Source organism: Panthera tigris, chromosome A2 (assembly GCF_018350195.1).
Source record: "Panthera tigris isolate Pti1 chromosome A2, P.tigris_Pti1_mat1.1, whole genome shotgun sequence".
In the NCBI taxonomy this organism is placed as follows: Eukaryota; Metazoa; Chordata; class Mammalia; order Carnivora; family Felidae; genus Panthera; species Panthera tigris.
In genome coordinates this window covers 89,271,339-89,343,427 of record NC_056661.1, presented here as the reverse complement: position 1 = coordinate 89,343,427, position 72,089 = coordinate 89,271,339, and the positions used below count along the sequence as shown (strand labels likewise).

At 35.9% G+C, this 72,089-nt stretch overlaps 3 pseudogenes; 1 reads left to right on the top strand and 2 right to left on the bottom strand.

Moving 5' to 3' along the window:
• Positions 1-4,528: 4,528 nt before the first annotated feature.
• On the bottom strand, positions 4,529-5,866 carry LOC122236436 (annotated as a pseudogene).
• An 8,465-nt stretch (positions 5,867-14,331) lies between these two features.
• Positions 14,332-45,972, top strand: LOC122236339 (annotated as a pseudogene).
• Positions 45,973-59,870: 13,898 nt separating this feature from the next.
• LOC102957359 lies at positions 59,871-60,156 on the bottom strand (annotated as a pseudogene).
• Between the last annotated feature and the right edge of the window lie 11,933 nt (positions 60,157-72,089).

The window sequence follows — 72,089 nt, the reverse complement described above, 5'->3', positions numbered from 1 at the left end:
TAATGTACAGATGAAGATTTATACATGCATAAATGCAAATCATCAGACTAACCAGGTGGTCTTAGAGTGCATTCCACTTATAACTTCACTTGATACTGACACCACATTTAAACAACCTAGTTCCCTAAGTTTTAAGTGATTGACTGAAAGGTTTTGATAGACATTTGTTATAATTTTACCTACATCTTAAAAGCCTGAACACTATAGTAGTATGTTGCACATTTATGTCGACATACGATTTTCTATTTTCTTATCTGTGTATCACTCTCTATTTTAATATTCTGAAAGAATAGATAGTAGGCATTTGTAATAGGAAGGCATCAATTTAAGAGATGGCCTAGATTTCTTAAAATTACACTGGGGTTACATTTTCAGATTTTTATAGAAACCTAACTACAGTATTTCCTTTCCTCCTTCGTGTTTGAAGGGAGGCAGTATTAACTCCGTGCTGGCTTGGTGGGGCCAAGGAGGGGCGGGTTAGGCTCTTAATGGGGAGGCCAGGGAGCACCAATAAGGGAGTATAGTTGAGATAATAACGTGCAAAACCTGGGTATCTGATCATGCTTTTTAAAGTGCAGGCCCATATTCTTTGCCCCAGGGTTCATATGAATACCAAGGCAATCACAAAGTCTGAAATTAGCAAATGGGAGATGACATCATTATCTAATAACAAAGGGAAAATAGACTTAACAAGATTAGATGCCTGCACAATCTTTCTGGTAATCTGTAATGGGCTAATACTAAATACGTCACTTCAACAACTTGATTTTAAGATAAGTAATTCTGGGGTCCTAAGATGCCGTTACATGCCCTTAATACTATTACTCTTCTCAGAGCTATGATTACACTATTTATCTTTTTTTTTTGACTTTACAATAGAAGTTTTTTATTTTTTTTAATTTTTAATTTTAATTTTTATTTATTGTTTAAATATGAAATTTATTGTCAACTTGGTTCTTTTTCCTTTTTAATTTTTATTGCTAGTATTTGAAGTTCTTGAAGGGCAGTGACAAATCTGGCTTGCTGAGGAGTATTGGTCCATTGTCTAAAAAATTGTGGGCACTCAAGGAATGTTTGATGAGTGAAATTAGGAACCCAATGGTTTTGGTTCACTTCTGTTGACTCGAATGGTTATTTAATGAACACCTACTACAGGCTGAGATGACACAGATTAATAAAGCAGGGCACTGCTATAAAAAGCAGCCACACTGACAGTACATGATATTGTCTACCTAACAGCCGATTATGCTGGAAGTCTGTGTGAGATGCCACGGGAGCACAGAGATAGTCAGAACTCTGCCAGCAAGCCCCAACAAGACGTTTTGTCTAAACTGAATCCCGAAATTAAACTAAGCATTTGCCATTTAAATCGGGATGATAAAAGCATTTGGGGCCAGGGGAAGAGAATAAGAAATGTTAAAGCATGAGAAAACATGATGTATGGGGGGAAAAACTAAGTCATTGACTATATACACATATATACATATATACATATATATTTATCAAGCAATGTTGAAACTCACTTTTGTCAAATGTTTCTAATTAGAAGGGTTATAAAACCATATAATCCTATTTTACATGTAATTTAATTTTTACCAAGAAGAAGTATCATGACATGAAAAAAAAGTTGTACTGTTTGGAGACATTTGGGCTCAGACTAACACAGCAGAATGAAAACAATGGTTCTAAGCATAAAATAGGCAGCTCTAAGGATACCTGGGTGGCTCAGTTGGTTGAGCATCTGACTTTGGCTCAGGTCATGATCTCACGGCTCATGAGTTCGAGCCCCATGTCAGGCTCTGTGCTGACAGCTCAGAGCTTGGAGTCCGCTTTGGATTCTGTGTCTCCTTCTCTCTCTGCCCCTCCATCACTCAGGCTCTGTCTCTCTCTCTCTCTCTCTCTCTCTCTCTCTCAAGAATAAAGAAAACATTTAAAACATTTTTTAAAAAGTAGGCAGCTCTCAGCAGAGTTCTCCGGAAGAAAATATACATTATAGTTAATATATAAAGATATGTTTTTGTATTTTTTCTAACTATGGTCAGAGAGGTATAAGTTCTTTTCCTTCACAGCTCACCTATATCCTTTAAAAAAAAAATAATAGCTCTTGTATACATTCCTATTGTATGGACTTTTTCCCTAGTGGATTATGTATTACTGCCTACATATCATACTGGGCACCCAACAACTCATCATTACAGAAATTACTTAGAACATTACAATGATGCCAAGTTTTAGAGTTGCCTCAACCCTAGCCTATTTATAAAATTTAGAAATAAAGAAGGAGTAGTTGTTATTCTGAAATCTACTTAAAGCTTTGCTTTAGGCGTCTTGAAATTCTTCATTTTTAAACAAGGGCCCCGCATCTTCATTTTGCATTCCGTTAAATTATGACAAATTATGTAGCCAGTCTTGCTTCTTATTTCTCTTTTGCTTAATGCGGACAATTATTATATGTTGTTGTTTTTAGAAGGATTATATTGCTGTCACAAAGAAAGATCTCTCCCCACTCTCTCTCTCTCCCCAAAGGTATGTATGTATGTATGTATGTATGTATATATGTATCTCTCTCCAGATATAGATGCTTCCTTAAACCGGCATGGTACAACAAGAAAACAATCACCATAACAATTGGAAGTCATCAATACATTCTCTGTTATTAAAATTAAAAGCCTGACTCAAAAGAATGAAAGGTATTTGAGTTTAATATGTATTGGTCTAAAAATAAAAGCGCTTTTTTTCCTCTTTTCTGAGACCTCAATCAGCACAACATGCCGTCAACTGAAACAGTCGCAAATTTTAACCCCAAATCAATTTGTAAAGAGAGTTTCCACATTTAGCTAGAATGATATAGCTTGTATTAGACTAACTCTTCTTGCAGAAATGAAAACAAAGTTTTTTAAGGTGTTTAAATCTATCAGAAAAACACAAAGCGAGGATTTAAGAAGTATCACTATCTTGGAAATCAAATCAAATGAGCCCCAAAGTCCTCACATAATCTCATCTTAAAATCAACAATACATGCATTGGAGGAGATGCTGAGAATGTTAAAACTGACACCCAAGAGGTTATAACACTAATCAGAGTTTCCAGAATTAGTGCTGCAAGACAGAAATAGGTATCACAGCCGGACAAGAATGAGAGGCTACTGTTAAAATTCAGGCTTTTACGTGAGCTCCTGAAAGAGGTAAATTCTAGAAGGCAAAACAGAACAACAGACAGAAAGACAAACCTGAGCTGAAGAAAATTAAATGTAGTGGTGGGGAAACAAACAAAACGTCATCTAGGACCTTTGCTATTGTTCATGTATACTGCATTCAGTAAACATTATCCTGAGCAACAAGAAAGAAAACCAAGTGACAAAAATCAGGAAGAACATAAAGTAATAAATCTACAAGTAATCCAGCTACTGGAGTTTTCAAAAATGGACTCACACTAATAACTTTAATAAAATAGATTTACAAAGATGGATAATTTCACCAGGGAACTGGCATTTAATTTTTTAAAGGCAAATATTCCTAGATATTAAAAATATGCAAACCACAACCAGATGTTGCAGATAGGACAGAAAAGAGGACTAGCGACATCAAAGACTAATAATGAGAAAATATCCAGAAATAAATATGAAGAAAACAGATGGAAATTGTAGAAAAGTATGAAAGGAACACATAGATGTGATAGAAAGATGGAAAATTGTGTAACTGCAGTTCCAGAAGACAGAAGGTGAAAGAATGGATGTATTAAGAAATACAAGCAAAGGGGCGCCTGGGTGGCTTGGTCGGTTAAGCATCCGACTTCGGCTCAGCTCATGATCTCATGGTCCGTGAGTTTGAGCCCCGCGTCGGGCTCTGTGCTGACAGCTCAGAGCCTGGAGCCTGTTTCAGATTCTGTGTCTCCCTCCTCTCTGCCCCTTCCCTGTTCATGCTCTGTCTCTGTCTCAAAAATAAATAAACGTTAAAATTTTTTCTAAATAAAAAAAAATACAAGCAGAAAATTTTCCAAGATTTATGACACTTATCAAGCCACAGTTTCAAAAATGAGTATGAAGGCATAGTAGTATAAATACTAAGAAAAAGTACAAGCAGGCACATGCAATTAAACCTCTGAAAACCAAAAGGAAAGAAACATTTTAAGCAAATAGAGGAAATCACACCAATTTCCTTCAGACAGGTAACTATAAGCTTAAAAATGTGTTTTCAATATAAATTTCTGTTAATTTATTCATTGTTCTTTTCTTCCCCCCTCATTAAACTTTTGTTTTAATGGGTCTCAAAATTCCACCACAGATTTTTGGTCAAGTTGTTTCCTTTAAATAGTACAGATTCTACAAACTAGTAACTTAAAACTACCACACACACACACATGCATGCACGCACAAATGATGCACAAAACCTCCTTTCCTTTTCAAGGTTTACAATACATTGTTATCATTAACCAGTCTTCTATTTAAATTTAAAACGGCCAACTGACACTAACAGTTCTGTTCATCCACCAGTGATTAAGACCGGGTGGCAGGTATTGGAGATAATATTTATTTAGCCTTCTGAGCTTTCTGGGCAGATACGGTGACCTTGCCGGCCCCTGTGGACTTCTTGTTCACTGCTCTGATGACACCCACAGCAACTGTCTATCTCACGTGATGAACAGCACAGTGGCCCAGAAAAGGATAGTCAGAGAGGCGATCAAAACACATAGGCTTTCTACGAACCATATGAACGATGGCAGCATCACGAGATAGCAAGAACTTGGGCCATCTTCTAGCTTTTCTTCTAGAATGGTGATCAATCTTCTTCAGCTCAGCAAACTCACAAGAGATGTGAGCTGGGTGACAATCCAGCACAGGTGCGTATCCAGCACTGATTTGGCCTAGATGGGCCAGGATATTCCCTAAGCCATGAAGCCAGCTGCTTCTACTGGTGGGTCATTTTTGCTGTCACCAGTCACACTGACACGATGAACATCTTTGACACATGTTTTCCTGACACATATCGTCCCCAGCAAGAGCCTCACTCAAAGCTTCATGGTGTATTTCAATAGACTTTACTTGAGTTGTGACATTGGAGCAAAGGTGACCACTTTTGCCAGGTTTAAGAACACCAGCCTCGACCTGGCACACAGGGACAATACCAATACCAACCAACTCTGTAGACGTCCTGGGGGAGTAGACGCAAGGGCCTGTCAGTTGGACAAGTTGGTGGGAAAATGCAAACCAGAGCTTCAAGCAGCATGGTTCCTCTGGCATTGCCATCTTTACTGGTGACTTTCCATCCCTTGAACCAGAGCCTGTTAGTTAGCACTTAGCTCTAGGACTGTTACCATTCCAACCAGAAATCGGCCAATATGCTACTATGTTGGGGTTGTAGCCAATTTTCTTAATGTAAGTGCAGACTTCCTTAAAGATTTGCTCCTATATCTTGTGGCTCTAGGGGGTCTCAGTGAAATTCATTTTGTTAACAATTAGTTGTTTCACAGCCAGTATATAAGCAAAAAGGGCATGTTCCTAAGTCTTCCCATTCTTGGAGAGATCTGCTTCAAATTCTCCAACACCAGCACCAATAGTCAGGATAGTACAATCAGGGTTATAAAGCCTGTGTGTCCTGGGGCATCAGTGATGGTTATATCATACTTGTTGGTCTTGAATTTCTACAGGGAGGTATCGATGATACCACATTCACAGTCAGCTTCCAGTCTAGCCAAGACCCAGGCATACTTAAAGGAGTCCTTTCCCATCTCAGCAGCCTCCTCAAATTTTTCAGTAGATCTTTTGTCAGTCCACCACGTTTGTAAATCAGATGACTAGAAGTGGTAGACTGGCCTGACCTTTATGCCCAGTAATGATACTGTTGATAGGAGTCTTTTCCTTTGCCATTTTGATTCAGGTTTAGTGGTGATTTTCACACTTGTGTTCCGGTGGCGAACCCACTGAGAAAAAACGATTAATTTTTCAAGATTTTCTTATGTGATAGTCGTTTTAAGCTGTGGCTACACAATAGTGGATTAAAAAATTAACAAATTATTCATGTATCACACGAGCTTAAGATAAAAAAAACATATTTGAGATGGGCATAATTTAGAATAATGCAGGAAAAAGGCTAGGGTATGACAAGAAGGTTGCTATTTAAGCAATTTGAGAAAATATTTGACAAGGAAGCCATGTAGACATCTGGGGGGAGAGAATTTTCCAGGCCAAGGAACAGCCTATTCAAAGTACATGCGAGGGAATATGCTTGGTGTGTGATTAAGAGTAAATGGTCAGGGTCAAATAAGCAAGTAGAACAAAGCATAAGAGGGGATCAATTCACGAAGGTCCTACTACACTCTATGAAGAATTTGGCTTTGGGATGCCTGGGTGGCTCAGTATGTTGAACGTCTGACTCTTGATTTCAGCTCAGGTCATGATCTCACGGTTGGTGGGATTGAGCCCCACATCGGGCTCCACGCTGACAGTGTGAAGCCTGTTTGGAATTCTCTCTCTTTCTCCCTCTCTCTCTCTCTGCTCCTACCCCACTTGCACTTTCTGTCAAAATAAACTTTTTTTTTTAAAAGAATTTGGGGGCGCCTGAGTGGCTCAGTCGGTTAAGCGTCCGACTTCAGCTTAGGTCACGATCTTGCGGTCTGTGAGTTTGAGCCCCTGTCGGGCTCTGGGCTGATGGCTCAGAGCCTGGAGCCTGCTTCCAATTCTGTGTCTCCCTCTCTCTCTGCCCCTCCCACATTCATGCTCTGTCTCTCTCTGTCTCAAAAATAAATAAACTGAAAAAAAATTAAAAAGAATTTGGGCTATTCACTTAAAATGAGAGGCAAAACCAATGGATAATTTTGAGACGGAGTTACAGGATCTGACTTGATGTTTTGATAAAATGACTCAGGTTGTTGAGCTACCGATAGGCTACAGAAAGTCAAGGACAGAATCTGGGAGGCTTGTTTCACGATGTATTTTCTACTACCTTCTGACTTCCAGAGTAACTGCTATGAGGTCTCCTGTCATTTGACTATCACTTCTTTAAGATAATCTGTCTCTCTTTACTGACTTTTAAAAAAGTCAGAATGACCAACATAGAAAGGAAGAAGATTACAGAATTTGTAGAAAATATGGAGCAAATAGAACTCACACACTGCTGATGGGAAAGTAAACTGGGATGACTGTTTTAGAAAATTGTTTGGTGGTATCTATCAAAGCTGAACAGAATCATTCCCTGTAACCTAGCAGTCCTTCTCCTAAACATATACCCAAAATAGACATGTACACGTGCTGATTAACAGACATGCACAAAAATAATCATAGCAACATAGTCCTAAATAGATCTGGACTGGAAACTGCCAAGTACCCATCAACAACGCAATGCATACAAACATTTTGATATATCCATACAGTGGAAACAATGCAACAAGAAGAATGAAGTTTAACAGTAGGTACCAACTATGTATCTAATCAAAAAATGTTTTGTCTGATTGAAATGCCTCCTTTATACACTGAGCACCTCCTACTTTCTTTTTTATACCCTAAGATGTTCCAAACTCATCTTGCCCTCTCGCCATGCAATCAACCATTTATTTAAGGAGCCTTGGTTATTTTATTTGAGGATGGCTTTAAAAACCAACATCGAGAAGACTGGGGTGCTCATTTGTCCCATGATGTCATTGCTTCTAAGGTCTTTTAGAGAAGTTTCTTCTCTACCTTAATCATTGTGGTTTATCAACATCATCTTTTTCCAATGGGATTTAACCATTTAAAAATGTTCCTTTTCATTGTTAACACTTGTAGGCTTAAATAATACTTGGTCTGATAATATAACTGCTACCCCTACTTTCTTACTGTTTCTATTTGCCTAACATACATTTGACCATTCCTTAAAACTTTGCCTTTGTAAATCAATTTCAGCCTACTTCTTGAAAGTAACATAATCGGGCCTTGTTCTGTAAACAAATTGAGTATCTTTATTTTTTTTAGTAGGTAAGCTAAGCTCGTTCCCATTTATTGTTCCATTGGTATGTTTGGTTTTATTTCTGTAACAAGATTTTATAATTCAGGTTTGTGTTTTAATTTATACTTCTTTATATGATTAAATCTTAACTAAAAACTATATTTTGGAAGGTTTGTATCTTTGTTCTAATTACCTTTGTATTTATACCCTGTGAATGGCCTTTAAAAATTTTTTTAATGTTTACTTATTTTTGAGATAGAGAGAGACAAAGCACGAATGGGGGAGGGTCAGAGAGAGGGAGACACAGAATCCAAAACAGGGTCCAGGCTCTGAGCTGACGCGGGGCTCAAACTCATGAACCATGAGATCATGACCTGAGCCGAAGTAGGCCGCTTAACCAACTGAGCCAGCCTGGCTCCCCAATGCCCTTTAGCTCCCAGTTTTCATACTCCAACTTTTTTTTCTAATATATGAAATTTATTGTCAGATTGGTTTCCATACAACACCCAGTGCTCATCCCAACAGGTGCCCTCCTCAATGCCCATCACCCACTTTCCCCTCTGTCCCACCCCCCATCAACCCTCAGTTTGTTCTCAGTTTTTAAGAGTCTCTTATGCTTTGGCTCTCTCCCACTCTACCCTTTTTTTTTTTTCGTACTCCAACTTTTAATACCTGCTTTGCCCGATTTTAGTGGCATTTTTTATTTCCTATTTATTGCCTATACATGTGTCAAGGAGTATACTTTAATAGAATGTTATACATCAATTTAAAAAGAATTAATGCTCTCATTCGAATTCCTTCTTTGAATTTTTTCCTCCCGTTAAAAAAAAATGTACTATGCCACCCTACATAGAATTCGTACATTAGCAGTCCATCCCATCCCCACTTTTTAGCATTAAATTTAAATTGCATATATTAAACTTCTCGGTATCTGTCCTTTTGTTGAAATTTCCCCAGGCATCTCTTGTTTTAGTGGAGCTCATTCGAGTTTCCCTAAGAAGGTCTCATTAGTCAAGAATCCCCTAAATTCATAGATGTTTAAAACTTTTTCCATAACCTTCTTATTTAAGGAATGTTTAACTAGATATAAAATCCTTGGTTCACACTTTCTTTTAATGATCTTTTGCATATCCTGCTCCATTACGGTCTTGCTCTGAATGTTGCTTTTAAAAAAATTGAATATCACCTTCATCCTTTTGGCCTTGTAAGCTATTTGATCTTTTTTGGCTAAAGAACTCGAATATTTTTTTCATCTCTATCTTCAAAGTTTAATAGTTTCATGAGGATACTTCTAAGACCTAATCATTCTGAGATAATTTTCTATTTGCCCTTTAATTTGTAGATTCGGGTCTTCATTTATTTTTTTTTAAAGATACTCAAAATGGTATTTTAAAATCTTATATTATTTCTCCCCAAGGGATACTGTTCCTTTTTCTTTTCTTTTTCTCAAATGCTATGTGTTTCAAAGACAGCCAATTCACATTGCAAGAACTTAAGTTTCTTCTATGAAAATCATGCTGTGATCGTTCAGAACACTTTACTTTTAAAAAGTATTTTTACTATTACAGCTGTCAGACTCTTAAGGGCAATAGTTTTAGGTTAACTTTAGATCTATTGCCCACTCCCCTGTTCTCCCTTCTAGGGTTTCCTCCCCCACCCCTCCTCTCTCTCTCCCTCCATCCCTTTCTCTCCCCCTCTTTCTGTCTGCTCTCTTAAACACAAAGCTTTGCAGCAGGGCAGGATTAAGATATAGTGTCCACTGGGATCTAATAACATCTCTACTTATTCCCCCCCTTTTTTTTATTTTAAAGTTTGAGCATGCTCCATTTTCAACTTATGAAAGCAAAAAGCATGACTTTAGTACATTCTCTGTTCTTTTTCTTGTTCTTTTTAGTTTCAGGAAGAAATATTGGGAGATACACACCTAGGTAGTTACCCTTGTGTTATCTACCTGGAGATCTTTTAAATATATTCTGTGATACAAGAGTAAATCTATATACAGTTTCATTTTTTCTCTTTCATATCAAAATGGAATCACACTATGCATACTATTATGTATTTTTTTAAGAAAAACTCTACATTTATCTTGAAAATTTTCCCATAGCACAACTTATCATTTATCATGTATCTAATGGATATGTTGCTAAAAATTTCACATGTTGCTGAAACAAACACCTATGAGGAACAATAGGATTAGAACAGTGTCCTCAGTATCAATGGAACTTACAGCCAGAATCCTAACAATAATTACTAAGGAAAAATACTAGTACAGGTAAAGACATGGCAGATCATCGAATAAGGCAGCACTGTTACAAATACATGATCTTAAATTGTGAAGATAGCTCAACAGAGGGGGTGGGAAGAAGAGTTGACGCTATTGAACTGTGGGGAGACTAATGGTGACCACCTGCTAGCACTTCCAAGTCCAAGCTTGTGGCAAAAAAAGGAAGAACGTGGAGTGGATCTGCATCGTGTGCTTGTTGCCTTCAGCTGACACAGTTGCATTCAAATATTGGTGCTTGTGAGCACAAAATATTAAAATGCTGGGAAAATTCTCATATAAACCAACATGCAGTCCACCCGAAAGTGATCATCACTCCTCCAGTTTCTAATCATATAGGACCTTATTTGTATTTCATCAATAGGCTTTATTCAGTTGCATCGCACGCTCTCTCACACACAAACGAGATGCAATTTCAAGACTATCTTGGGGCGCCTGGGTGGCTCAGTCGGCTAAGCGTCCGACTTCAGCTCAGGTCATGATCTCACAGTTCGTGTGTTCGAGCCCCGCGTCGGGCTCTGTGCTGACAGCTCAGAGCCTGGAGCCTGTTTCAGATTCTGTGTCTCCCTCTCTCCCTGACCCTCCCCCGTTCATGCTCTATCTCTCTCTGTCTCAAAAATAAACAAACGTTAAAAAAAATTAAAAAAAAACAAAAACAAAAACAAAAGACTATCCTGCGTCAACTATTTTTAACCTAATTTATAGAGGTGTCTGAGATCATGTATTTTTTTTAATTTTTTGACATTAAATCATTTTTGAAAGAGAGAGAGAGAGAGAAACAGAGTGTAAGCAGGGAAGGGGCAGAGAGAGAGAGGGAGACACGGAATCCGAAGCAGGCTCCAGGCTCTGAGCTGTCAGCACAGAGCCTGACGCGATGCTTGAACTCATGGGCTGCGAGATCATGACCTGAGCTTAAGTCTGACACTTAACAGACTGAGGCATCCAGGTGCCCCAAGGTCTTATATTTCTAAGGCTCTTGTGTATACTCTATTCAAGTTTTTTTTTTTTTTTTTAATTTTTTTTTTTTTTTTAATTTCTGACCCTGGGTTCAGTTTTCTTATTCCATTTGTGATGCCTCCCATCTTCTTAGATTGAGTGGTTATCAAGTCCCCCATTTTGCTTTTTTTTTAAGATTTATAATTTTTGTTTGAAGCTTTCCAGTGGCATTTTTATTGCGATAAAGCCCCTGTTGATTATATAATCTCCTTAAGTATTCAATGTGCAATTATTTGTATAATCAATGTAACTATCAATAAAAACACTTTATATTCCTTTTAAGGCTACCAGTTTCCAGATTCTGCTAAAAACAAACACTAAGACAGACCTCACAATGTAACATTTTGGTTAGCAAATTTGGTTAGAGATTTTGAGTGAAACAACCAATATTTGAACTTTGGCTGTGGTGTTTACCAGCTAGGCAATTTTCAACAAATAGCTTCAGCTTTTTGATCTTCAGTTTTTACAACATGTATCGATTTTATGGGGTACATTAAGTGTGAGTAGAGATGTTGACAAGACTTCATAAATGCTGCATTTATAAATGCACTGCAGAGAAGGTATGTCCAATCACTTAGTTATCTTCCCCTTGTCAAAACTGTTAGAGGATGTGTATTAGCAGGACTCAAAAGTTAGCTAGAAAAGAACCCTAATGACATAAATGGGATGGGTCTGACCCTAGCATGGGTCATTGCTAGACAAAGTACTCATTTTTTAATTTTGGCTGGGTAGAGTTTGAGCCTTAGAGGAAAGGAGACCTGTGTTGAAACACACTTACCATCTTGCAGAGAGTCAATTATAGCTGTCTTGGATGGTGACGAATGCCTTCTATTACATAGTAAAACGCTGAGTGTGAGTAAAACTAATGCATATGACACCATACTGAATGGAGGAATGTTATAAACATTGCCTATGTGCTTCCGAATCTACTGTAGAACCCAGAATTCTTTTGTTAATGTTAGCCAACCACAAACCTAAAAACCTATTTAGGATACTGAAGACAAATCTGCAAGTCAAGGATGTCTTGAGTCAGCAACCCTCTGTCACCTCATTGGATTGTTTGTCTCCTGAGACTAATAGAGAGCTTAGCGATTTTGTTTAGTCAGCCTTGTGGTTCAAGCTTTCTTCTTTATCAGCACCCCTTCATATGATCCTTGAACACAGGCATAAGGATTACCAAGTACTACCTAATTTTCTTTTTAAAAAGATAGTTCAATATGAGGCTGACCTTAGTTTTGGGGATGAAGACTGAAATTTCCTACAACTTTATCATCAGCGGTAATTGCCAAATTTCAAAAACCTTAACCATAATGTCTTGACTTGCTTTCACATCATTATCCATGTGCCCAAAGGATCTTAATTTTTTTTTTAATTAAAAAAAATTTTTTTTAACGTTTATTTATTTTTGAGACAGAGAGAGACAGAGCATGAACAGGGGAGGGTCAGAGAGAGGGAGACACAGAATCTGAAACAGGCTCCAGGCTCTGAGCTGTCAGCACAGAGCCCAATGCGGAGCTCGAACTCAAGGATCATGAGATCATGACCTGAGCGGAAGTCAGACGCTTAACCGACCAAGCCACCCAGGCGCCCCAGGATCTTAATTTTTGAATATTGATTTGCAAGTCAACTATTTCTCTTCATGTTTTCCACAGGAAGTTTCTGTACACCATGAATCCTAAGACTCCTACGTCATCATTTAAAGTCTAAGCTTGCAAACCTGATTTTATTGATACTCATAAACTTTTCAGATGGCTGGATTACCTAGATGTGTCTGTGTCTCTTCACAAGATTTCAACACACCTATTCAATAATGTAACTGCTCTAATGTTAAGAAAAACTACTGAAATTATGGGGGTTTTATTAACACCTAGCATTTTAGATTGACTTAAAATATGTATATTTTAATATAGTTTACTCAAATTGTATCATTTTCCAGTATACACATATTACACGGGCTTTCCTGTAAATATAGGTCTTTAAGTAGACACATCTTGAATGCTATATTAAGCCATACATTTCTTATCTCGTAAGTAGGTCAGGATACACTTGAGACATGGATTGCTAATATAGATAAGCCATTTGTACTCATCTTTCATCCATTCAACATGTTTTCTAAGTGCTTCCCATATACAAGGCATGCTTTTTAGGCTCTGTGGATACAACACAAGAAAATAAGTGAAGAGGGGCGCCTGGGTGGCTCAGTCGGTTAAGCACTGGAGGGGAGTTAGAGCCCCATGGCCGGCTCCATGCTGACAGCTCAGAGCCTGGAGCCTGCTTGGCATTCTGGGTCTCCCTCTCTTTCTGCCCCTCCCCGACTCATGCTGTCTCTCTCGCTCAAAAATAAATAAAACCTTAAAAAATTTCTATAACAAAAAGGCAAGAAGTGAAGCAATTTCCAACAAACATGGAGCTTGCATTTTAGGAAAGATGGGAGAAAGTAAGTTAACACACATGCCCATACAAACACGACACAATCACACAGTCACACACCCCCGCACACAAACGCATGCTATAATTAAGAAAACTGGAATGGGTAAGAGAGGTGGACGACAGGTAACTAAAACAAAAATAGTCTTCAGTCCCGGGAAATGGAGTCCGGGGTTGCAGGGTGGTCCGCTCCTAGCATGCCAAGGTGCTCACCCCAAACCCAGTCCCTCTGCCGGCATATCTTCCCCCAAGGAGCGCGACCACAGCTATGCCCTCATCCCTCATCCCCCCATCTGGTGGCCACGGAAGTGTTTGGGCAGATGTGAAGGCTCTTGCCTGGGTCTGCCCCTCACCGAGGCCTTGGGCAACGGCTGCCTAGGAGGGTCAGGAGCTGGGCGCAAGGATCTGGGAGGGCAGGAGAGGAGTGGGCCCAGCAAAGCAGGGGCCCAAACACAGTGGCAGGACCGGCCACAGAGCCCTGAGCGGGAACCGAGGATCAGCGGGTTACCATTGCCCAGACAGGGCCCACGCCCACCGTCCACTTACGAATTTAAAACCAGTTTCCCCAAACCATCATGTGGTTTCCTGACCATCGACCCAGGCAGGGTCTTTGAAGCCTTTGTCTTAGAGCAAGGCAAACAAGCTCATTTTGACTAACGGGTGCTTCCTTCAGTACTGGGAAGAAAGCCAGGAGCTGTTTTCTGTGGAATGTCACCCAGGCATCCCAAGAGATCAGAGGAAAGCTGCTTATACAGCCTGGTGCTCTCCCTGCAGTTCCTGCTGCTATCATGTGACCTCTTTGTCAGTTCCTTCTCAGAGCCACCCTGACTGGCCCCTGTCATTTAGCTGGTGTTTTTTGTTTTTGTTTTTGTTTTTGTTTTATTATCCAGGTTATTGCAATCCTTTTCCTCATGTTCTTCCACACTTCATATTCCAGGCTGGCCTGGCCAACATTCTATGCCCTAACTTCATCCTCACAGCTCTGTTCTTTGCTCTCAGCATCTCCCTTCATGTCTGGGTCAGGAATTTACCCCGCAAAGACTCCAACCACTTGGTCTGGACAGAGGGACTTCAAACATTGTTTGTATTCCAGAGACTAGCAGTAGGGACTCTGGGTGATCCTCGCTTCTCCCAGTACTCTTCAGGGCTGCAGGAGGAGTTCACGCAAGTTCAAGGGTGGGAGGGAGGCTGGCTCATGCACAGAAAGCAGCTTAACTTTCCTAGGACAGGCTCAGGCCTCTTCTATTCAGCAGTCATGAAGGAAGCTCTTCCCTCTTGCAAATTAAAGTGCTTCCCAGTAGACTTCAGTGCATAACCCTCCCTGGCTTCCTCCCTCAGTTCTGCCCCTTTTCCTGCCTGCTGGTTACCCCTCTTCCTCACAGAAGGCTGTGGGATTTTATCCTTGGGAAGCTGTCACTTAGCCTAGTACAGGAGGAGCTCCTGGCACCTGCCTTCTTTGCACCAGACACTAATTAATGACTGAACGTTGCAGAGTGACATTTCTAAGCTCGTGACTGATCACACTATAGACATTTTGATTTTATACCCAAGGCACCTTTTTTTCCCTTTTTATAAGGGAAGAAACTGATTTCTTTTTCCATAGAAAAATAGTTGCTCAATTGAAAAATCAGTATTAGAACTCTTAAGTTAAAGTGTTGACGCATAAACTAACACTAATTTCTAAGTCTCGTCTTTTTAAAATGTATTTTTTTTGTTAATAATTTTACAATAACGTAAAGGTAACCGAGTTTGGAGGCTAAAAAATACTCTAGATGTCTTGAGTTTATATATATATATATAATATATATATTATATATAATATATATATTTTATTATAATATAATATAAATATAATATATATATTATATATATACACACATACACACACATATATATACACACACATGTATATAGGCATACACACACACACACACACACACACACACACACACAAAGTATTTTCCCTAATTTTACTCTCCTAAATTTTATACATTTACAGAAAATTTTTGATGGTTTTAATAAATATCAGTATATGTGCACACACACACACAAGCCTATGTATGAACATATGCTTGCCCATGTTTAGGTTATATGAAAAGAAGGAACATGTTACTATATTCATCTCGTTTCTCAAAACAAAGCTTGGGTATAAGTCGTAATTCCTGATGGACACCTACTTCTTTGCAATCCCTTTTTCTTATCAGTATATCATTCGTTTCATCACCATGACCTTAGCATATTTATCAGATCCTAGTATCTTTTACAAGTGTACCATTCACCCATCTATCAAGCACCTGCGAAACAAAACCAGAGTCAAAATAAATTAATCCGTGTTAATTTCTGTTATTTACTAATATGTTACTAGGTTGTAGTAAATTGGTTTTCTTTGGAGAATAGTTTTGGAAAATGAATTTTAACCCAAATGAAAATATTTTAATGCTGAAATTCCAAGTATGTGACATGTCAATCAACAAGCATTTTATCTCCTAGTAAAAATATTTATGTATCATGCTAAACAGCAGCTATTTTTGTATAAGTTTCAAGAATATAACTATCACACACACACACACACACACACACACACACACACACACGAAATAATGGCACTAAAAATGTAAGAAATAGCTTTCAAGTCTTCCTAACCTGAGATTCACCCCTTTGCCTTTTTAGAGATAAAAAGACTGCCTCAGAGAAGAGACTGGATTTAAAAGTCTGTTGACTTTTAATGCTGTTGAGCTCAACCAGATTTCTATTTAAAAGTACAAGTCTAAGTGCTGCTACAGGCAGATAATAGTCATTTCAAGTAAGCTTAACAATTGAGGTAATTTTCACAAATGTCACTATCATGGGGCCAAATAGACAAAAGTGTGGTTTTCTAGGACTATTTCCATCAAAAATGTAATTCTGTAACGATAGGTAGAAAAAATGTGATAGAATTGCTTTGGGTAATATTTTATGAGAAAAACAAAAGAAGGTCACTTCTCTGGTACCCACATTATTTCATTAACTTAGATAAAATTCTCTCTGCTCTGCTATACATTTTTTGAAGAAAATCTTGGATGGTACATATACTCAGAAAATGGCCCTAAAAGTCATTCTTTGCTGAGAAAGAAAAGTTGCATGTTACACTCTACTGTTAAGCTGGATTTAAATTTGAAAAACTAGTGCACTACCGCTGTCTCCGTGACCTCCCTGAGCATCTTAGAAGCCTTATTTCACATTTTTATGTTTTATAGATACAGGGAAAATGTTTCTCAACTCAGCTCTGAACAATATTGAAGTAAGAGTTTACAATTCTCACTCGACTATTTTATACTTATACTTGAATAGATTTGTTCATAAAAGTATGTTTTCTTTTGCACGTTCTCAAAATCTAGATTAATGAAACTTGTTACTTTTCCAACGTGGTCTTTTCATTCAATACCGTATTGCAGAGCTGTAGAAAGAATGATGCATTGTCGATGTTGATCATATTCTATTGCATCCGTTAATCAGTTTATTTAGCCACGTATGAGTAAACAAATCCACTTTTAGATCAACTAAATATAGAATCATTCCAATACTTCACGCAATTTCTCTTACCTCACCATGAGAGATAATGTGGTGAAAAAAGAGCTACAATGATTACTATTTCGTTTTACCACCTTCTCTGATTTACACTTAAATAAGAAACAGTTTTTACTACCGTTAGTGCGGCTATTTTTATTTCAGCAGAGTTCAGATATAAATCCTATGCCTATAAATTGTAGGCAGGTAAATCAAGGATTTCATTTGTCTACTGGCCTCAGATTGCAATGCAGTCGTAGAGTTTCCAATAGAAACGCACACTGCATGGGAGCAGAATGTTATGATTCAGATCCGATCCAATCGGGCACTATGTTATCACTGGATACTTCAGGTATTATATAGATCAAGAGCTTAAGAATCACTTTTAAGTATAAAGAATATTTAGTATAACGTATTTTATGACTGCTTCACAGATCATACCACTAGGAGAGCATTAAAATGGGTCTGTGTGTGATGGATGAAGCAGCATTTGCCATGAGGGAGAATCTTCTAAAGATCCTTCCTTGGAAACAGTAATCAATTTTATAATGAATTGCATTTTAATGTTTTTTCAGATAGGGCACTTTACCACATTTTTAGACAACTCTGTAAAATATGCAAGGTAAATATCGTTATCCAAGAAGACGAGTCTTCTTATGAAACCAGATCGGATAAATGGAAAGTGAAGCATTTTTAAAAGATACCAGATATTTTATATGTAACTCAGGGTTACTGGAATACACTCATATTCATGTTTTCCATTAGAAAAAAATCAGGTCTGATGTTAGTGCAACATCCGATTTCATTTTAAAGCATGAGAAAGATCAGAACAAGATGGACAAGCTAAATATCCCCCCCTCTGAACCTAGCCTGGACTCTGACGATCTCTGAAAAATTATGCTTCCTAAGACAGACTGAGGACTATATTCAAACAATATTAAATACCCATTTTAGTGTATACATAGTATCTCTTTAAATATACATACACATTTCTGATGAACAAAAGTCTGGTAAGATATTTAGTACTAAAATTTACTACTAATTACAACAGCAGGGTGATTATAGGTTTTTCTTTTTATAAACATGTGTTACATAAAAAAAGTATTCGTTTACAAGTGTTTACTAACACTATTATATAGAAGCAACTGTTTTAGGTTCTGAACGGTGAATAAGATAGTGTCTTTATCACGGAGACTATAACATTAGAATAATTTCTATTTGAAAATAATGTAAATTTGTTATGATGACAATTTTGCAGTATTTTGTGCTTGAAAGCGGTGATTATTTCTGCATGATGAGAACAGAATAGTTTTTACTTCTTTTTCTGGTTGTTAAAAATGTCGTAAAATAAAGTAAGACTATTATTACAAAACAAAAATCAAAAACTGCCTTAACTCCTTACATGCAACTCTTTCAAAATTATGATTTACATTTTTTGTCTCTTCTAATTGTTCTCTCTCTGAGAAAACTCGCATTCTCAAAGTAGATCTTTATTTTATTACGTTCCTGTCAACCATGTTGTTTTCTCTGTTTATCAATGTTAAGTGTCTACACGATTAGTTTTTTTAACTTAAAATTCTGCCTCCTGCTATTTCCAACAAATACTATAATACAGTTACTTTCTTCCTAAAAGTTTAATTTTTCTTTAGCCAGTCACTTCCTTTCAACTTAAATTCTTTTCCTTGCATCTCTCTTCTCTCCTTGTGAATTTCTCCTTGAATTTCATGGATTTGTCTTCTATTATGAACTGAAACCCATTTTCTAAGCTATCTTCATTGTTAAATTTTTATTTCAAATCTAGTTGGTTAACACACAGTGTAGTATTAGTTTCAGGCATACAATGTAGCTATTCAACACTTCCATACATCACCCGGTGCTCATCATGACAAGTGCACTCCTTAATGCCCATCATCTACTTCACCCATCCCCTGCCTTCTCCCCTCTGGTAACCGTCAGTTTGTTCTCTATAGTTAATAGTCTGTTTCTTGGTTTCCTTCTTTCTTCTTTTCCCCTTTGTTCCTTCGTTTTATTTCTCAAATTCCACATGAGTGAAATCCTATGGTATTTGTCTGTCTGACTTATTTCACTTAGCATAATACAGTCTAATTTCATGCATGTCTTTGCAAATATCAAGATTTCATTCTTTTTTATGGTTGAGTAATATTCCCATTGTATATACACGTATTTACACTCACCACATATTCTTTATCCATTCAGCAGTTGATGGATACTTGGACTATTTCCACAATTAGTCTATTATAGATAATGCTGCTATAATGCATGTATCCCTTTGAATTAATATTTTTGTATTCTTTGGGAAAATACCTAGTAGTTCAACTCCTGGATCCTAGGGTCGTTCTACTTTTAACTTCTTGAGGAAACTCCATACTGTTTTCCAGAGAGGCCGCACCAGTTTGCACTTCTATCAACAGTGCGAGAGGATTCCCCTTTTCCCACATCCTCACCAACCAACACCTGCTGTGTCTTGTGCTGTTAATTTTAGCCATTCTGACACACGTGAGGTGATAGTTCATTGTAGTTTTGATTTTTATTTCTTTTTGTATTTCTTGATGATCAGTGATGTTGAGCATCTTTTCATGTGCCTTCTGGCTATCTGCATGTCTTGTTTGGGAGAAGGGCTATTCATGTCTTCTGCCCATTTTTTAATTGGATTACTCATTTTGTGGGTCTAAGTTGTGTAAGTTCTTTATACATTCTGAATACTAACTTTTTATCAGGTTTGTCAGGTGCAAGCATCTTCTCCCATTTCATAGGTTGCTTTCAACTTTGTCGATTGTTTCCTTTACGGTGCAGAAGCTCTTTATTTTGATCAAGTGCTGGATAACAACATGCACAAGAATGAAACTGGACCAATTTCTTATACCATACACAAAAATAAATTCCAAGTGGATTACAGACATAATTTGTGAGACATAAAACCATAAAAATCCTGCAGGAGAGGGGCGCCTGGGTGGCTCAGTCGGTTAAGCGTCCGACTTCGGCTCAGGTCATGATCTCACTGTCCGTGAGTTCGAGCCCCACGTCGGGCTCTGTGCTGACAGCTCAGAGCCTGGAGCTGGTTTCCGATTCTGTGTCTCCCTCTCTCTCTGACCCTCCCCTGTTCATGCTCTGTCTCTCTCTGTCTCAAAAATAAATAAACATTAAAAAAAAAAGTCCTGCAGGAGAACATAGGCAGTAACCTTACATCGGCTATAGCAACTTCTTTCTAGATATGGCCCCTGAAGCAAGGGAATTAAAAGTGAACATAAATTATCTTCTGATTACTGTAGGAGGTATTTTTTCTCAAGTATGGCCTAGCATCCTCTTTTCCGAGTGGCATTCCTTCCCATGCCACTGATATTTGTTGTTGTTTTTTGTTGACTGTTCTTTTTTTCATTTGCATAGTATGTGACCAGGGTATTTTGATTAATACCTACTTGGCAAGATATAAAGATTGTCCACTCAATGACCTACAATATGCTGACTCATTCTCATTTTTACTCTTATGGCAGGAATGTGTGTTTATACTGAATGGTCCAAAGCTTGTCTACAATGTATTTTTTGTGAGTTTCTATTTGACTCAGTTGGGAAGCCTTATTGCCTGATTCTCTAGAAAACATAAACTTGTAATTCTCAGTATACATGTTTCTTAGTCTTTCATTTCCAAGTATTTACCCAAGACAACTATAATTCTTGGGATGCAGTTGAGTCACCCCCAACTGTGGGTATTTTAGCCCAAGTACTGTTATATTGATAGTCACAGTAGCTCCAAGCACGATTAATTTAAGACCAGATCCTCAAGTGCATTTTTAAAATGGTACCATGCTATTAAAAAAAAAATCACTAAGGAATGCCACTTAAAACTCAGTAATTATTCCAAGACAAATACTCAAAAATCATAGTTATTTTAAGCCAATAGAAAGTAGACATGGGAATATAAACCCAATGTACTAAAATATAAGAGTGTAACAAGCCCCCTGCTCGTTGAGATCCATGGTGGATTTAACCTTTAACAGAGCACTGAGAGGAGGAAGTCACCTCCCCAAATGCTGGTCAGAGGGAAAAAGCTAAAATTTGAACATGAAATGACTGTCTGTCTCTTGAGTAGAAGCAGGAGAAGTAAGGGTCACTAGCTGCCAAGGGACAGAACAAAGGCCGGATGGAGAGTAAGGATGTATGTGAAGGAACCAAGAGAAAGCCAACAGGTAGGAGCTTACACAATCCATCAGGCCCTCTATCCTTCAATCCTAAATGGATGATTTGGAAGATGAAATAGTCTCATTTTTAGGAGAATCATAACAATTTACATCTGCTTTTTTAATCAAAGTATTTCACATTTTATCAAATATTGTGAAATGTAACAACATATTACTATCCAAAAGAAAGAATACTTTGAGACCCAGAAATGTCCCACTGTTAGAATTATCAGAAATGGATTTTAAGGTAATTATTATAAGCCTGTTAAAGAATTTAGACAAGAAAGCCAACAACATGAGGGAATAAATGATGCTTTTTACTAAAGAGATGGAAATTTTCAAAAGCACTGAATGGAAATTCTAGGATTGAAAAAAAATCTCACATTTGGCATTGAGATTTTTTGGAAGGGGGGAGGTGACTTTCCAGAAGACTGGAAGCAGCAGAGAAAAGATCAATGAATCACAGACACTTCAAACAAAATCTGGAAGAATTTATCTCTAGCAGAACTGTTAAATAAAATCTGTTAAAAATAATTTATTTACTTTTTATTTTTTTAATGTTTATTTATTTTTGAGAGAGATAGACAGACAGACAGACAGACCATGAGCAGGGGAGAGCAGAGAAAGAGGGAGACAAAGAATCTAGAGCAGACTCCAGGCTCCTACTTGTCAGCACAGAGCCCTACCCAAGGCTCAAACTCACAAACCATGAGATCATGACCTGAGCCAAAGTTGGACGCTTAACTGACTGAGCCATGCAGGCGTCCCTAAAAGAATTTCTTTAGATTAAGAACAAATGATTCCATATAGAAAACTTATTCTGAAGGAATAGAAAATGCCCAGAAGAAAAATATATGGTAAATATAACCTTTAAAAAAAAGCCTCTTCATCAATTAGTAATTAGCCTCTTTTATACTCTTCCAGTCATTGATAGAAGAATTATGCAAGAAAATAGTAAGTATATGTAAGATTGAAGAACTGTACCAAATAATATGATTTAATTGATATTTATATAACATCACACCCAATAGTGGTAAAATATACACTTCTCTCAAATGTTCCAGAAACATTCCATGACAAAAGCTATGTGCTGAGCCATAAAACAAGTCCAAACATTTTGTTAGATACAATTTGTACAGAATTTGTTATGAACTATGGTAATATTGAATCATAAATCACTAACTAATATGTATCAAGAAAATCTCCACAGGCTTCAAGATTAGACAATCTATCTCTAATAAATCATGGGTCACAAGAAAAAACCTCAACAAAAATAAGTGATGAAAACACAATTTGTTAAAAGCTTTTTCATGAGCTATTCAATGCTTAGATTTATATATAGCATTAAATTCAAGAAAGAAAAAGGAAAAGGGAGTCAAACCAATAATATAAACTTCCACGTGAAGAAACTAGTTTAAGAAAATAAACCCAAAGTCAAAATTGTCAACATAAAAAAAAACCCTTCTATATAATTCAATTAATATTAAAAGAGGAACATTATATGCTAATGGCAAAAGAGACAGAAAAGGTACTTGAGAAAATTCAATATACATTCATGATAAAACCTCTCAGCAAATTAGGAGTACTAGCAAATTTTCTCAACCTGATAAATTTAGCCTCAAAAACAAAATCAAAACCAAAAACTGTATGTGGTATTATAATTAATGGTAAAATACAGACCATCTTACCCCATGATCAGGGAGAATACAAGGTGTTTTAGTCTTACCAGGGCAATTCAACATTGTATTGAAGATCATAGCTAGTGCAATAAGGCAGCAGTCCAGAGGACAAATTACACCTAAAAAAAGTAGTAGCTAAAAAGTAGGAACCAGAATGACATTCAACAAATAAGTTATTAAGAAGACTGAGTAACAACCACAACAATCAACAATGTAAGGAAAAATAATTGAAGACTCTTCTTCTCATGTCTTCCGTATTAAACACATACATACGCACATACGCACACACACACACCCCTCAAACCCTTAGCAATATCAGTATTATCTAAGATGTTCCAAAATTAAATGTACCAGCCAATCCCTGTTTTCACTGTGCCTCATCTAGTAATAGCAAACTATGATACATATGTCGTGGTTTCTAGTTTATCTGTAGCTCTTTCTCAGAACTTTCAAAAGAGCTGAAGGTAGGTGATTCAGATTTTTGGCCTCAATTATGACCCTAAAAATAGTTCTTAACCCATTAAAAAAATGTACTTTGTACTCTCATTAGAATAAATTATATAATCAAAATCATTTGATAGTTGAGAGAAAATAAGGAAACAATTTAAGTCACAGTACAATTAAGTTTGGAGGTGTTTTATAGATTTATAGATCATAGCTTTATATGGGATAATCAGATGGTTATTGGTAGCATATAAATATGAACCCCTTATGATATAGTTAGTAGCACCATCCTCTTTTATCCACAAAAAAGTGAATGTTTTCCTCTGTTATAACCTTACTGTCATCATTATTTGTTTCCCTGCCTCCTCTCCTAGCTCTTTGCTCCCCAGGGATACTCCTAGGGCACTGTCTCCTACTCATCCTCAAAGGGGAGCACAGTTCCTAGCTCAATGTAAAAGTTTTGAATTGAATTAAATTGAAGTAGAAGGACAGACAAAGTAGTCGTCAGTAGTCATCCCTAAATTCTAGATAGAGGACAACTGTTAGGATCAAACACAAGATCCTGGACCAACTAGAAAAGGCACCCACAAGGAGGATTTGGACATCACACTGTTTAAGAAAAACCTTGAAGAACTTTGTAGTAGCCTAATAACACAAAGCAAAAAGCAAACAAAAACAGTTTGTTCAGCACAGTGAAGTATTTTAATAGCTACAACAGTAATGTTAACCTTTAATGTGACAATCTATCTATATACGCATAATTCCATTATGCACTCTGGAGAAACATTTGGAATAAAACTATTGACTTGAATATCTAAACAGATGTCTAAGTCTGCTGTTGAAAGCATGATCATTTCTGAGAAAGTCTGACCATTTTGAGATTGCCTTAAGTCCTCACGTGGCTTAAAGATCTTCAGGCACTATTGCATTTCGGATTATAAGTAATAATAACACATTACCTCCTCTTAGAATAGAGCAATGATACAGTAACTTGTAAATGGAATTAAGTAGCAATGGAGCAGCACTGAAGATTTATGTTAAAGTTTCAGCTAGGGATCAACATTTTATGAAACTAACAGGTAATACATTGCTTCTTAAATTCTACTGAGTCTTAATTTAGTTATTTTTAACCAGAAATATCAGTATTCAAAGCAGAGACTGTGCATTTCCAAAATTTGACATTAATTAGGCTGACGACATTTTTTCACTGACAGATTTGAACTTTTTGGGTAACCATGAAATTAAATTTCATGAATATAAAACAGACTGAAATTATTTCCTTTTCAGAGAATTAATCAATTTTATAATTCCCCTTAAAAGTTTTTAATAATAGCAACCGTCCGTATAACAAACTTTTACTAAATAGCATTCTATAATGTAAGAACTCTGAGGCTCTTAATATGAGATACATATTATGAGTAATTTATATATAATGACAGTATCCAAAAAAAAAACCAATATAGAACACAAGATGGTCTGGGCGCCTGGGTGGCTCAGCAGGTTAAGCACTGGACTTCAGCTCAGGTCACGATCTCAAGGTTCATAGGTTTGAGCCTTGCGCTGGACTCTGTGCTGGCTCTGAGCCTGGAGCCTGCTTCGGATTCTGTGTCTCCCTATCTCTGTCCCTACCCCACTCGTGCTCTGTGTCTGTCTCTGTCTCTCTGTCTCTCTCTTTCTCAAAAATAAACAAATAAAAAAAATAAACTATTTCAAAAAAGAACACAAGAAGGGCTATTCTTTACATTCCTTAATCAGGAGAAAAACGCTCATGCATGGAAATAAATACAAGTTTAGCCTTTGCATAGATTAGTACCATTTTAACAAAAGTAAACAAAATTTAATTTTGGTAACAAGAGTCAAAGTTATGTTCATTTGTTCATTGAATAAATAAAAAAAAAATAAACATCTACCATTGTTCTTAAAGCCATGGTGAGTGTGTTAATAGAAAAAAAAAGTACTTGTCCTCAAATAGATTTTAATCTACATAAGGACATCAGATAACATGTAAATTTTGGAAATGAAAACAAATGAAAAGAACATCAGGTGTTAGAATATGTGGTGCAGAGTGAAGTAAATGCTAGTACTTTTCGATCTTAAATGTCACTTATGATACAAATCAGAAACCCAGACACAGTGATATTTTCTAAAAATCAAGGGGATGTTTGTGTTTTTTTTATGACCACACATAGTCTAGTCTGGTTTATGGATGACTTATTGCCTTCTCACACCAATGAACAATAGGTTAATAATGTCTGTATCTCTTTGAAGTGATTTTTTTATTACTTGCATTGCTATTTAATTTACTAATTTAAGTATAAACCAGATAAAATTATGTAGTTAATGCATAATGAATTTCAAACAAGTTAGTGTAATAAAAAATACTAGCTGCATTATCCAAAGGTATAGATCTTTCCTTATCTTTTCTAGGAACTTGAAAATTACTTCTACAAACCTCAGTTTTCTTGACTCTAACACTTAGAGGACACACAACATACATTTGGTCTAACTCACAACATTTTAAGGATCAGATGCTACAAGTGTGAAAATATTTTTTTCAATGACAAAAGATAAACAAATATTGGGTAGGTTAGAATATTTGTAGAGAAAAAAATAGTTCTAATGGGTCTCTGTCTCCCCTACTGTAATATACAAGTTCTTTTCAAGGGTGCCTGGGTGGCTCAGTTGGTTAAGTGGCAGACTTCAGCTCAGGTCATGATCTCGCGGTCCATGAGTTCGAGCCCCGCGTCGGGCTCTGTGCTGACAGCTCAGAGCCTGGAGCCTGTTTCAGATTCTGTGTCTCCCTCTCTCTGACCCTCCCCCGTTCATGCTCTGTCTCTCTCTGTCTCAAAAATAAATAAACGTTAAAAAAAATTTTTTTTAATATACAAGTTCTTTTCTGCCGAAAAACCAACCACATTTATTGGTAACTTACAAAAATAACATTTATTTTTTAACCTATGTTATGTGAAGTTTGCTGGATGATTGTAGCTCAGATAGTTGGTTCAATTTTTCTAGGCTCTGTTAATTTGACTGGTTTATAGGAAACTTGAATTGAGATGTCCATATGAAAATATTCCCTCTGAACTGAATTATTCCATGCAGATATCTTAGCAATTAATTTTATAAACATGGGTCCTTTAAATTTCTCTTTGCCCAAAATGGTATCTTAAGTAGCAAAATGTTATTCATTTCACTTCTCAAACTCATCTATTATAATTTTATAAAGAAACAGTCACAACTTCTGAGGCTCATTACAGATTTTCTAGAACATTTTATTTTTTTCAGTGAGTTCCTGATTGAAAACAGTTGAACTCCTTTTTGAATTAAACTTCTTGTAGTTCTTAATGAGATGAAATTAATAACATACAACTTGCAATATTAGCATTCTTTCTCAAACTTTTTCTACCAAAATAAGTTCACTAGGTATCTTTTCTACCGCCCAGTTTAACTAGGCCAACACTTTTCCTTTGCCAAAACAAAATATGGATCACTACTTTTTCAGTCTTCTTTAGCAGTAAAATTTATAAGCTCAAGCTACCAAAGGGGGATAAAAATACAAGAGAAGACACAAGTTACAATTACCAGAAGCTTAAGAGTGCCCATCACTACTGAACCCATGGACATTACAATGTCAATAAACAAATAATATTAACAGCTGTATGCCTACAAATTAGATAACTTAATGAAATAAAAATTCTATGCCAGTCATAATCTAAAGAAACTCACACAAGGAGTTATATCATCTGAATAGACCTCTATTACAACAACCATATCGGGGAGCCTGGGTGGCTCAGTCGGTTAAGCATCAACCTCAGTTCAGGTCATGATCTTGCGGCTTGTGAGTTCGAGCCCTGCGTCAGGCTCTGGGCTGACATCTCAGAGCCTGGAGCCTGCTTCTGATTCTGTCTCCCTATCTCTCTGCTCCTCCTATTCACTCTCTCTCTGTCTCTCAAAAATTAATAAACATTAATAAAAAAAACTTATCAATAATTAATAACCTTCCAAAATGAAATTACCTGTTGCAGGTGGTTTTAATAGTGAATTCTAACAAACATCTCAGGAATAATGATACAATTCTCTGTAATTTCAAAACATAGATAGCTAGCAAACACTTCCTAACTCATTCTGAGGCCAACGTTACTCAAATAACAAAACTGGAAAACAACATGACAAAAAAGGAAAAAAAAAAAACTACAAACCAATATCCTTCATGAAAACAGATATCAAAACCCACAACAATATATTAGTAAATAAAATTCAACTGTGTATTAAAATAATCGTATACCATGAACAAGTAGAATTGATTCCAGGTACATAAGGCTGGGTTAGCATTTTAAAATTAATTACTATAATCCATCACACCAGGCTCAACATGAAAAACCTTATTAATAGGTACGCAAAAAGTAGTTGGAAAAATTCAGTATCACTAATGATTAAAAAACAAACAAAAAATTTCCAACTAGAAACGGAGGGGAAATTAATAAACTTGATTTAAATTTAAAGAAATAAAAAACTAAAAAAAAAACACTAATGTATGTAATGGCAAGAAACAAGATACTTTCCCCCTAAGAAGGCAAGAGTATCTTCTTTCCCTACTCGTATCAAACAGTGCACTGGAAGTCCTTGCTAATGCGGTAAGGAACAGAAGTACATAAAATGTATACAAAGTGAGAAGGAAGAAACAATACATATGGCAGATGAAACCACAGGAGACACTGCTCAATATCCTATGTCATTAGGGAATCGCATATTAAAACATCACAATACCGCTATGCATCTAGAATGACTCAAACCCAGAACACTGACACCACCAAATGCAGAGGACAATGTGGAGCGTCAGAAATGCTCATTCACAGCTTGCAGGAAAAATTAATGGTAAAGCCACTTTCATTTAGAATACACTTTGGTAGCTTATTATGAAGTTAATCACAGTCTTATCATATGATCCATCAGTTACACTTGTAAATATTTACCCAAGTGAGCTGAAAACTTATGTGCACACTAAAAGCTGCCCATGAATGTTACACAGCTTCATTCATAATTGTAAAATACTGGAAGCACCCAAGATGTCATGTAATTTGTGAATAGATAAACCGTGGGGCATCCTAACAGAATACCGCTCAGCAATGAAAGGAAACTAACTATCAACTTATGAAAAAACACTGGGAAACCCTAAATATTTATTACTAAGAAGCCTGTCTGAAAAGACTACATACTGTATCATTCCAACTTAGTGACATTCTGGAAAGACAATTATATTAAAACAGTAAAACGATAAGTGTTTGCTGGGATTTAGCGGTAAGTAGAGAGTGAAAGATGCATAGATTAAGCACAGGGATAGATTAGGAAAATAGAGTAAGCAAAGATTAGGAAAATATTCTATATGATACTGTAATGATATATATGCAATATTATGCATTTAACAAAACTTTTCCAGAATATTCAACACAAAGAATTTACCCTAATGTAAACTATGTATTTTAGGAAATAATAGCCTATCAGCAATGATTCAATTTTAACAAATGTATCACACTAATGCAAGTTATTAATTATATGGGAAAGTAAATAGAGGAAACTCTGTGGAGGAAGAGGACATACAGAAAACTTGTAGTTTCTGCTTATTCTATAACCCTAAACTAATCTAAAATATAGTACATTAATTAAACAAAACAAAAACAATTTCCAGTCTTAGTTGACCATGTAAATAACTTAAAAATTCGCACTGTGTCATAACAAATAAAAAAGCCAAACATTTGGGGCGCCTGGGTGGCTTAGTTGGTTGATCATGTGACTCTTGATTTTGGCTCAGGTCATGATCACAACGTTAGTGGGTTTGAGCCCCCTCCTTGGGCTCTGCACTGACAGTGCTGAGCCTGCTTGGGATTCTCTGTCTCCCACTCTCTCTGCCCCTCCCCCACTCGCTCTGTTTTCTCTCTCTCTCAAAACTAAATAAGCATTAAAGAAAAATAGCTGAACAGACTGAAAATCAGTAACTCTTCTTGGATTTAGGAAAGAAGGGAGGACACGGGGCCAACAAACCACTACCCCCACGACTGGAGAGCCAAACAAGCAAACAAGGGAGTTATGACTTACCTAGTAGAGACTATAGCGGAAACCAGCGTGGAACCAAAACTAGTTAGGAAAACCCGAACTGCAACTGCTGAATTCCTGGAGGGTCAATGCAGACAAGTCAGAGAGTTAACACAACTCTGCGGGAGATGAGTCACAGAACGCCAGGCTCCCAGGATGACCTCAAGGAACTTCAGCAGGTTCTCCAAATAAATAATGGAGAAAACTACTCCCCCTTGTTTCCGGCAGGGAGAGGGGAAAGTAAATTATTTGAAACTGGCAAATCGTGATAATTATTGAGGATGAAATGCTCCGTACATTGACGCTTATTATACTGCTTCTTCGACTTTAGTGAATGTTTGAAATATTCCACGGAAATAAAAACAATGATAGAAAGTTAAAAAAAAAATTAGAAAAAGGAATGAAAAGGTAAATGAATAACCAGAGACAGCTGCTTTCTTCTTAACACAGCCTACCCTCAGGGGAAACTATTTAACCAGAGTCTAACCGGCTGGAGTGTTATCAGAGACAGCTGACCCGAGGGAAGAAAAATAGCCAGATCCTGCCAGTTCTAATTTTGCACGTGGAAGAAGGGAACTAGCCAAGTCCAGCCCATTCTAGCCATCCTGTAACTAAAATACTAACTAAAAGATTATGAGACCTAACATCATGTCTGACTATCAAGAATAAAAGACCAGTCATACCAAAGGGCAAAGAACACCATTTGACCAAGCAGAGCAAGCATCCGAACGAGACATAGTAAGGATATTGGAATTATCAGACCAGGAATTTAGAACTATAATTAATATGCTAAGGTTTATAATGGATGAAGCAGACAGCAAGCAAGAAGAACATGGGCAGTGTCAGCAGAGAAATGGAAATCCTAAGAAATGACCCCAAATAAATGTTCGTGATAAAACACACTGTGGTAGAAATGAAAAACACTTTTGATGGGCTTTTTAAGTAGACTGGACCCAGCTGAGGAAAAAGTCTCTGCCCTTGAGAACATCTCAATAGGAGCCTCCAAACCTGGAAAAGAAAAAAACAAACAAACAAACAAACAAAAAAAAAAACAACAAACAAAAACCTCAAAACAGACACAGTACAATCAGCAGCATTATCATCAACTTAGCTCAGGGCTGCCTACCAACGAATTCTCTAACTTTCAAAACTTTGGTAAAAAAGTTGTCCTCAACATATACAATGGAAAGGAAAGCTATTCAGTTTGTAAATTTCCAAGACGTTGTGTTTTGTTGAAACTAAATACTGAAATGCAATAGATTCATATATGAGTCTTTCTTGTTTTAAAGATGGTTGTGAATTGCAAAAAAGAAAAAGAAAAGAAAGAAAGAAAACTGGAACTATTGGCAAATGGTGCATATTTACTAGAAGTTCATATTTTAAAACAATGTAACTGGAATTCTAGAGAGCCATAAAAAGAATGTGTGTGTGTGGCTTTCTGTTGATAGATGAAGCATGCCAATTTCCTGGTTATGTTTGAAGGATGGGAAAATAACTGAAGAGTTTTGAATTTAGAAGACATATTTATAGTTGAAATTGAAAAATAACTATCGATGAAATTTTCATGATACCATATAAGCATCTATTTAAAAGAAGAGACTATTAGAATGGAATAAAAGAGAAAACCTGTCATATATAGATTATAAGAGATATATTTACGCAAGAATGTTATCAAAATTTTAAAATCAAAGGAATGTAAAAATATATGTTAACCAAATGAAAGGTAAAATGGGGGGGGCGGGTATTTGTTTATATAATACAAAATAGAACTAAGGCAGAAATCTTGAAATTTACTATTGCTGAATATAACTGTGAAGAGGGGGTTAAGCAAATTGTGTATAATTGCATCATATCTCAATAAAACTTTTTTTAAAGACTTCTTTTTGGCATGATCATTAAAGCAAGCAAAAAGGAACATTTCTTGACATCCAGTCATAGGTCAGCAACTGAATACCTTCATTAATATATCACACCCTTTCCTTTTCCCCCCCATACTTCCTAAGCATCACTGGGCTTATATATATCCAATCTAGAATAAATTTATGGTGCCTTCGAAGAGAGGCCAACACATGAGCTGGGATACACCACTGTCGAGATCCAGTGATTGAGTAGCAACGGTATTTGACCACAACACTATCACTATCATTCTGATTTTCATCCTGTTCTTTATCCACCACCTGAATAGTTGAGTCGCCTAAACCATTTTTTCCATTTCTCTTCTTATCATTTTTATTTTTCTATTAGCCATCTTCCTTCTTTTGAATGGCTTCTACCTTTTTCTCATTATTAAACAATACATGGCAGATATGGTAGCAAGAGGTCGCGTCCTATATGCCTTATCACCTCTCAACATGAGGTTGAAATAAGGTGGCCCAAGCAAGAGAAATTGCCTGTATCATAAACTATATAGTTGTTTGGACCAGAGCCGTATCAAGGTGGTTGGGTCATTTCTTGTCATCATACAACAATCTCGCCTTGCTTGTACATGTAACATTTCAAGGACTTGAGGGGATATTTCAGTGTTTAAATTAGGTAAGAGAGTCAGGTGATAATCTTTTCACCCTAAACTTGCTCACTTCATGCCTTCATTCATTTCAAATTGGTCAATTCAATTACATCTAAATTCTGGGGGATTTTCTGTGTGCTGAACACTGCTGGGATTCTACCTGAACAATCCATTCTGTTCAATTATATCTACCCCGAAATTGTAAGTCTCCTGATCGTATAACTAACAAATCTGAGAGAACTAAGACGTACCAGGCGGTACTAATATTTTCAAACAACGTGTCACACTCCTTTGAACTACATTCATAAACGTCCATGGTCACCTTATTGCTGTGTCATAGAGGAGACTATGGCTAATCACTAATGGTCACACCGGAATAAAATCATAACTGATCACTGTAGTTCTCAAATTCCCAACAAAACCTTCCTTGTACAATCACACATTTTTCAAGTGCTTGTTTCACCTGCTATAATTGACTCATATTTTTGGCAATTCTACTTATACTAAAAATCAATTAAGCACTCACCCAGGAATAGTCGTTCTCACTCTCCTCTCAATCTGCCTTTCCTTATGAATTTATTTTTCCAATTTCACACTTTTCGCTCACAGATATTAAACAAACACCAAACAAACAAACCTCCACCACAGAAATTCTGCCGCTGCATACTGAGAGTGGGTCGGCAACTGCCCTGACATCAAAATCTGAGCTCTTTCTTCCATCTTCACTGCCTAACCATCCAGTACCCTTGCCATATTGAGTTGTAGGTCTGGAAGTCAATGCTCTTCACGACGCCAATCTGTAAGATCTACAAATCATTCAGTAGCGGCAGTGGTCTGGGATTCTGATCGATAATCCAATTCATAAGGCAGAATAGCCTTCACAAAGCATCAAGTTTATTAGCTCTAATGAAGGATAAATATCAGGGAACAATATGCACAGCGGCAAAAGAGCAGTTGTCTTTTGACAACTTGAATTTCAATAACAGCTTCTGAATATTCCCCCGATTCCATATTAAGATTATGGCTGAGATTTGGTATTGGATTTAGTAACACTGAGCTTCATTGATTACTTTGACAAAAAAGTCATAGTGTTATCATGGAATATAAGTCTGGTTACAGAGGGTTAATGGGAAATAGAGGAGACGTAGGAAGAAACTATAGATAATACTTTCAACGAGATTTGTTATAAAGGCAACAGAGGTATGGCAGAACTTTGAGGCAAAGGTCAAGTCAAAAACAGCTTTGAAATGGAAGCATTTGCTGATGGTAATAAACCAATAGGGAAGGGAAAAGTAAAATACGCAGAAAGAAGAAGGAAGCATTGGTAGAAGGATGTAGTTGTGTAGGCAACAAGAAGTGAGTACTGAACACTGCTGGAATACACGGAATATTTCCACATTGTTTCCATGTGTCACTAAGCTACCTATTGTCATCTCAGGCTTCAGAAAAGATAATATATATGCCAGCAACTATTTGTTTCATTGCTAGTATTTTTGGATCCTTTTTGAATATTTGGTATTATAATTACTTGTTGAAATGCTTTAGGGTGAATTTTAACTCAGACAAACAGGGAAATCTGTTAATCGTGTCTCCATTCCAGTGCACTATGAAGAAATGTTTTCCAATATTTTAATTTCTCAGAGGAAACTAACAAAATCAAAATCAGGGTAAAGGATCCATGCATAGCTGATATTTTCTAGAGCTTTATGCAGGAAAAAGAAAATGTAGCTCGCACAACAAGGGCACTCTAATCAATGATTTCTGCTGAACTCTTCACAGAATATTCACTGCAATTCCGGGTGTGTTTAATATGCAGGACATGGATCCTTTCAGTCAAAGAAGGGGAAACATTTGCAGACAGGAGGAATGCTGCTCTATGTTCTAGTCTGTGGTCCCCAGCATACTGATTCTGTTGACAGAGTTTTATTTCTCCCATTTATTCTTGCCTTTGTTGTTGATACTATTAATATGTTTTTTAGGAGCCAAGTATCCAGGGGTAACCAGAGACATGTAGTCCACATCACTAATACCTAGGATGACAGAGAGATATTACTAGCCGAAAATCTACTCTCTCAGTACAAGGCCAATCAGAAAAAACAACACGGAAGCCATACTTTTCCTTTTCTACTATTTACTCACCAGCGATCTTGTTCTTTCCCCTAATCAGATTTCTTTAAGTCCAAAGCTATTTAAACATAGCCATATTTCCCTTTGCTGAACACTCAAATTTGGCCTTTTTTGTTTTGATGCCCTTATAATACAGGAATAAATAAAGGACTGAGAGTTATATAGATTTTAATTTAGAGCATTAACAATCTGGCCACAGCTACCAGCATATGGTATTTAAGGGAAGGGTTTTTACTCCAGCATTATTTTCTTTTACTTTCCCTTCACCTAGCATAAATTTGATTGCAAATGGCTACAGCAAAATGAGTGTGACCCAATTTGAAACATGACTTTCAAGCAACTTTGACTTACTCAGCACTCTTATATTCCTAGGGATTTAGATAATACTTTCCAACATGTTATTTTCCTCTCATATTAACAAAATCCCTAATCTAATTCCAATATATAATTACCATCCTTTCAAGATACAATCTTGTTTTTCAAATAAAATTGAAATAAATTACGGTTTGAAATGTATCTGTCAAAATGAAATTCTGCCAAAAACGGAATGTTCTGTAATTCATATGATTAGTATGGTTTTGCCATTTCTTTTCCATTTGGCTCATTTTACAGATGATACCGGGAGGCTCAGGCAAGCTAATTAATCTCAGGTCACCTAGGTTATGTAGCATGCGGTCATATTAGTGCTTCTACACAGCTACCAGGGAAAGGCAGCACGACAAAAAAAAAAAAAAAATGCCATGGGACATGAGGTCTTCTAAATGACCCCCCTGTCATTTTTCAAATTGCTGCCAAATGTCTTCTTCAGAGCAGCTGTAAATGTCAATTTGGGTATTTGTTCGGCGTGGAATCACTGTTCAAATAGCGAGAGAAAAACAGATCACATGCTCTCTGGTGCTGGAGAGAGGAAGAAAGAAGGGCCACTGATTATATCTATTATTTGGAGACAATATATCTGTTCTCTGAACTGGAAGATCGGTGTGGCACTGGCTTTGCCTAAACTAGGCTATTAGTGTGCTGACAGAATTTAACAGCATGGGATATTCTTAGCTATGGCCATTAACGTGGGCAGCCATCACTTCCTTGCCACCATCTGAGCAAAACGGCCTATAACATCAGACTTTCCTGGCGATAACAGTCACTCTACCTTGGCCATGCTTAAACACTGCACAGAAATCAAAACGGGAGACTAGAACTCGGATGTCTGGTTGACTTATTTGCACGTTTGTCTACAAAACAGTGCATAGCAATATTAAAACCTACACGTTTGGAGAAAATGTTGATTTTGGGGTGGGTGTTCACATATAAGGATCAAAGAGAAGTTTAAATCCTTTCTGTTTTGATCGTCTTTATAGTTTATAGAAAAAGATGCAAGATATTGGTGCAAGGTTTGGGGATGGGCACTATTTAGGCAGAGGGCTCAGTGCTAGTCCAAAGAGAAGAATTAGATTCTTTTGTCTGCTTTCTTCAAAGGCTGTCTATACCAAACAATGATGGACTCTTACATTCCACAATTCATGCAAATCACAAATACTACTATCCCGTAGTAATTTTTCTTAAAGCTCTGCAGATGAATATGAAAATCATTCATTTTATGGGGCGCCTGGGTGGCTCAGTCAGTTAAACGTCTGACTTCAGCTCAGGTCATGATCTCACAGTTCATGAGTTCGAGCCCCGCATTGGGCTCTGTGCTGACAGCTTAGCGTCTGGAGCCTGCTTTGGATTCTGTCTCCCTCTCTCTCTGCTCCTCCCCACTCATACTCTGTCTGTCTCTTCTTCAAAAATAAATAAAAAGATTAAAAAAAAAGAGAATCATTCATTTTAAAACCATGGTTTTAACAGGGAGGAAGGAAACGAGAGCTCAGTAAAACTCAGTAAAACACCTCACCATCAACTCCAGGCAGCTCATCCCACTTATCTAGCTTTTTTTTTTTTTTTTATCTTCTCCAGAGCAGCCATCATTACCTGGGCCTTTACGTGATCATTTTTCTACTGTGTCTTTCTTTTAGAGAATGTAAGTGCCAAATGGGCAGAAATTCTGTCATATTCACTATTGTATCACCAGTAAAACTAGTATGTAATATACCCTCAATAAACATCAGCTGAATGAATGAATAAAGGCGGAAGAGGTTATTGGTTGCCAAAAAAAATGGAGAAAAACATGAACAATGAGGCTGAGGATTATAAAGACAAGAAAGGGGGGTACCTGGGTGGCTCAGTTGGTTGAACGTCCGACTCTTGATTTTGGCTCAGGTCATGATCTCGCAGGATCGCCCACATCCCAGCTCTGCCCTGACAGTGTGGACCCTGCTTATGATTCTGCCTTTCCCTCTCTCTCTCTCTCTCTCTGGCGCCCCACCCAATCTCTCTCAAAATAAGTAAATAAATTTTAAAAAATGTTTATGAAGAGAAGAAGGAACTATGGTGATTTTGCTTTACACCTTAGGCTTCTCTCAATTTGGTAGAGAATACTGATATAACTGTGTATATAATATATACATATATACGTGTGTGTGTATGTGTATGTGTGTGTGTTTGTGTCAAATACAATCTCGAAAAGGTTTATATTGTGAGAATAAACATACCTCTAAGGAAAGGTAAAGGAAGATATACAAATGATACCAAAAAAAAAAGAAAAAAGAAAAAGCTACCTACATTCACATCCATTTTCTGCCCAACTCTTGCTTCCAGAGACCTATGTTTTATTAGCCATCTCTAGGTCAAGACCCTTGTTTATCTTTTGGATACACAGGGTGCCATAGTAATTGTGGTCCCCTGGTTTCTGGAAGTTAAAAACTCCCACGTTCCCTCTGGTGCTCCACCTTTTCTATTGGTATAAAGCCAAATTCTGTGATTGTCTGTCTTGCCATCAGCCCTGGCCTGCAGAAGAAAGCCAATACTGAACAAAAAGGTGACAGTGCCTCTATCACCACTGTGTTCCTGATGGCTTTGGTAAATCGATGTGTCCTTTGGACATTCTTGCAGAATATAATCCTCCATTGGGTGCTCTGTTCTCACAAAATATGTTCCTTCCGGCAAGGTCACTTTTCTGAACGATTTGACCCCTTCTAGTACTGTGCCCCAGAGAAACTCAGGCATTCCCACTTTGCTCAGTGTGGACAATTATTTTCTTCAGGCTTCTATGAGCCACTCTAGCAGTGACCTTGTCCTATTTTCTAAGTCTTTGCTGGGTGTTAAGCTCTATGTTTGGGAAAGTGCCCCCAAGTCTATGATACTTGCTTACCCAGCCATAAGTTCTGTGCCTCCCTGCTCTGCCCCCCCCCATAAGCCAGCACCATCATATTCCTCCGGGTACATGTTGGCTAATTCTGCACCTCCTCTGGGATGCTCAGGACCAGGTAGCATGGTTCTTAATTAGTTTCAAAACCTGCTCACTCTTGTGTATGCAATCCTTGTTTTCCACTTATCTGTATACTCTTTCCACTCCTGATCTGGTCTTACTGTAGAAACATTGCAAAGTTAAACAAAGAGATGGAAGAAATCATGCTCTATTTTTAATATGTATGTAGGAACATACATATATACCTACATACAAACACTTATGGACAAATAAGACTCATTGAGTGAGACATTTTCAGACTTAGAGAAATATAAGGGATGCAATTAATATAGGGAGACGACTTGCTTAAAACGGATATAGTCATTGTTTCTTTCCTTTTAAAAGGGAGGCATCATCAAATGAAAATAGAGAAAGCTGATGTAGTTTTTAAAAAGATTCACTTCAGGGTCGCCTGGATGGCTCTCTTGGTTTCAGCTCAGGTCATGATCCCACAGTTTCATGGGTTCAACCCCTGCAACAGGCTCCGGGCTGAAAGGGCAGAGCCTGCTTGGGATTCTCTGCCTCCCTCTCTCTCGGCCCATCCACCACTCATGCTCTCTCTGTCTCTCTCAAAATAAATAAATAAACTTTAAAAAAATAAATAAAATATTTACTTCCATTATATTCATTTATCTGAGAAGAAAATCTGTATCCTTATGGATGTAAGGTGAAAAGAAAATCCTTTTTAGGAAGAAACACAGTGTTTAGAGGGAAAGTAGCTAAGAACTAGAGAAGCCTAAAAGGTAAGTATTTTCTATTGATAGTACTTCAAAAAAAATCCTGATGAATATTGACCTCTAAATTTTCTCTTTAGTATTGCTTTGAATTTGAGGTGCTAGCACCCATTATAGTTATTGCTATAATGATATCGTTAGAAACATAGATTTTCGGGAGTTTAAGACATTTTGGAGAGGCTGTGACTTACTGAAACACTCATAGTTTGCTTGGAAATAAATTGCAAAAAGCATTTAAGCAGCCAATTTCCTACTTGAAAATACTAAATCACTTCTTCTGATTTACTTTTTGTGTTTTACTAAAAGAGAACTTTCATCTAATGTCCTATTTCTGACAAGATTGATACTTCCTGTGTTTCTGATAGGTGCTGTCATTACCATCCCTCATAACCTTATATAACGAAGTCCATTGCCTAAAAGACAAAGGGACGTTGGAAAAAGGAAAACCAACATGCATTTATGACATATATACATATGTACCTACAAACAAAAACTTCCTGTCAGCCAGCTCTGAGAGATGGTACCAATTACCCAGTACAAATTACATACATTCATGTTTTAGAGTTATCTTGTCAAAATTATGTTATTGTTTCATAAAAGTCTTGTTGTTTATTTCTATGTGTGCTACTTGTTTTGTGTCAATAGCCTATTGGTTTTATATAATTAGGTTTAAATACTTTAAATATTTTTTGGTCTCTATTGAAGTACTAAAATATATTGATGGGTCAAATTAAAAAAAAAAAAACCCAAATAAAATTTATTCACTTTTTTTTAATGTTTGTTTATTTTTGAGAGAGAGAGACAGAGTGCGAGTGGAGGAGGGGCAGAGAGAGAGAGGGAGACACAGAATCCCAAGCAGGCTCCAGGCTGTAAGCTGTAAGCACAGAGCCAGATGTAGGGCTCGAACTCACAAACCGCGAGGTTATGGCCTGAGCCAAAGTCGCACACTTAACCGACTGAGCCAGCCAGGTGCACCCAAATACAATTTATTCTAATTACCAGTTTATATGAATGAGATATTTATTTTATTATTTAATTAATGCCCCATAAAATACTCCCCAAAGGTTTTTCTATTTTTTTTTCGTGGTAGGGGAGGGGATTGATAAGGCTGTTCAGTTGATAAAACAATAGATTTATAGCAGCTATAAGCCACTTATATATGTCATAATTTTTCCTTTCAAAAAGGGTATCTTAAATAAAGTATCATATAGTTTGGAATTTTGGAGAATAATGGCAGTAAATTTAAAAATATTAAATTAACCCAGGGTATATTTCTCAAACTGGAAGCTCAATTTATTCCTTTAGCACTATGTATCTCTCATAGTTTATCAATGTGAAGTAAAATTGGAAACCATAGCTTTTATCCACTGAAATGTATCACTAAATAAAAAAATAGGAAGTCAGTCAATGATTACTTTCTCTATTGTATATATATGTGAAGAAATATATTTAGTCCTCAGCAGTTCCATCAACAATATCGACAAATAATCTCTACTTGTATGGTTGCCCCAAATATTTTATATATCTAATTTATCATACTTTGATTTCAAGTTGGAGTATAATGACTGACTCTCCCTCAAACAATAAGAGTCTGATCACCTTAATTTCAACACGTCAAGTCTTGTTTATTGATAATTCTGAAATGTAAGCCTGTGTTCTAGCAGCACAAACGGCATTATTCATAAGATGAATTTGTAATTAGTTTCCCAAACAAGGAAAATTTGAGAACAAAAGAGCCACTGTTAATTGTAATAAGAGAACAGAGGTTATAACCTAGGATCATCCCAGGCAAACATGCACTTATAATGACTTTAATTATTAAGTATTAAGAGTTTATCAGTATATCCATTTCTAAATTCAATAGTTCCTATTTGCCTTCTTTTTGCATTCTTGATCCCTACTGTAGGGTCTAATTCAGACAAAAAGAATGAAGTTGAAGAAGAAAAAGTTGGTACCCAAACTTCATAGGTTCAAATTTCAGTTCTTCCACTTACTGTGTGTATTATCTTGGCAATTTACTTAAACTCTCAACGACTATTTCTCTTATCTATAAATTTCAGTAAATATTTCGTATTATTTGTGAGGATTGAATTATTAAATATAAAATATTTAAAGCAATACCTAGTGCATAGTAACTGATGAATAAATATAAATTACCCTTATCAGCAGAAATACAGGATAGTAAGTTCTCAATATAAAAATCAAAGCGGGGGGACCGAAGTATGTTTTCTTAGTATATTATCTTACTTTTTCTTAAACAGAAGAATTAATGGGAAGTTAAGAATATACAATGAGAAATGAAGTTTGGGTGACTAGATGTCAGAAAGAGTCTGAATTTTGCTTAAGCTCACATCCCTGCGGATTTGTGTGTGCATGTTGTAAAAGAAGTTTATTTATTTATTTCCAAAGACTATTTTTAAGAGAAGTTTTAGGTTTACAACCAAACTGAGAGATTTCAAACACACCTCCTGCCCTCACACATGCAGAGCTGCCCCAATTATCAATACCACTCACCAGAATGATACATTTTTTACCAAAGATGAACCTACATTGACACATTATAATCACTCAAAGTCCATAATTTACCTTAGGGTTAACTCTTGGTGTCATACATTCTATGGGTTTGGACAAATGTATAATCACATATATCCATCACTATAACATCATTCAGAGTATTTTCACGGCCCTAAAAATCTTGTGTGCTCTACCTATTCAACTCTGCCTCCTTCTTTCCACCACAACCACTGATCTTTTATTGTCTGGAAGATGGTCTTTCAAGGACTTGCTCCATATCACCTAGGTTATCAAATTGGTGAGCAAATACTGTTCATAGTTTTCCTTTCAATGTCCATGGTAATTTTTGTTATGTCTTCTCTTTCATTACTGATATCAGAAAGTTGGTCTTCTTTTTTCTTAGCCTGGCTAGAGGCTTACCAATATTATTGATCTTTACAAAGAATCAGCTTTTGTTTTTATTGATTTTCTCTATTGACTTATTATTTTCCATTTCATTGATTTCTGCTAGAATTCTTATTTCTCCTTTTCAGCTTACTTTGTATTAATTGTCCCTTATTCTTATAGTGTACTAAGGTGGAAACTTAGATGATTAATTTTTAATCTCTCTTCTGTTCCACAAATGCATTCAGTGCTGTAAATTTCCCTCTAAGAGCTGATTTGGCTGCATTTCACAGTTTGATAAATCATGTGTTCCCTCACTTAGTTTAATATATTTTTTATTTCTCTTGAGATTTCTTCTTCAACGAGGTGTTATTCAGAACTGTGTTAATCTCCACCTTTTTGAATATTTTCCAGTTATGTTTCTGTTACTAAATTTTAGTTGTATTCCATTGTAGTCTGAAGCAGACATTTTATCATTTCCATTCTTTCAAATTTTGCTAAGGTGTATTTTATGGCTCAGAATGTGGTCTATCTTGAATGTTTCATGTGAGTTTGAGAAGAAGGTGTATTCTCCTATTGTTAGTTTGGAGTAATCTATAGATGTCAGTTATATACAGTTGATCGATGGTGTTATTAAGTTCAAGTCTATTTTTACTGATTTGGGGTCTGCTTGATCTTCCATTTTTGAGACGGGTGTTGAAGTCTTTAACTATGATAGCGGTTTCATCAGGTTGTCTTTGGAGATCTATCGGTTTTTGCCTTGCATAGTTTGACACCGTGTTGTTAGGTGTATACACATTAAGAATAAGAGACTCTTGGAGTGCCTGGGTGGCTCAGTTGGTTAAGCATCTGACCTTGGCTCAGGTCATGATGCCACGGTTTGTGAGTCTGGGCCCCACATCGTGCTCTGGGCTGACAGCCCAGAGCCTAGAGCTTGCTTCAAATCCTGTGTCTCCCTCTTGTTCTCCACCCCTCCTCCTCTCACGCTCTGTCTCTCTCTTCCTCAATGACAAATAAACATTTAAATTTTTTTTAATAAAAAAGAAAAGAATAAGAGACTCTTACATACAGGCGACAAGGTGAAGGGTGCTAGAGGGGAGGTGAGTGAGGGATGGGTTAAATTGATGATGCTTATTAATGCGGACACTTTCTGGGATGAGCACTGGGTGACATATGTAAGAGATGAATCACTGGGTTCTACTCCTGAAACTATGACAACTCTGTATGTTAACTAATTTAAATGTAACAAGAAGAAGAAGAAGAAGAAGAATTGTTATGGAATTCTGCTGGGAGAACTGACCCCTTTATGTAATAACCCCATCTTTATCTCTGATCACTTCACTTGCTTTGAAGTTTGCTCTGCTTAAAATTAACATAACATGCCAACTCCTGGTTAATTTTGATTAGTATTAGCATAGTATAATTTTCTCCATCCATTTACTTTTAATCTATACGTATCTTTTTTACTTTAAGTGGGTTTCTTACACTCAACATATAGTTGGGACATATTTTTGATTCACTCATAACCTCTGTCATCTAATTAGTGCATTATATCATTGATATTCAAAATTTTATTGATATAATTCAATTAACATCTACCCTAATTATCACTTTTGTCTATTTGTTTCCCATGTTCTGTGTTTCTATTTGTGTCTTCCACTATTTTTCTGTCTTTTGTGGTTTTAATTGAGAATTTTTGGATTCCATTTTCTCTCTTTCTTAGCTTACCAGTTGTATTTTTTTTTTTTTTACATTTTTAGTGGTTGTCCTACAGTTTACAATACACATGTATAACTAATCCAAGTCCATATTTTTTTCAAATTTTTATTTAAATTCTAGTTAGTTAACATATAGTGTAATAGCGGTTTCAGGAGTAGAATTGAGGGATACATCACTAACATAACAAGTGTTCATCATAACAAGTGCCCTCCTTAGTACTCATCACCCATTAAGCCCACCCCCCACCTATCTCCCCTCCATCTATCCTCAGTTTTTTCTCTAGCATTAAGAGTCTCTTATGATTTGCTTCCCTCTTTTTTTTCTTGTTCCCTTATGTTAATCTGTTTTGTTTCTTATATTCTGCATGAGCAAAATCATATGGTATTTGTCTTTCTCTGACTGCAAGTCCATTTTCAAATAGCAACAGGTCATTTCATGTGTAGTGTGCATACTTTATATAAACGGATTAATCCCAATTCCTCCTCTCATTATCCTGTGTCAATGTTTTTATTCATTTCACTTATATGACACGCATAAAGATAAACAGATGAATATACGTGAAGGTATATATGAGTAGATGAATATGCATAGCCTATATAATCAAATGTATCATTACTATTATTTTTAACAAACAATTATCTGTTGTATTAATTAGGAATAACAAAAACAGGGGCACCTTGGTGGCTCAGTTGGTTAAGCCTCCGACTTCAGCTCAGGTCATGATCTTGAGGTTCATGGGTTTGAGCCCCATGTTGGGCTCTGTGCTGATAGCTCACTGTCTTCTGATTCTGTCTTCCTCTCTCTCTGCCCCTCTCCCACTTGTGCTCTGTCTCTTTTTCTCTCAAAAATAAACTTAAAAAAAAAGAATAAGGAAAACAGGGTGGCTCAGTCAGTTAAACACCTGACTCTTGATTTCGGCTCAGGTTATGATCTCACAGTTCGTGGAATTGAGCTCCACATCGGGCTCCACGCTAGCACAGAGCCTGATTGGGATTCTCTGTGTTTACTCTCTCCTTGACTCACTCTCTCTCTCTCTCTCTCGCTCTCTCTCTCAAAATAAATAAACTAAAAAAAGGAAAAAAAATCAGAAAAATAAAAGTTTTTACTTTACTCTCATGTATTCCTTCTTTGATACTCTTCCATTATTTTTGTAGATCTGAGGTTCTGTCCTATATTATTTCCTTCTCGCTGAAAAACTTATTTTAACATTTCTTGCAAAGCAAGCTATTGACAGCAAATTCCCTCAATTTTCGTTTGCCTGAGAAAGTCTTTATTTCTCCTTCACTTTTGAAAGATAACTTTATAGGGTACAGAATTCTAGATGGGTGTTTTGTCTTTCTGTACCTGAAACATTTCATCTCACTCTCCTTACACGGATAGTTCCTGAGGAGAACTTGGATGCAATTCTTATTTTTGGTCCTCTATAGGTAAGGTATTTTAAAAAATTTTTCCCTGTAGCTTCTTTAATTTTTTTTTTGTCTTTGATTTTCTGTAGTTTGAAAATAATATGTGTAGGTGTATTTTTTCTGGCATTAATCCTGCTGGTGTTCAATGAGCTTTCTCGATCTGTGGTTTGGTGTTTGACATTAATTAACTTCTTAGTCATTAATGTTTCAAATATTTCTTCTGTTTCTTTTTCTCTTTTTTGTCATTCTGGTATTCTTATTAGGTTTATGCTATACCTTTAGAGTTGTCCCACAGTCCTTACATATTGTGTTCTGTTCTTTCCAGTCTTTGTTCTCTTTTTTCAGTTTTTCAGTATTCTATTGTTTATATCCTCTAGCTCAGAGGGTCTTTCTTCATGTGTGTCCAGTTTACTAATAGCCCTAAGTATGTTTTTTATTTCTAGCATTTCTTTTTGGTTCTTAGGATTTCCATCGCTCTGCTCACATTGCCTGATGTTCTTATATGCTATCTACTTTGTCCATTATAGCCCTTAGAATATTAGCCATAATTGCTTTGCCTTTTTAGCCTGGTTATTTCAACATCTTTGCCATGTCTGATCCTTCTGCTTTTTCTGTCTTCAATTTTTTTTGCCTTTTGCTATGCCTTGTAATTTCTTCTTCATAGCTGGACATGATGTACCAGGTAAAAGGAACTGCTCTAAATAGTAGTGAGGTGTGGAGGAACAGGAAGCATCCATAACGGTATTAAGATTAGGTCTCAATCTTTTAGTGAACCTGCCTCCGGACTTCTAACTTGTGAACTTCTCTGCCTTGGGTGGGACAGGATGATTAAGTCTCACCGGAGTTGAGGATTTTCCTTCCTTCAGGTTAGGTAAATTCTGATAAAACCCCAGCAGGTTAGGCTCTGGTTAACTAGTTTCTCCTGAAGCAGGTCTTGTTAAGAAGAACAGAGTGTTCCGGTTTATTTCAAAAGGGGACTTTATTCCTCCCCTCGCCAGAAACATGAGATTTATCACTGGCATTTACTGTGGAAATCCGGTTAAGCTCCTGGAGTATGTTTTATAACATTGCAGGAGTCTTCCTGTGGCGGGGTCCTGTGCTGCTTTCCACTCTCAGGGTTGCCAGAACTGAGCCTCCAGAAATTCATCAAATACAGTTCAGGTTTTCCTACCCCAGCACTAGTTTCCACTGCTGTTTCTATTTGTGATTCCTTGTTTTTGCCTATCTCTCCAATCGTAGGCACAGTAATTTTTATTGTGCCCTCACTTCTCATAGGGATCCAAGAAGTTAATGATTTTTCAGTGGGATCACCTTTTCACTTACTGTTAGGACAGAGTGGTGACTTCTAAGCTCCTTATATGTAGGACAAGAAGTTGGAAGTGTTCCCCTATGGATTTACACATGCATAACCACAGTGGACTCAGCTCCAACCCTCTTTTCCCCAAGACCTTGGACAGCAGAGCCCAACTAACTTAACAGCTTTCAGGTTGTAAAGGTCTGTGACTCATTACCCTGCATAATTGCAATTTATCTCATTTCAGACAGGGAGGCTACCAACTGGTCTGCTGTTGTCAGTGGTGCAGGTATTTGCCTTTGAACAGGTATTATGTCTTCTGTACTTCAGAAAACCTATGATTCAGTACAGCGAGGGCACAGATGGGTAACCTAGCATCTGGCAATCACATGTACCGATTTTGTTCAGAAGTTAGGAACAAAAAATCAGGCCCAATGTCAAATTTGGCTTCCAGAAGTGGACATATCAGAGGTGCCCACTGCACATTGTCTGCAGAATCTATGCCCATTGGGAGGGCATCTCTGTTTTATTTCTTTGGGTACTGTTCCCAACTGTGTAAACTCCAAGTCTTGTTTTTGGCTCACCTAGAGATTCTTTAAGCTACGCAATACACTTTCAATATGCTATCTACAGCTAAAATCCCTGATACTTCAGATTTTTATGTTAGACATTTTTTTTCCTTAAATAAGCTTATGAGGAAGCAATCAAGAAAGGAACACATGTAGAATATAAGGTTTTCAAACAAACGCATCCATTTTCATGAGTGGAGATTATTTTTACCTTTACCACAAAAAAAAAAAAAAAAAAACGTTATTTTGTCACCTTTGAATGAAGCACACAATTATTCTATGTTTATCATTCTGCAACTTCCATCATTCATACTTCTCAGAAAATACATACACATACTATAGGTTTTAACTAATCATTGTTTTCCAGCATGTATTTTATGTTTTAACATTCTTTCATTCATGAAATCATGTAAAAAATCATGCATAAAGAGTTTTCAGAAATTCTCTGTCATATTCTGTCACATTCATGTTCATGTTCTTTGACTACCTGGTGCTATTAAAATGTGGGCACTTCAGCTTGAGAAATCTCAGGGACCTAACACCAGCAACAACAAAAGACCGCTAATTAAAAGACATTGACTGTGTTCTATTTATGACATTAAGGTTTAAAAAATATATGGAAATGAAAAATAAGGACAATTGAGAGTTTTAAAACGACCTAAGAAGGGATGTATTTGATTTCTTTATTTCCTCTTGACTTTCCTAGCCTCAGTTACCAGTCTACAGAATTGCTTTTTTGGGAGTTCACCCATCCTTGTGTATTCTCTGGAATTGTACTGTGTCTGTTTCTGTATATCTTGTATTTCATGTGTTAAACTAGGCATTTGTTCTGCACCCTCATACTCCTGAAGTCACATAGTTACCTTTTTTTTTTACAACACCCATTTTAGAACATCCATTCTCTTTATATTCCATGATTCCTGGTTCACTCCACATTCAGACCAGCTCTCTTCAGCCTTCACTTTTGAAAAATAGCTTCTGGAAGAAAGTGACTTGAGGGCAGTAAATGGCTTAGAATTAATCCTGAGTTAAATTTGAACTGGACCTCTGATTTCCTGGATTCCAATCCTTTTTTTAGGAAATTCAATTAACCCAAACTTCAGAACCTAATTATATTCATTGTTTCAAATTAAAACTCACTTTTATCCTTTCATTCATTAAACATTTGCTAAATTTCTGTAATTGAATGTCTTCACAAATCCAAAGAAATATGCTGTCAGAAATGCTTTGTCTTCTACATAAATTTCAAGTTTATACAACTCATAATTTTTTTCAATATGCTTTTGTTGTCTTATGTCTCTCCTTTAGTTCATCAATACTTATGGGTAATCATTGTATCACTCTATCACTCCAGATCACATTTCAAACTGTCATACATCACAACTTCCCTATTAAAGCTTATTAACCCTCTGTTTGTGAATAATTGAATTCGATAACACTTCTCCCCCAAATGCTAATGTCCAGACGGTAGATTCAACATTTTTTAAGTTAGAAAGCAATGGAGAGACTAAGCCAGTCATCTCAGATAACAAAAAGGGAAATGACACTAAAATGAATAAAAATTAAAAAAAGAAGAAAATCTGGTCAAAGGTACAGTAATACTTATAGATGGCAGAGTAGACTAGGACAAAGTAATCCAATATTCTCACTATCTAAACTATACTTCTGATTCTATGGTCACTCTTGCCACTTCTACTTTTTGGCTTCCTTTAAGTATACAGCATCACCATTCTTTGTGTATTATCAATCTATATCATCTATCTATCTATCTATCTATCTATCATCTATCTCTCTGTACATAAGTTCCAAGTATAAGCAACCATATTTTTTAATTTATTTCAGAACAAAGTAACTTTACATTAATTGAATATTAAGGAATGTTAAAATATATTTGTTAGCAGCAAAAAGAATGTAAGTGTTAAAAAAGGAAAATGGCTGGGTGGTTTTGAGATAGATGAGGACACAGAGAAGCCAATGTGCTTTAAAATGGAGTATATAGGGGGCGCCTGGGTGGCTCAGTCGGTTGAGCGTCCGACTTCAGCTCAGGTCATGATCTTGCAGTTTGTGAGTTGGAGCCCCGCGTCGGTCTCTGTGCTGACAGCTCAGAACCTGGAGCCTGCTTCAGATTCTGTGTCTCCCTCTCTCTCTCCCTGCCCCTCCCCCACTCGTGCTCTCTCTGTCTCTCAAGAACAAATAAACATTAAAAAATAATAATAATAAAATAAAATAAAATGGAGTATATAAAGGACTAAAACTTTTGCAGCCTTCTTTTAAGTGTCTGCCACAAATAGAAGACAGTGTCAGTTAAAAATATTCATTTAAACATCACCGACCTTTAGATACTTTGGGATCTGTCAAATGACGTTCAGAGCAGCAAATGAGAGAATGGTATTCAATGATTTAATATATATTCAAATGAACATTATAATAGGAGATAAGTTTCTGAAAAGGGTATATACTACTTCAAAAAATACTGGTAGAAGATTAGGATAACTTCAATTGTATGAGTATAAAGAGACTAAGAGAGTCTTTTTGGTGAGTTCTGATTATACTCTTTTGCTTTAAAAAAATTTCCTGTAATGTCAAAGAAACTTGACTAGGCTAACCTTTTCAGAATTAGAGAATTCTGACTTGCCCTGAACTGCTGATCTTTAGCCAAGTGTCTAGGGAATAAAGAGCGATTCTTTAATTTCCCAATAAGTACGTGGTTGTCACCTACACAGGACCAGGTGTCTTTTATCTTATTTCTCCACCTAGGTCATAAAAAAGACTTTGTTGGTGGTGGTGGTTTTCATTTTCTATGTGTCATGTGCCTTAGTGCTGTATATTAAAATCAAAATCACCACGATGTAATATATTGAAATGTGTGTGTGTGTGTGTGTGTGTGTGTGTGTGTGTGTGTGTGAAATTGCTTGGCTATCATTAAATAATTTGATCTAATTGACATTTATTAACTACTCCATCCAACAATACCAAAATATACATTATTCTCAAAGCAAATTGAACATTCATGAAGATATGATATACTTTGGGTCTAAAAGTAAACTTTAACATATTTAAAATGAAAGAGATCAAATAACATATGTTCAAAACCACAGTGGATTTAAACTAGAAGTAAATAAATAGAAACAAAGCAGGATAATCCTTATATATTTAGAATTTAATAATGCATACATATAAAAGAAACTCTCAATTAAGGATTCATGAGGATGGAATCCTTGTTTATGGACTGGAAGACACTGTATAATTAAGATATTAATTCTTTCAAGTTTAATCTGTAAATTGAATGCAATCCTAATCTAAATACAGAAAATAATTTTAGAATTTTGATAATCTGATTCTAAAGTTTATATGAAAACCAAAAGATAAAGAATAGCCAACATGATAGTGAAGAAGCATGAAGTTAGAAGACATACATCACATAATTTCAAAATTTATTATAAGGCTGCAGTAATTAAGACAGTGTGGTCATAGTGAAGAACAGGCATGTAGATAAACAGAACTGAAACTGCATAACTCAAGATGTATTATAAGCTTGCAGATAGCAAAGAAGACAAAACCCAGAAACAGGCTCACACAAATAGAGACAACTGAATTTCACTAAAGACACAAAAGCAATTCCACGGAAAAATAGTAGTCTTTTCAACAAATGGTGCTACTACAAATGGGTATCTATACAGACACTGTTAAGAGAATGACGTCATGACGTGGAAAAAGTATCTGCAAAACACCTATCCGATAAAGGGCTTGTATCCAAAATATGCAAGAGATCTTAACGCACAACAGTAAGAAAACCCACAATCCAATGAAAAAATGGTAAAATATCTGAACAGACAACTCACTAAGGAAGATATATAGATGACAACTAAGAGTATAGAAGATGCTCTACCTCACTTATTTTTGTTAATTTAAAAAAAAATAATGCTTATTTATTTTTAAAGAGAGAGAAGGAGCGACAGAGTGAGAGCAAGGGAGGGGTAGAGAGAGAGAGGGAGACAGAATCAGAAGCAGTTTCCAGGCTCTGAGCTTTAATACAGAGCCCGATGTGGGACTCAAACCCATGAGCCTAGAGATCATGACCGGAGCTGACGTCAGCACTTAACTGACTGAGTCACCCAGGCACCCCTCTACCTCACTTATTATTAGGGAATAGCATATTTAAAAAGCGAAAGATTTATGCAATCTGAAGAGAAACCAGAGTATTGGGGAATAGCATATTTAAAAAATTTGGAACCACTACATTACCTATTAGAATAGCTACAACAACAATTAAACAACAGCAACAGTGTATAAACCAGTGAAACCTGACAAAAACCACATGCTAGTGAGAATGCACATTGACAGAAACTCTCAATCATTTATGGAGAGAATACACAGCCACTTGGAAGATAGTTCGGCAGTATTGTACAAAGCCAAACATAATTTCACCATGTAGTCCAAAAATCACTTTCTAGGTGTTTATCCAACTGGTATATAAGCTTAAGACCACACACAAATCTACACACAAATATTTATAGCAGCTTGATTCATAATTTTCCCAGAACTAGAAGCAACCAAGATGTCCTTCAATAGATAAATAGATAACCTAATTAGAGAAAAACATAAAATGGGATACTATTTAGCAATAAAAAGGAAATTTACTGTCAAGCAATGGAGAGATATGGAGAAACTTTAATAAATATTACTGAGTAAAAGAATCCGTCCTGAAAAGTATATTGTTCCATAGCGTATTATTCCAATTACATGATATTCTAGGAAAAGCAAATCTGTGAAGACAAAAGAGATCAGAGAACGCCAAGCATTGGGAGTGGTTAGGGTGTGAAGGTTTTCTACGTAATGCACAGATAATTTTTAGCATGCGAAAGAATTCTGTGTGACAGTGTAATGATGGCTATGATATTATGCATTCGTCAAAACACATGGAACATTAGCGCACAAAAGGTAAACCTTAATTTATACACATTTAAAAGAATATTTGGGACGTTGGAACTTTCTGATAAGGTATCCACATATGATAGGAGACTCTAACAGTACTAAAAATGTGTGAAACACCTTCACTTAAGTTGGGGGGAAGCAGTGCCAATACAAATCAATTTGGAAAGAAATAAAATCTGTAATATTAAAGACAAAAGCAATTTCATGTATTCTAGTTTATAAAATATTTCCAAAGGCTATGTGGACATGGGTTAGTAATTGTGATACTACTATACACATATATTGGAATTAAATTAAGTAAATGGTGGTGGATTGCGGGTTTTGTAATTAGATGCTACAGATAAGCAAGGCAATGAAAATAAAATGATCTATGTGGTAATGGATAAGAATTGAAAAAAAAAGAAAAGAATTAGAGATATCACATGTACTCATGTTTCGCTTCATGTGGATGTAGATGATTGCATATAGAAATATTTATAATATATGCCTGTATATTGGTTGATATGTATACTTATATCCTTGATCTGTCAGATAAGATGACCTCAGAGAAAACATACCCCCAGCAACAAATGTAACACCCAGATTGTATATTTAAATAACGGTCTCCAATTAAAACAACCAGAAACAACCAAGGCTTTTTGGAGAAATATACTAAGATAAGCTTAAAGCAGAAAGCAAAGAAATGCTAAGAAGAACAAAAACATGCAAAAACTAACAAGCAAACAAAATAACAAAACAAAAACATAACGCACATTGATGAATCTGTGTTGAAGACAAACATGAGTCAACTGAAAGAGCTCCTAAATGACAAAGCTGGAATCATTTGAATAGTGTGAAAGGCAGAAAGAAACACACACACACAGAGAACAGTAACTTACAGTGAAAAAGCTTGACAAACACTATTTTCAACAGGTATTCAAGGTCAACATCAACAATGATAAACCATGTTAGTATTTACCCTGGATATAATGGGGAAAATGGTATTTGACTTCTGTCGTCTTCTTCCCAAAATTCATAACCCCAATTTAATTATGACAGAAACATCAAAGAAATTCCAATATAGGAGGATCTCAAAAATACCTGATAATTATTTTTCAATATCGTCAAGGTCATCAAAAACCAGGTCTGAAAAACTGTCAAAAGAAGAGCCTAAGGAGACAGGACAACTAAATGTAAACTGCTATCCTGCATGAAATCCTGAAACAGAAAATAGACATTACCTTAAAACTAAGGAAATCTAAGCCTAATCTAAATCTACATAATCACTGATGAATTGATACACAAGTTGTTTTTAGTTTTCATTTTTAAGCTTTTATTTATTTCTCTTTTAAGCTTTTCTTTTTTAAGCTTTTCCAGTTAGAAAACATACAGTGTAATATTAGTCCCAGGTATACAATACAGTGATTCAACACTTCCATACAGCACGCAATGCTCATCACAGCAAATGCCCTCCTTAATCCCCATCGTCTATTTCACCCGTCACCTTATCCATATCCCCTGGTCGCCATCAGTTTGTTATCTATAGTTAAGAGTCTATTTCTTAGTTTGCCTCTTTTTCTTTCCCCTTCGCTCATTTGTTTTCTCTCTGCATCCCACATATGAGTGAAATCAAATGATTTTTGTCATTATGATTTATTTCACTTAGCATAATGTTTTCTAGCTACAACCATGTTCTTGCAAATGGCAAGATTTCATTATTTTTTATGGCTAAGTAATATTTCATTGTATATATACATAAAACTTCTTCCTTAGCCATTCATCAGTTGAAGGAGACTTGGACTATTTTTACAATTTGCCTATTATAGATAACGCTGCTATAAATTTCAGGTGCAAGTGTCCCTTTGTATTAGTATTTTTGTATTCTTTGAGTAAATATGTAGTAGGGGAATTGCTGGTTCATAGAGTAGTTCTATTTTTAACTTTTTGAGGAACTTTCATACTGTTCCTCAGAGTGGCTGCACCAGTTTGCATTGCCATGGACAGTGTAGGAGTGTTCTCTTTCCTCCATATCTTCACCAAGACTTGTTTATCTTGCTAACGTTACCCATTCTAAAAGGTGTGAGCTGATAGCTCATTGTAGTTTTGGTTTGCATTTCCCTGAGAAGTGATGTTGAGCATCTTTTCATGTGTCTGTTGACCATCTGTATTTCTTCTTCAGAAAAATATTTTTATGTCTTCTGTCCATTTTTTAATTGGATTATTTATTTTTTCACAGAATGAATTTGAATGTTTTTCTTCCTTTTAATTTTTTTTTAGAAGAGTTTGAGAAGAATGGGTATTAACTCTTGTTTAAATCTTTAGGAGAATTTGCCTCTGAAGTCATCTTGGTCCTGAACTTTTGTTTCTTGGGAGTTTTTTGATTACTGATTCAATTTCCTTGTTAGTAATAAATCTGTTCAAAATTTCCATTTCTTCCTGATTCATTTTTAAAAAATTTTTTAAATGTTTATTTATTTTTGAGAGAGAGACAGAGCACGAGCAGGGGAGGAGCAGAGAGAGAGATGGATACACAGACTCCGAAGCAGGCTTCAGGCTCTGAGCTGTCAGGACAGAGCCTGACACAGGGCTTGAACCCATGAACCGTGAGATCATGACCTGAGCCAAAGTCAGACGCCTAACCAACTGAACCACCTAGGCTCCCATTCCTGCTTGGGTTTTGGTAGATTATATGCATCTAAGAATTTACCCATTTCTTACAGGTTGTCCAATTTGTTATCATATAATTTTTCATAATATTCTCTTATAATTGTTTGTATTTCTCTGGTGTTGGTTGTTATTTTTCCTCTGTCATTTGTGATTTTGTTTCTTTGAATCCCTTCTTTCTTTTAGTTTGATTAGAGATTAATTACTTTTTTAATATTTTTTCAAACAGCTCCTACTTCATTGATCTGTTTTATTGTTTTTTAAATTTCTGTATCATTTATTTCTGTCCTAATCTTTATTATTTCCTTTCTTCTGCTGGCTTTAGTCTTTGTTTATTGTTCTTTTTCTAGCTACTTTTTGTGTAATGTTAGGTTGTTTATTTGAGACTTTTCTTGTTTCTTGAAGTAGACCTGTACAACTATAATCTTCCCTCTTAGGATCACTTTTGCAGCATCCCAAAGGTTTTGGTCTGTTCTGTTTTCACTTTCATTTTCATGTATTTCCATGTACTTTTTTATTTCTTCTTTTATTTCCTGGTTGACCCATTTGTTGTTTTGTAGCATGTTATTTAACTTCCACGTATTTGTGGTCTTTCCCAATGTTTTTTTGTGGTTAAATTCTAGATTCATAGTATTGCAGTCAGAAGTGGTGCATGGTATGACGTCAGTCTTCTTATATTTGGTAAAACCTGTTTTTTGGCCCAAGATGTGGTCTATCCTGGAGAAGTTCCATGTGCATTGTAAAAGAATGTGTATTCTGTTGTTTCAGGATGGAATGTTCTGAATACATCTGTTAAGTCCATCTGGTGCAGTGTGTCATTCAAAGTCATTGTTTCCTTGTTGATTTTTCTGCTTAGATGATATGTCCATTGATGTCAGTGGGGTGTTAAAGTCCCCTACTATTATTGTATTAATATCAATGGTTCCCTTAAGTTTATTACTGTTTTTATATATTTGGGTGCTTCCATGCTAGGTACATAAATATTAACAATTGTATTATCTTTTTTTTTTTTTAATTTTTTTTTAATGTTTTTTATTTATTTTTGGGACAGAGAGAGACAGAGCATGAACGGGGGAGGGGCAGAGAGAGAGGGAGACACAGAATCCGAAACAGGCTCCAGGCTCCAAGCCATCAGCCCAGAGCCCGACGCGGGGCTCGAACTCATGGACCGCGAGATCGTGACCTGGCTGAAGTCGGACGCTTAACCGACTGCGCCACCCAGGCGCCCCAACAATTGTATTATCTTTTTATTGGATTGTCCCTTTTATTTTATGATGCCCTTCTTTGTCTCTTACTACTTTTTTTGTTTTAAAACCCACATTGTTCTAAATATGTATTGCAACTCTGGCTTACCTTTGTCCACCCTCTCACTTTCAATATGAAGGTTTATTTATGCCTAAAATGAGCCTCTTGCAGGAAGCAAGAGCAAGATAGGTTGTGTTTTTTATCCATTCTATCACCCTATGTCTTTTGATTGAGTGTTTAGTCCATTTACATGCACAGTAATTATTGATAGGTGTATTTATTGCAAGCTTTTGCTTGTTTTGCAGTTGTTTATGGATATTTGCTCTGATCCTTTCTTGTCTTTCCCCTCTTTCATGTTTTGCTGATGATCTCTAGTGATATATTCAGATTTCTTTCTCTTTTTCTCTTTGCATGCTTATTAGTGTTTCCGGTATTCAGTTACCATTAGGTTTGTAAATAACTTCTTCTGCAAATAGTAGTTTATATTAAGTTGATGGCCATTAAGTTTGAACACATTCTTTTCCCCTCTCCTCTCTACATCTTAGGTGTACGTTATTATATTTTATATCCTTTTTTGGTGAGTTCCTTGACTGATTTTCCACAGAAATATTCATTTTTACGGCTTTTGTGTTTCCTGCTTTATACTGTCACTTATGGTCTCTCCTTTCCACTCAGAGAATTTTGCAGATTTTTCCCATTCAGCAGTTTGAATATATCATGCCATTCTTCTGGCCTGCCAAATTTCTGATGAAAAATCTCCTGGTAGCCTCATGGGTTTTCCCTTGTAAGTGAAGGACTTTCTTTGTCTTGATGGTTTTAAGATTTTTTTCTTCACTGACTGCTATATTTTCCAAATTTAATTATAATATGTCTTGATGTGGGCCTGCTTTTGTTGATTTTGATGGGAGCTCTCTGTGCCTCCTGGATCTGAATATCTGCTACCTTTCTCAGATTAGGGAAGCTTTCAGGTGTTATTTCTTCAAATAAATTTTTTGCCCTCTTTTTCTTCTGGGACTTCTATAATATTAATGTTATTGTGTTTGGTGGAATCAATGAATTCCCTAATTCTATTCTCATTTTGCATAATTCTGCTTTCTCTCTTTTGTTCAGCTTCATTACTTTCTATGACACTGTCTTCTAAGTCTGCTTCTTCTAGCCTGCTGTTCATTGCATCAATAGTGTTTATAATCTCATGTATTGCACTCTTCATCTCTGATCAATTATTTTTTAACTGTTTTATCTCTGTGGCAAAGGCCTCACTGATGTCTTCTATTCTTTTCTCAAACTCAGTGAGTATCTTTACGATTGTTGCCTTAAATTCTCCATCAGGCATGTTACTTATATCCATTTAATTAAGTTAGATCTCTGGCCATGGCCTTCTTATTCTGTCATTTTGGATACATTCCTCCATCTTGGCATTTTGTCTATGTCTCTGCCTTCTTCTCTGTGTTAGAAAAGCCACATGTGTCTTCTGCTCCTGAAAAATGCCTTATGAAAGTAAATGCCTTATGAAGAAGAGGTCATGTATTGCCCAGGGCCTAGCATTTCAGGGAGTGCCTCCAGTGCCTCTGCTATTGTGTTTTGACTGCTCTATCCTTCATTCCAGTCATCTGCAGAGGCTCTCCTTTTCTACTGTGAGGAGTGTTTAATATTCCCTAGCCTGAATGTGGTGAGTTTTAATTAACTGTGCTCTGTTCTGCTTGTGAGATGAGATGTGTCACCATCTGCTCTGGAACTGACACCCTGTAAAACTCTCAGGAGACATGGTGTGGGCAGGGGGCCTGTGCTGGTCTTCTGGAGGAGGGGTCTGACATGCTGGGACTTAGCCAAGTATGACTGAGGAGGTCAGTTCCACCAGAGTGTAGATGTATGAGGCTTGGTGTAAGCTAGTTAGGCAGCCAATGTCCACACTGTGCTACTTCCTGCAGGTGGCTCTGTGTTTATGCTGAGAGGTGGAGGAAGGAAATGGCACATCTTTGTACTGGAAAATTGTCTCTACAAATGCTGTGTCTCAGGACATGCTCCAAGAAGAGCAAATAATCTTCCCACTGTGTGCTCCAGGAGCTCTTCAGATCATTGTTTCCATGCTGGATGCCACCCAGGTTGTATGTCTGCCTTTTCTCCAACAGTAGCATAGTGTCCATTGGCCTGTACTCCAGCCAAGTCCACTGACCTTTAAAACTCCAGGCTTTTAAGCCTTGGTGGTTGCAATAATTCAGGCAATTCAGCCCCTCCCATTTCCCAAGCCAATGGCTATGAGGAAACGTTCTCCTTGTGCCTTCCCCTGTGGGCTCCTCTCTTACCCTTCTCCATCACCATGCCTCCTACCCTTCTACAGCAGGCAGGATTTGTTTCACCCTTAAACCACATCTTTACACTTTCTGATTTCTTCAGTGCAGCCTCTTCTCTCCCATTAGTGTTTTGTCAGTCTTCAGGTTGATTTCTGGGGAATTTATGATGATTTGATATTTATTTAGTTGTATTTATGGGACAAGGTGAGCCTAGAATCCTCCTACTCTGCTGACATTTCTGTCTCTCCAGATCTGTTTTTAGTTTTCTGATGGAGTAGGATGCTCAACAATAAAAGTTACATTTAAGGTATGATTTCTGAAGCATTTTAATTAACACTAAATCCCCCCATTATCAAGAAAGGTGACCCATAATAACAAGGGATACTAAAACTTATTAAAAAAAAGCACCATAACTGTTATTACTTGAAGGATTAAATAATATCTTCAAATACACAAACCAGTTGGCTAAGACAAATTCATTCAGATCCACATGGAACATAGTTAACCTTGAATATGTTCCTACCACTTTAATTCTATCTATAAAAAGATCACTTTATCCTAATGCTAACAACTATATAGGAAAACTATCACTTTGTTTCATTTGTTACACTGTATTCCATGTTACACTCTTAGTACATTATTTTAATTTCACCCCATTTTCATAGTACCACTTGCAAAGGTACTCCTTTAGTGTTTGTTTTTTTTTTTACATTCTGCTAATGGAATTTGCCAAATAAAAATTTAATACCCAGCTATTCTGTCCAACGCATACAGGTAAACCTCTCTGATTCAGTCTACTAGCCAGCAAATGTATGTAACATTATAATTAAGTATCTGAACAGAGGCTATGACAGAAGATTATTCCTTTTAATAGGAATTTGTTCTGTGTGAAATGAAAAATAACAATGGCCAAATATTTCATGAAATTCTGTAGATTCTGTTTTAGCCAACCTTTCTTAGCTCTTTAATTAGCACTGTGAAATCTCCTCTTATTTCTCCTCACACAAGGAGTGATTAAGAGAAATTGCTGTCCTGAAAGCAATCAGAATAACTAGAAAACCTAAAGACAAGTCAGGTCTATTTGACTGATTAAGAATTGCATATATATGTGGTACATAGGTTTTCCAGATTTTATTGCAAAAGTACACAATTCCAAGAGAAGAGGAAGGAGAAGGAAAGAAAAAAAACTTTTCAAGAGACAAAGCAGTCAATGTTAACAAGACACTAATAAAAACATACTGTTTAAAATGTAATTGGAATCCTAGAAGGAAAGGAATACAGAGTAAACTTTTACAGAAAATGTCAAGAAATTTTCCAAAAATCATTAAATCAATTAAACAAATATCTTAGAAATACCATGATTCAAAATAGGTTAAAAACCAACATATACACACATGAACAAACACAAATTCAAATGATATGTCCAGTACAGCAAAGACAAAATTCTGAAAACCAAACACAAAGAAATGTTAAAGGCAATCATTGAAAAAAATGTACATTGAGGTGCCTGGGTAGCTCACCTGGTTAAGCATCTGACTCTTGGATTCAGCTCAGGCCATGATCTTACAGTTTATGAGATCGAGTCTCATGTCAGGCTCTGTGCTGACAGCATGGAGCCCACTTGGGATTCTCTTTCTCTCTCTTCCTCTCTCTCTCTTCCTCTCTCTCTCTCTCTCCCCCTGCCACTCTTCTGCTCATCACACAGACACTCTCTCAAAATAAATAAATAAAAATTTTAAAAACGTACATTATTTACAGAGGCATAAGATTATAAAATATGTAAGATTCATTACTAGAGACAATGCAAGCCAGAAGACATTGGAGAGTCATCCCCTATGTAATGAAATAAAGAAGAAAATTCAACTTAGAATATTATACCCAGAGAGACTATCTTTCAGAACTTAAGGTGAAATCCAGATTTCTTAAACAAATGAAAGGTGAGACAATATATTACATGCACAGTTGTATTAAAATAAATCTTAAAAAGTTTTATGAAAAAAGGGGTATAAAATCAGATAAAACTTTGGATTTAGACAAAGATATGTGGAGGTCTGGAAATGCTAAAAAATAAGTTAAAGTTACAAATATATATTTTTACTTATTTTAATAGGTTTAAAATATAATTAAACTTCTAAAATAAAATAATAGCTGTATATTATACACATTTGCTTTCTGTCACAATGGAGTACTTTGCATTTTTTGTTTTATATAAATAGAATTGTCAAGTGAATTCTCTTACATGCCTGTTTTTTTCACTCAGCATAATAAAGATGGAATTTACATATGTATCATATTTATATTTTTATTGCTGAGTAGTATTATATGACTATGCTACAATTTTTTAATCTACTTATCTGTTAATAGATTATTACATGATTCTGGCTATTACAAATAAAGTTTCCAAGAACATTTCTATACAAGTCTTTATATACACAGATAAATAGCTTTTACTCTCTTGAAAAAATATCTAGGAGTGGAATGACAGTATGGTATGGTAAACACAAAAACAAGCAAACAGTTTTCCAAAGTGGAGGTGCCATTTTACATTTTCTTTCTTTTTGTGGGGGAGAGGGGTTGCTATTTATTTATGGTAAATATTCCACATCCATTATCCTCTCCAGGCCGAAGTTCACTGAAACAGTGCCCAAGGCCTTTGCCAGTCCGAGGATGGAGTCATGTGACCCATCCATCCGGCAAATGGATGCACAGATATCGTTGGTTTTAAATTAGCTGTTGAACTTGCCTGTCACCTTGTCAATCTTGATCACATTCATCTGTATGGACGGTCGTCCTTGGTGATGATGACGCGGTTCTGAAAGAGCATTTAGGGGGCAGGTACCCGTCCAGGAACTCACAGGCAATATTCTGCATGCACAGGGCACACCTCCTGCCACAGCCTCCAATGTCAGTGCAGAGAGGCTATTTTACATTCTCACCAATAGTGTCTTTCAGTTCCTCCATATCCTTGCCACCCCTTGTTATGATGGGTTTTTTTTTTTTCTCTCTTCCTTTTTCTTTTTCTTTTTTTTTTTAGTTAAGCCGTTACAATATGAGTGGAGTGACATCTTATTGTGGTTTTGCTTTGGGTTTCCTTACTGATCAATGATTTTGAGCATATATAAAACATACATTTACTGGAAATAATATATATGTTTACTGAAATCATATACTTATTGGAAATCTATACCTTCTTTGAAGTAGCTGTTTAAGTATTTTCAGTATTTTTTTCTTAGTGACTTTTGAGAGCTGTTTGTGGAACTTGTCCACAAGTCTGTTAGCCAATACATGATTTACAAAAATACTCTCCCAGTTTGTATTATGTGTTTTCATTCTCTTAAGAGTGACTTTTGAAAAGCAAAAATTTTATTTTTCACAAAGTCCGATATATCAAATTCTCTTCTATGGAATATGCTTTTGTTGCAATATCTAAGAAATATTTGCCTAACCAAGTGTCACAAAGATTTTCTCTTAAGATCTCTTGAGAAACTTTCATAATTTTAGATTTTCATTTTTATATATGATCCAATTTGAATTAATTTTTGCATATAGCATAAAACATTTATCAAAGTATTTTAAATATAGGGATATGGTAATTTCAGTAACATCCATCAAAAAGATGATTCATTTTCTCCTGAGTATACTTTGCACATTTGCTAAAATCAGTTGTCAATATACATGTAAGTCTAATCCTGCACTCTCTATTTTATTCTATAGATCATTTACCTTGACTTCACCTCCATACTTTTTGATAAGTATAGTTTTATAATGAGTCTTAAAAGTAGGTTGTGCTTATCATTGCTTTTCAGATTTTGGTTAATCTAGTACTTTGCATTTCTATTTGATTTTTATACTCATTTGTTAATTCTACAGGGGAAAAACACCTGTTTGATCTTTGATTGGGAATGCATTATATCTATACTTTGAGAAATTTTACATCTTAAATATATTGATAGTCAACACACAAAGTATATTCCTGCTTTTATTGAGATCTGTAGTGACTTTCAACAATGTTTGTAATTTTTAGTGTACAAATCTGACCATTTTTGTCAGATTTTGTGTACTTTTGATGCTATTATAAATTGCTTTTATTGCTTCAATTTCTTGAGAGTATATAGAAATATAGCAAATTTTTGTCAGTTGTCTTCTAAAACCTTACTCACCACAATAATTCTAGCATGTTATTTTAGTTTTCATTACATTGTCTACATAGCCAATCATGTCAACATCTCATGTTAAACAAGAGTTTTATGTCTTTTTTACCAATCTGAATTCTATTTTTCTTTGTCTTATTGCACTGGCTATAATCTACTACAGTGTTGAAGTAAAAGTAGTAAGATATTCTTGTCTTGTTCTGATAATGACCATTTAACATTAAGTATGATGTCAGCTGTAGGTTTTACATAAATGACCTTTATCAGGTTGAGAAAGTTTCTTTCAGTTCTCGGTTTGTTGAAAGTTTTTCTCAGGAATGAATACTGAATTTTGTAAAATACCTTTTCTATTGAGATAATCACAAGATTTGTCTTCTTATACCTGTTAAGATGGAAAATTATACTGATCCTTCTTGAAGTTAAACCAACATATATTGAATGATTTGTTCATAACAACAATAACAAAAATAATGTAGTTTCTTCACTGATAAGTATGATCTCCTCTGCATAAGATTGGGAGTTAGGGTTTTAGCGTTAGAGAAGATTATAGGACCCAAAATGTCAATGCTCACTAACCTATGGTTTATTTTAGGAAAAAGATACAGGATAGGAACAGTGTTAAGAATAAGTATTTTGACCGATGATTATAACACATACTCAAGTTTTCATTTTTCTTGCTTTATAAGAGCTATGATGGTCATTGTGATTATTCTGACCTGATCAGAAACTGCCACGGTGGTTTTATAACACAGAGGAACCAGGAAGCTTAAATTAGAGTCTCAGCTGGGGGTTCTTTTACCTTGCTAGGAATGTAGGCATATTTCTTGCTATGTAAAGAGCGCCACGGAAGAGTCCTCTGGGATTCTCAGAAGGTATAAATCATCAATCTAACTGATATTAATAATCACCACTGCCAAGCTTAAACAACCCGTCCCCAAATTTGTATTAACTCTTTGAATTAACCACTGCATTTCGTAATTTAAGCAGGAGCCTGTGCCCTTTAGATACTTAAGTCGCTCAGGTCAATTCCAGGCCAACACAATTAACTCCTCATAAACCTCCCTACCCCTCAGAAAAATCCACAAAAGTTTCTCTGTTGTTAATACCCTTTTCTTTATTAGTCATCAAAATTTATGTGACTTATGGGGCGCCTGGGTGGCGCAGTCGGTTAAGCGTCCGACTTCAGCCAGGTCACGATCTCGTGGTCCGAGAGTTCGAGCCCCGCGTCAGGCTCTGGGCTGATGGCTCGGAGCCTGGAGCCTGTTTCCGACTCTGTGTCTCCCTCTCTTTCTGCCCCTCCCCCGTTCATGCTCTGTCTCTCTCTGTCCCAAAAATAAATGAAAAACGTTGGAAAAAAAAAATTAATGTGACTTATAATTAGACATTCATTTGCTGAACTGAAAGGATATTCTTCTAATTTTTTTGATCCTCTAACAGCAGAACTTGAAACAAGGACTTGAGTGCAGATATTTTGGGGGAGGATGAAGCCCAGAATGGAGATATAATAGAACAAAGTAAGCAATTCAGAGAATAAAGAAAATTCTGTATCAGGATGTATTATATATGTCACATTAGTAAAAAACAGATGCACAGTTCTACTAGCAGCCCTTGATAACTGTTTAAAAAGCCTGCTTGAATTGACTTCCTAACAGATGAAAGGCTAGAGCATTTATCTATCAGCTTCTTTCTTCTACTGGCAGAGGATGGCCTCCAAGGTCTTCAACTCTATTCTGACCTTCTTAACAGCATGTGCTCAAAGGCCAAGATATAGTGGTATTGGAAAAGTCATTGGGGAACAAAAGTGGCAAGATGTTAAGTGTAGGAATGGGGAGTGTCAGCACCAGGTAAGTCTGTTCTCACCAGAACTGTCTACTACAACTTATATTAACTGAGGCTAATATCAGAGGCAAGGTAAGGAGATGCATCACAGAAGGCAAGAGATGTGTGTATATTTATTTGTTTATTGTCTTTTTTATCTGCTAGACAGCAAGCCATACATTCTGTGTGTGGCTAAGAGCTGTGACAATTTTATATACAATGCTGTATGATCTCTTAGCTTAGAGCCTAGCGTGTAATCAACACTTCATAGATATTTATCAGAAGGAAGGAAGAGAGGAAGAAAAGGAAAGAAGGTAAGTTGGCATAAGTCCAGTTTCCACGCAAAGGTACACATGAGGAATACAGGGTGGCTGGTGTGGCACTAGTGGTTGCAAAGATTGCAGAGTTAGAAACTATAGTAGAATGAAAAAAAAAAAAGTGTACAATAATCCCCATTAAGATTCCCAAGTTGAAAAGTCATCTACTTTACAGTTTTGGTTCAAGTCTACTCTGGGTACTTAATTATTCTACTATCAATATCAATTAGCAGTATATTTCAAAATGAACCTATCATTTGTATTCACTCTTCTGGAACTTTCTAGAGCTGAGATCGCTTGAAAAAAGATCAACACAATTCGCTCTTTCCTTTTATTTTTAGGATGCTCACTGAAATCCTTTCTGACAACTAACTGTCAGATTTTCTACTGCTTTCTCAAGGAAAGTGATAGGTAGCCTTACAGCCCTTGGGAATGTACGTATCGAGTCAGAAATCAACTCTTGTATCGACTCACAGTATACAACATAAACAGATGATTCTATATTCCCAAAGAAGTGTTTTCATACATTTATTTATTTTGGTGTTCACACACACTTCATGACTGATAGATTAGTCACTGAAAGCTTCTTGGAAAAGACTGGAATCACTTACAATGACTTGAATGAAAAGAAGATGCTATGTTTACATTGGATCTGTTTTTGTTTGCTTAGGGGATAAATAGTACTATTTTTTTTCTTTTTTTTTCTTTTCCCTTCTTTTCTTTCTTTCTTTCTTTCTTTTTTTTTTTATTTGCTTTCAATAGTCTCATTGTAGATTTTTGAGCTCACACTTAAGAAATTTTTGGAAATGGTTACAATTAAATACCAAAAAAAAAAAAAAAAAGAGCAAAGAAAGTATTACTTTTAGATGGTTCTACTGTTTCTCAGATTTCATTTTTATTTCCTGAGCATTTTATCAAAAATAAGAAAGGTAAATAATGGTAAGTTAATAATAAGTGATAAAGGTTAGTAGGTATTAAAATTAAATTAGTCACAAATAGCACTCAAGACAAGAATTAGATTTTAACAAACTAGTGTTAATGTGAATTTTCCAGGTAGTCCTTATTTAAAGAAAATGTATTTTATATTGCATGTAACATTTCGTAGCATAGAAGAGTCCAAATGAGAACTTGTGTTTAAGATTATATTAAAGTTCCAGTTAAAAATATTTACACGTATGTTGCAAAACCTAAGTAATTCAGTGAAAATTGAATATTGGAACACCCTGAAGTGAATTAGTGAATGGATGGATGGATGGGAGAATAAATGTATGAATGAATAAAGAATGAATGAATATGTACCCAACTAAATAAATACTGTTATGCTGCTTTCAAATATCTAAATTAATTACCCTCCCTCCCAAAAGAGAGACATGATTGCCTCCAAAAGTCATACCTTTAAAAGTGGGTGAAATTCATTTTTTAAAACCGTTTCATTTTGAAATAAATTTAAACTAAAAGAACAGTTGCAAAAATAGTATACAGATTTCCCTTGTCCCCTCCACTCAGTTTGCCCTAATTTTAACATTTTACATACCCATTACTGAAACTAAGAAATTAGTTTTTAAACTATTTAAGTTACTCCTATTTTACCCCTATCTTTTCTTCATTCTGGCATCCAATTCAGTGTTCACATTTAATTTATCATTCATTTTTTTCATTTTCCAACCTATGACAGATCTTGTCTTCCCTTGTTTTCTTGATGTTGACAATTTTGAAAAATACGGATTTAGAATTTTTTAGACGCCCTCAATTTGTGGAGGAATTTTTTTTTAGAGTCTGATATCAAGGGGAATATTATATTTATATGTATTAAAAAGGAAACAGATAACAACTCTGCAGTGTCTGCCATATTTCTTCAATATAAATATTATCCTCTTTCCATTCTAATAAACATATATTGACGAAAACATCTTTTAAGTCTATGAAAATATTGTTTCTCCTTATACTCTCACCCACAAGGATTAGTATGGTCTGTGAATCTAGCCTTCAGTGATTACCACCGTGTATTTTTCTATTTCATTATTTTTATATTTGCTAATTGGGATTTCCTGCAAAGAAGTATTAGCTTCCCCTCTATTTTACCCATTGATTCAATCATTTATTTATATCCGTGTGTGTTCACGCATGTTTATTTTATTATTTAGGTTATAGTCCAATATTGTCATTTACTTTCTGCTTAAATTGTTCCAACTTTGGCCAGTGGGGGTGTTTTCAGTCCCCGGCAATCAACATTCTATTTGGTGTTTCCATGAATTTGACCTCTGTAGATATCTCATGTAAGTTGGATTATACCATGTTTGTTCTTTTGTGTCTGGTTTATCTCACTTAGCACAATGTCTTCAAGTTTCAACCATTTTGTAGCCTGTGTCAGAATGTGGCTCAGGAGTTATTTTTCATGTTTTATGTGATTAACATTCTTATAAAATTTTGTTTTCTTATGATATTGGGATATCACTTATTATTATAATGAGATGGTCTTATGTTTATATTAAAATATGTATTCTCTTGTACTCTTAATAGTATAAGAAATACTCTGATACTAGTATTTATAAATATTGAAATTTATAATTTGCAAAGTGGGAGAACTATTTAAGAAAGCATGGCTTGAAGCTTTTGCTTCCATCAGAACACATAAGTATGCAGGGCATTGTCACTCTAACAATAAAAATGAGAACAAGAAAGATAATTTACACATAGAAACATTTTAAGCCCAACTGAGATCTTAGGCTCCAAAGTGATATAATTACCCGAAATCCAAAATATGACAAATTCTTTCTGGCCAAGATGTAGCACATAACTGTTTCAACTTTGGCAGTGCAGTGGATGGGGAGGGAAGTCACCATACATAGGAGAGAAAGAAGCAGATCAACATTAACAAGTTTTTCCAACTTTGAAGTACAGGGTTGAATTGCAATTTAGACTCTAGGAGTCCCAGACATGTGGTGAATCCGCATCCAATTGCTCTATTCCAAAGATCCTGTGCAGAATGCTCACGAGGGAGATTAGGAATTAGGTATAAAAACTCACAAACTGACTTCACTCCTATGAGGACTTTAAGAGACAAAACAGATGAACATAAGGGAAGGGAAACAAAAATAATATAAGAACAGGGAGGGTGACAAAACAAAAGAGACTCATAAATATGGAGAACATACAGAGGGTTGCTGGAAGGGTTGTGGGAGGGGGGATGGGCTAAATGGGTAAGGGGCATTAAGGAATCTACTCCTGAAATCATTGTTTCACTATATGCTAATTTGGATGTAAATTTTTAAAAACATTAAAAAAATATAGTTAAATTATAAAAAAAAGACTCACCAACTGGGATGGGCCCCTCTGACACACAGTCATATCAGTCATTCTGTATTCTGAGGGAATAGAGAAATAAAGAATAAAGTAAATCCCTCCTGTACTACACATACTACAGTGAGTAAGAGGCAGTAAACATCCACCCTTATGGGAAAGACAGTGTACCTAATATCATGACTGGAATACTGATCCACTTTTGATTATAAGTAACATGATCTGTTTCTTTTGAGATCTGATGTTGGAATACAATGCAAATGTCTTAATCTCAGCGTGCTTCTTGAAAACCTCGCTGCTTTGGTACTGCTCTTGCTAAAAGATTCGACTTGGATTGGCTCATAAAATTATACAGGGATGTTCATTACAACTCCTCTCTCCTCTTTGTGATCAGGTTTGGATCTGGCTCAGTACACTAGTAAATCCTCATTACATAGTGTCTCTGTAAAAAGAAAATTATCCGTAAGCACAACACTGTTCTCGGGTGCACTGCACAAATGAGCATTTTTTCTGCTGTGTACCTCAGTCACGCGGGCATGAAATAAAGATGTAGCCCGATTGCTCTGCATAATAGTAGGAGAGGGAGAAGAGAAAAGGAAGCAACAAATGTGAGTTTAATAAAGATGGCTTAGCCTTTTTGATGCATGATCTGACTCCATCCAAATGCCCCCCCCCCCAAATATTGAGTAAATCTAAAAAGAAATGAATGTTTTGTGTGAATATGTTTTGATTGAGAGAACAAAAGAAATCCACTAAAATTCATGTGACTCTCAACACGGAGCAGAACAAAGGTGATGGTTAAAGAAGTTACCACCCAAGAAGGAGAGGAGGCCAGAAGAATGAAAGCACTGAAAAAATTAGCACAAAATTCAAGGGAGATTTGGATTTTTCTAGGCCATGAAACTGGTTGGGGGATTCAAGATTTTATCTGGATCTCATATGCAACTAGTCTCCTGGTGCCAGCTTGGTTCTACTTCCTGTACAATTTCCCTTGCTCATGCTAACGAAGGTTGAGAATCCTGTGCTATCAGTAACCTAGCCACACTCCATCCACACAATATTCTATTCTGTCATACATGTTGGTTTAAATGTAAATATGTAATTTTGGGGGGTAAGAACATAAGCTCATGGTTAATGGATTGAGGCCAAATTTGATCATAAAATACCCCCCAATGCTAGAAATAAGTAGAAGCTCAATGTGTGAGTGAAAGCCAAAATTTGAACACCTTATATTTAGTAGACTAGAGTGACAACAATAACTATGGAAATATATGGATGAGAAATATTTATGATTAAATATCTAGATGATTAGGTTTCAAAAGCTATTTATTTGACATGGAATTGGGGCTCGAATACTTTAAGAAGAAAAAAGTATATATATAGGCTGGAGATCACTAAAGTTAATATTAAGGGGGAAATGCAGGAATAATACAGTTCTTAATAGTAATAATCTAAGCCAGGTCTGATCTGGACAGTAACACTGAATAGATGGCAACTTTCTTTTTCTTTACTTTTAATTGGTGACTACTTTGCAGCCTGACATATTTTTAGTGTGCATATCTCTTATGTGTTGCAGAACAGATAACAAGGATTGACAAGTTAAACTGAGGATCAATTTCTTTTATATTTTGCACTACAGCCAAAATATAACCATTTTACCATCTTAAATCAGCCTTTGCTTCTCTTACAGACACACCTCCCCCAGGAGATCTTGAAAAACTTAAAAGCAAAATGATCAAATATGAAAACATATTATATATAGCCTACCTCAGCAATCACCTTTTGTGGCAAAAGAAACTAAGACAACGGCAAATTAAAATGATATGCTAGTTAGTGAAAAAACTAATGAGACCACAGTATATATTTGCCTGTTCCCAACGTATGTGGTCACTAATGCCACGCAAATAAACCCTAGCAAAAATATTTTAATATCCTCAAATTTTATACTGTTAAAAACTCAAAATTAGTTTTCAATACTATATCGATATCAAGTTTTCTATGAGTGGAATTAAGCAGCATATCACTAAATGTAATTTGTAAACTTCCTACTGTGAGAGTACACCTGACGTGTTGTGAGAATTATATTTTTGATTTCCATTTATGAAGAATTTGGGCACATTTATCCAATTTAATATTATAATAGCTTATTTACCACTATCCAAGGGTCAATTCATTAATTACTCAGGGAAAAAAGATTAAACTATTATTTTTTCTGCACCTCTTACCAGATAACTAGAGAAAATGCCCTCAGCAAATCTTCTCTGCAGGTTTTGAATTTGGAGCAATGCAATTGCCAATCTCCTTTTTATTTCCTTCTTCCCAACAAAACTCAAAACAAATAAACAAATACATATGGAGTAACACAAAGAAAAAGAAATACCTGGTAGCCTACTTGTGTGTGTGTGTGTGTGCCCGTGTGTGTGTGTTTCTTCCTATTTTTACTTGCTATCTAGGTCTAGTCAGGCCAATAAATGGGGTAGGAGATGAGCTTCAATCTCTAAAGATAAGATTTCCATAATAAATTACTGATTAAACAAGGCAGAAGACATAAAGCATGATCAAAAAAGAAGATCTGCACATTGACCCTTGTGATTACAGTGTAATTACAGTGATGTTTTGTTGGGAATACCTAATCTATCAACATGTCAACTTGCTACACCAAAAGGCATATCATTAGTTTCCAATTCTTCCAGATATTTCAGAGCTACCCTGGAATTTGAAGCAACATGCCTTGACAAGCTAAGTAATACTGCCTACATTAGTGATAACACATTTTTTCCTTGGGGTAAATTTCTAGCTTACAAAAACTGATAAAAGGAAATTATGACCTTCAGCCCTAAAACATGTATCCATTCTTGAAAAATAAAATTACGCAAATATTAATATTACAGTATGACCCTAAACCCTTTATATATTATGTGCTATAAATAGAAATGAATACAGTATTCTGAAAAATAATAATAAATGCAACAAAAGCAAAAATAGTAACAAAAATAAATTATAAAGTAATTCCACATTAACTCAATTTTAAAATAAAATCAAGAGCAAAGGAGTCTTATTTAGTTGTACCTGCATGAAAAACCTTATTGTATCATATGCTCCATAAATGTTTATTAAATAAAATAAATCTGTTGTATGTCTCTATCACTAAGATTGATATGAGATACTATTTTCCTTCAAAAGAAACTTCTAGGGGTGCTTCTAGGTGGCTTAGTCAGTTAAGCGACCGACTTCCGCTCAGGTCATGATCTTGCGGTTCGTGGATTTGAGCCCTGCTTTGGGCTCTGTGCTTACAGCTCACAGCCTGGAGCCTGTTTCAGATTCTGTGTCTCCTTCTCTCTGCCCGTCCTCCATTAACACTCTGTCTCTCTCTCACTCTCAAAAATAAATTAACATTAAAAAAATCATTAAAAGGAATTTCTATTATTAGAGAGAAGCTCATTCCATGTTGTGATGTAAGAAAAAAAAAAGCAAAGTACATCTGGATTATATGCTTACTGCTAAGAAACTAAAAATCTCTATGATAATTTTGAAAGGATAAAGAGTAAGCCAATAGGGCCTCCGAGTGTTCAAATTGTTACAGTTTGGGATCCAACACTGAAAAATAATTATAACTTACTCAAATAAGTTGAGAATATAAAAAGTTGTAAGAACAGGTTGATAATCAAATAATGAAAAGAAACATAAAAATTCCCAAAAATAGTTTGAATTAAAATTTGACCATATTAAGACAGATTATGTTCTAATGATATGTATATGCTATTACACACAGGCATTTGGTTTCTTTTATTAATTATACATATAGTATATGTAACATGCAGTTGTATATATAGTATATATGCCATTTTTTCCAGCTAAGTAAAGAGATATGTAAAGGGTAAGAGACCCAACTTGTTGAATGGAAAGGGGAGGATGGGACATAAACTTTAGTTCAGGTTTGTGGGATAGAGCAAATTAGTGAATTAGCCAAATGTACCAAGTTGGAAATGAAATATACAAAGCTAGCTTCTTATATTCTGGGCTAAAAAACCTTTTGCACATTCTGATGCTAAGTAGACATACTGATATGATTAGTAAACTGGGGCCAAACACCCTCTATATAACTAAGTAAATGTGGTAAGAAGTAGACTAGAGTTCCAGGATGGAATAAATGCTATGGGCTTGAGACATTTCAGTTCCAAATTACAAACAGTGACATTACAAAACAGAATTTCCCTGGCTATTTATTTAAGAATAGCCATCAAACCCTAAATATAAACTAATATGGAAGGCTCAAACAACCCTTTATTTCCCGCAATAAACATAAATTTAAAATCATTCTAGACTTGCCAACTCAGAATCATTAAGTCGGTGTTCTATTTCTAAACATAGGTATTTCTATATGTCAGTAAGATTTAAATGACTATACAGATAAAAAAGAAATAAATCGGTCTGCAATAACAGTAGCAGATACAACGTTAATCACACTTTCATATATATTTTTAGTGTTTTAGTACTTCAGAGAGCTTGGACATATAATATTTATGATTTTTGAGAGATTTATTTATGTTTTAACTCAATGTTTGCTTAAAATTATTTATGAACTTTTACCCATAAAAGAGGTAGCCAAAGAAGAACAAATCCAAAGCTTATAGAAAAAAAAAAAGGGAATAATCAAGATTAGAGCAAAAGTAAATGAAACAGAAACTTAAAAAAAAAAAAAAGGAATAGAAAAGATCAATGAAGCCAGGAGCAGGTTCCTTGAAAAGATAAACAACACTGACAAACCTTTAGCCAGATTCAACAAGAAAAAAAGGGAATACTCAAGTCAGAAATGGAGGATATAACAAATGACACCACAGAATACAAAGGATTATAAGAGGATATTTTAAAAATTATATGCCAAAAATTGGACAACCTAGAAGAAATGAATAAATTCCTAGAAACATATAATCTTCTGAAACTAAATCAGGAAAACACAGAAAATTTGAACAGACCAACTACTAGTAATAAAATTTGAATCAACAATTAAAACAATACAGAACAAAAAAACCTTCCAACAAAAAGAGCTAAGCCAAATGGCTTCATGGACGATTTCTACCAAACATGTAAAAAACAGTTAATGCTTATTACTCTCAAATTATTCCAAGAAAGTAGAAGAGAAAGGTCAGCTTCCAAATTCATTATACAAACCCCCATAACCCTGATATCAAAACCAGATGAAGACATGAAAAAAAAA